Raw genomic sequence first — 72089 nt, 5'->3', positions numbered from 1 at the left:
CTATGTTGCAAGTCAGAACTGAAGGTGTAACGCCTATTTTCGTTTAATTATTTATTTAATCGACTTTAAGCAATTATATTATATTTATATAATATATGTGTGAGTTTTGTTAATTTAAGTTGATTTGGATGATTTGATGTGTTTTTCTGATTTGATAAGATTATGAGGCTGCTTATTTTATTGTTAAATAAAATAAGATTTGATAAGAAAATAAAAATATTTAGTTGAGGGCTGTTTTGAGATTTTAGAGAGTTTTGGGGGAGAAAGTGAGATAAGATAAGATTTTAGGAAGAGGTATAAAAAAGAAAGACCTAGGTTGTAGAAAATTAGTACGTACGACTGTTTTTGGAGAAAAGGGAGAAAAAGCCAGAGAAGAGAAAATCACCTAGGAGGGCTGCGATTTCTTCATACAAGGTAAGGGTGAGACTAATAATTCAGTAATATTGATTGTTATAATTCTGATGATTAATTAGCAAAGTTCGGATGGATTTAGAAAAAGTTTTGAAATTAGGTCAAATCCCTAAAATTGATGATCAAACGGTAAAACTTGATTAGATTGATGTAGAAACCGTCCTATAACCTTAGAATATGTTTAGGATGAATTCTGGAATTGAAATTAGGCTTAGAACCATGTTAGTTGATGAAATTTTTGTAAAAACTGCATTCTACCCGAGCAAAGTTCATCGCTCGCCATAGCGAGCAATGATCCTCGCCTCGCGAGGGATGAATGTTCATCACTCGCCACGTGAGCCTTAACCCTTCGCCTCGCGAGTTACATGTCGTATCTCGCCACGGCGAGCAACCCTACTCGCCATAGCGAGCTTGACCAGAGAGCATGTCGTTTTCTGAGTTTTTGACTTTTGAGTTGAACCTTAGATGCCTTTGAGTACCTTTAGGTATCTACTATTGATTAGAGAATGATTTAGAACGAGATTGAACCTGGAACAACCTTAGGTTGGAAATCTGGCTTGTACTCGCCATGGCGAGCAGATGCTCTCGCCTCGCGAGCACTTCCAGAACTGAGTGCTTTTGAGGATTGTGAGACCTGAGTCGTTTGGATTGGTTAGGAAATGAACTTTAGGTACTAGTGAGACCTATTAAAGATATTGACTGAGAATTGTGAAGCTTTTATGAAATGTTAAGTGATTATAAAGTGAATTATGGATTGATTGCATTTACTTGAATTATTATTGAATGATCAAGAAATTGTTGACAGTGAATTGTTATTAAGCTTGATGTGATTTGATTATGCTACAATTGTTATTAAACTAAGTTGCATGTGTCTGAATTAAGTTGATGATGAACTCCAAATTATTGGATGTATAAGTGATAAGTTGATTAAGATGTTTTGTTGATAGAGTCCATGCATTAGCATACATTGAGCTTTGTCCTCACCACGATCGGAGCTTTGTCCTCCACACGATAGGAGCTTTGTCCTCCACACGATTAAAGTATATTAATACTATGATGACGATTGGTACCACATGCATATAAGTGTCTAAGTTGCATTGTCGCACTTGTCGAGTTTAAAGATGTTTATGTTATTGATGATGATTTGAAGCTGTGATTACTTGATAATTGTTTATCAAAGATGCAATGATAATTAAGAATGTTTATGATGTTAATTTATGATTTCGAATTATATTGATTAATATTATTGTGTTATGAAATATCACTCATTCTGCTTGAAAATGTTGCTCTTCGTATGAGTAACTTGCAGGTGATCGTGCTTAAGTGTGCAGTTTGCCGTCGTGAGTGGCCTTGCCTCACTGAGTCGTCTAGGTCGCTCTGATACGTAACGGGATGGGGTGTTAGTTATACATGCTTCATTCTCTTACGTGAACATTTATGTTATTTTTATAATGTCGATTAACTGTTGAAATATTTTGATGGGGCCTACGTGCCAAAACAATTTATGGATTATGAAATAATTTCCGCTGCATTGTTTAAGTAATTTGTTGAAAGTTAAATTGTTATTTAACTGATTTTGGATTATGTTGAATGTGATATCCCGTTTATGCTGTTTACTCTGATAAATGTTTAGAAATTTTCATATTGGGAAAACGGGGTGTTGCAGAAGGAGTCAGATTCTGGTGATCACCCAGACTCTAGAAGCAGTCAGACTTTGAAGATCTCTCAAACTCTGAAAGTCAAAATCTGGACAAGCTAAAGGTCAACGGAGCAAAAGCATTGGATGTCAAGTCTGATTTTTCCTGAAGATCAAGCACAATGGTTCTGAAGATGTCAGAAGGTCAATGAATGTCACTTACATTGAAGTACAATTAAGGACAAAGTGTACGACCACTACCTCCACTATCTCTAACATTCTCATATGCATTGTATGAAACTACAGTTGTGTCTCCTTTGGAAAAGAACGGATAATTCCTTATCATGGAATGGATTCAAAATCATTACTTCATAGGACAATAACCAAATCAAGCAACAAATCAATGTTGAATGACCAAGCTTCTCAAATGACTCTTTGATGCGCTCACACTCTTCAACGTCTCTTTTCAACCTCTTTTGCTTTTTCTAGTAGTGAATATTCTTTGTAATCTTTGTTTGTTAGAAGTATATTGCTTGTGTGCTTAGGCATTTGTTATCTGATTTATTATAGTGAAAAATCTCTTGTAAGTGAAAAGGGGACTGGACTACTTCCGGATTGTGGAAGAAACTAGGATAAATTGCTTGTGTTTTTCTCTTCTCTCTCTTGATCTCTTTTATATCCACTGCACATAACTCTGAACAAAGATTCAAGTTCTGAACTGTATCAAAAGCTGAACTTTGAACTTAGTTAATTTGAAGAAAAAGTTAACACAATTCAAGCCTTGGCTCACACTTAAGAGGAAGATTGTTAAAAATCAAGTGTGAGTGATTATGTCCCCTCTCTCATATATCCACACTAAGATCCCGCTTCCACTCCCCCACCGAGCCTAACCCCGACTCTAACACCACTTTTTGGGGAGTTGATGAGATAAAACCGCAAGTGCACGGTCTTACCGAAGTAGTATAAAAGAGTATCGTTCCGACAGGGAGTAGTTCAATTTAATTAACCTTTAGAGATGATTAGAAGAGAAAAGAATTGTAAGTTGGGGGTTTTCAAGCGTTTGAAAGATAATAATAAAAAGAGCCTTGGGATCGTTGGTTTCCTCTAAATGACAAGTCCTTCTCAAACCAAAACTATAAGCTTATAATGTTATGTTAGACCTAATTTCTCAAGACAGTTTCTCTTATGTTCCTCTAGCAACCAAGCCTATTTCGCTGACTTGATTACTATTAGATTTTGGTTCCTCTAACAACCAAGCCTATTTCGCTGACTTGATTGTTATTAGTTCCCTTGAAGATCGAAACTATATGTCTCAAAGATTGCAAAGCCTATTTCGCTGACTTTGCAATCCTTGTCTGAATTCACTTGTTCGAATATCAAAGCTCCACTTTCGTTTTATGAATTGATATTTGGAATAATGGATAAACAATTATCAAACCCTCCACTTTCGTTTTCACAGTTTGATAATGGTTGATCCATGTTAAGACGGTGAATTCAGATAAGAAATTAGGGTTACATAAGATTAAGGCTTAGAGCTTGGTTTGATTAGGATTTTGTCATTTAGACTTATCCAACAATCCCAAGACAAGGAGAAGTCTACTCACTCATGTTCATCGTAGACATGGGGAGAAGAGAGAAAGCATAAAAGTAAACGACAAGAAAGTAAAGGAAAAGAAAAGAACTTTAATTAGAAAAGCAATTGTCACTTATTGTATTCCAAGTAAAGATGAATATTTGTGATGGATAGCTACTCTATTTATAGCATTCGATCGACTTAAAATCTAAGCTATTACATTTGGGCTAAAAATAGAGTAGCTTAAAATCTAAGCAAAAGCAGCAAAAGACACTCTGGAGGGTGGCACGGCCGTGCCAAGGCTAGCACAGGCCGTGCCAAGCTTCTGACTTGTGGGAGACATATTTTTGTCTCTCAATCTTCATATTTTTGCGTCCAATCGGCTCCAAGTCCCTTTCTTTTGCTCCAAGACTCAATCCATCCAATATTCTTTCCTGAAATATAATAAAATGCAATTTAAAGTAAACTATCCTAAAAAGGAAATAATACTAATATAAAATCATATAAATCTAAATAAAACTAAACTAAAAAGCATATTAAAATAGTCAATAAATGACTCATCAGGAGTCCGGAGAGCGCCGGGAGCGGCAATGAACTAAACGTCCAAGACCACCAAGAGACTTAGAAACCACATTCCCACCCAAAATCTTAAGGGTTTGTTTGGATTGAGGGTTTAGGATGGGAAGGAGGGGAGAGTTTACTTTTCTTTTTTAAATTACAGATTATATAAAATGTTTTTCTAAAATAAAGTAAGTGTTATTTAAGTATTATATGATCGTATATCATGTTATTATTTTAATTTATCAAAAAACATTTCATAGTTTCCATAATTTAAAAACGAAAAGTAAATCTTCCCCTCTCTTCCTCTCTTAAACCCTCCATCCAAACACACCCAAAGGAATTAGTTATATGGCTCCCTTATCTTATATATCCAAATTTCCTCCATTTCTAACTGATGTGGAATATAATCACGCACACTTAATTTCCAAAATTTCCATTGTCCTCCTCTTCCAAATCGGCGTTATCTTTATCTTCATGAGATTTTTAATGATGAAGGTTCATGTTTATGTCTTCATTGCACTCTAAATTTTGCATTTTAGCTTGTATACCATTAGATGTACCAACCATATCTTTGCGAGCATCTGTTTCTTTTCTTGTCATATTTTCCCTCGTATATTGCTCTTTTTATTTCCATTGATTTCATCTTGAACATCCTCATTGGTCATATTTTTACAAATCGACAAATGTGACCAATATTTTTGCAGTAAGTGCAAAAATTTAGTAAGTTTTTGTAATCAAGTTCAACAAAATATGCAAATCCTTTTCTCTCCACGAAGATCTTGTATCTCAAAGTGAGTTACATCCATATCAAGCAACACTCTATTGAACAAAACTTATATTCATTGTGGCTTTGTGGAAGCAGCATCAAAGGCTAATGGAGTCCTTACACTACTGGCTATTGCAAACAATATCTTTGGACGTTAATACTCTTGTGAAAGGCCATAAAACATGTGCCTAGGTTCTTTGTTGCAATAATTAATTAAAATCTCTAATCCACACAAAGATATTCATAAATCCACGGTTTAGATTCCACGAACCAATGAAATGAACTCTCCTAACAACCTCCAAGTTTGAAAATGATAGTTCATAGAATCCTTTTCTTAGCGCTTCACAAACGCTATTAAACGCTAATATGAACGCTATTAAAAGGGGTATTTTGTAGTAGTGCCACTTTAACAAATTCTTCTAATGTGGATTGCATCCTTTGACCAAATGATCCTTGCATGAAGATTGTGTTTGCATGCATGAAAACCACCTAGATACTCATACTCTTGGAAAGTTATTGACAATTGATCCTCGTTAATAATAGCTTTTGCGAACTACGGTGATACAATAGCACATACACGGGTTAGGGCTTGAGCAAAGGACTTAGGTTGTTTTGGAACGATTTTTGATTGATATAAAGTTAAATCTTGTTGACCTTAAGGGGATTAAAGACGAGACCATGAAATTTCTACTAGAATCATGGTGAAAGTTTATTGGGGAATCAAGATAGTGCAGTCAAACTTACTGCTGAAGGTGATAATGAATAGCGTTTGTTTCACCTCTCATTAAAATTTCAAAAAATTCTGTCAAAAAATAAAAAGAAGTGACAAAACACCGTTCAAAAAAATTGTTCTAAACTTATCTTAAAAAAATGTTCAAAAATTTAAGAGTTTAAGGATAATTAAACAAATTTTGTTTTAACAGGGCCTAAAATTAGAAGTAATTCTTTTTTGTAGGGACTAAAAAACCTATTAAAATTAAGTAAGGATTAAACATAAAAGGTCCCTATTTTATAGGATTCAAAAACATATTTAACCCTATAATTATTCGCCTAAATCTTTTATTAGTTATTGAGTAAACTAGTAAAAAAAATTACTAAAAATGGACACTTAAAAAAATAGTTCGGGTTAATAGGAATGAGAAGTGACTGAGAAAAAGTAAAATCACATTTCAACTTTATATCAGAAATACTAGTTGTAGCGAAAACATTATCGCGACAATCACGACATCACAATTGTTACTGCAACAGGCCCCACTCACTTTTACTCTGACCCATGTTTTCTCTCAAATGGATTGATCAAGCGGTTGAGAGACATTCGTGAATACTCTGACCCATCTTTTCATATATTAAATACTTTCCGGTAATTATTACAAGTATAAAATATATATTTTTGTTTATAATAATTATTGGAGTATATATAATATATAAAAATGATCTCTCTTTATTGATTGGTCTATTAAGGTACCACACTTATGGTTATACATGTTGCAATTTCTTACTTCTACTTTATGCATGTTATATATTTTCCATCAATTTACTTCAATCTGAATTGTTATATTCTTCTATGCTGGAATAATGCCTTTTCATATTGATACATAGGACAGGAAAAAACTTTAACCGTCTTTTGCTTCAACCATCTATTGCAATATACTTCTGCATTCATAAGATTTGTTGATTATTTTTTAGGCTTAATTGCACTTTTGGACCCCTATTTTTCCAAAAGTTGCGGTTATGGACCCTTAACTAATTTAAATACAAAACAACTCACTATGCTTTGATTCTTTGGCAGTTTTGGACCCCCAAGGCAAAAAAAAAAAAAATTGACACGTGACACCTCACTTAGGGTGCCACGTCAGCGTTGACCGAGTCAAAAATGGACTGGGGGTCCATTGAGTTTTGTCTCCACTATCTATGAAGTCTTTGTTGAATGCAAATTTCCCTGCTGTTGTTTATTCTAATTGAATTGTGAATTCTAAGATTATCTCTATTAGCTATTACACTTGTTTTTCTTAGTATCCTTGTTGAGCATGGTATTAAAGTTGCAGCTTGGTAAGTTTCAATTGATAATGATTTTCATGACAGAATCGTCCTTTGCATTAAAATTGTTGCACAATACTGGTGATGAGATAAGGAAGGGATGTCTGCAATCTTGCTGGCAGAACATTATGAAGATGATTGCGGATAAGCAACGGCACAAGACAAAGGAGATTAAAGAGAAGGCTTGCATTTCTCATGTGCAGCTTGATGACCTTAAAGAGAATGGGGAAATTGTGTTGGATGAAAACTTAATTGTAATCATTTTTGTATGTAATTCAAATTGTGTTGTATAGTTCAAATTGTGCTGCATAGTTTATTTTCCTCATGCAAGAATAAGAACAGAGAAGAGGGGAACTTTTATAGAGTATGTAATTGAAACTAGTTATTAAAACTTGTATCTAATATTGGTTAATTCAAATATGAATGAAGTCTAAGCAAAGACAAATTTGGTAAATTAAAAAAAATTAGTTTAGACAATTTTGCGACACTTTTTACAACTCCTCAAAAATTATAAATGTAACACTTTTTTATTGTTACAAGTGATACAGAAAGTGTTACAATAAGGTACCATTTGCGATACTTTTTGATTGTTACAGATAGTACTATAAAATGTAACTAAAACACTTTAGTAACACGGGCTTTACCTAACAATTGTTCAAATGTTGCTAAATTTAATTAGTAACATTTTTCTTGATTTAGTTACAATTTTCAAGTGTTACTAATTGCCATTATTGTAGTAGTGTGAGAGCGTGTCCTATACATACATCTGATATTATATGATATGATACATTTATAAATTGAAGTTTAATTTCATAAGAATAAAATACTATTTCATAAGAGGTGTCTTATAAATGGGATCTTAGAAAATATAAAATATGAGTGGTTATTTGAATGGGAGAGAACCAAGCTTTCGAAACTTAGTGAAACTGTGTCTGTTTTCTATGAAATATTTTAATTCTACAGCAGTGTAAATGTTTGTATTCAATTTTCTGTTTGATACAACTTTTTTTTGAGTTTCATCAATAAAATTGTTGTTATTAATCAATTTATCAATTTAGCAAGCAGGTTTGTTGTCAATGATTCGTTATAAAAACACATTTTTAGAGAGTACGTTATATGGATCGCTAGGATGTTTGAATTGCTGTATTACTAGGATGTTGGATGTTACATTTAAGAAAGAAACATATGTGAATCAAACAACCTTTTTGTGTGTATCTAGTATCATCGGATTGTCATTCTATTACAAGAATACTTCAGTGGTTGGTTTCTGTCCGCGACAATACAACAATTGATTCCGACATGTTTGTGGAAATACTCAGAGGTGTAGAATCACAGAGTGATTCTGTTCTGGTGTCTTAACTAAAGAATAGGGAAATGTGAGTAATAACCTAATAAGGATAACGAGGTAGCTATAAATGATTGATCCAATTTACTACAAAGAGATACATGTTGAGGATCAGCTTGTCTTGTCAATACCATGATATTTACTAGCCTTAGTGAATCCATCAAACCAAGTCCTAGGGATTTTTAAAGTTTAATATTCTGTTTTGTCTCAAAGCCTAGTGGATTGTTCATGTGAACTTCTTACAACTGATTAAGATTACACAGACGTGTGAAAATAGAGATGTGAAATTCCGCCACATTTCATTAGGAGAAGAATTTTCTTAGAATAATTTTTTTTTTTTTAAAATAGAGTTATCAATTTCTAGCATGTGACTTTTATTGAATTGTGTGTTTAGATAGTCTTATTTTGACAGAGGTGAAGGTTTTTTTTTTTTTTTTCTACCAAAACAAGGTTAATTCATTTCATTAAACAAAATGTTCTCAGTACATGGAGGAGGAATTATCTCAAAACAACGGTGACTAGCCCAATAAATGGCTGCCCTTTGCAAGGTATGAGCAGTCATATTTGCTTGTCTCCTAACAAGGTTTACCTCAATTTTACTGGGACGACATACAAGAAACAATAGCACTGAATTCAGACGAGCCTTGGAAATTCAAGTAAATAGCGTTCACTAGAATTTGAGAGTCACTCTCAAACACAACTCGATCAAAACCTCTATTGGATGCAATCTTCACCGCCTCTAATAATGCCACTGCTTCACCTTCAATGGTAGAGAGTTTCGCCCATTTCCACGACATTCCTTCTAAAATAAACTGTCCCTGTTAATTATGGAAACAAGTTGCAGCAGTTGTTATGCTTCTGATTCGAAGAAACAAGCATCAATATTGCACTTGATCCATCCTTCCATTGGTTTCTTCCATCTGTGGCTGAACTCACGCGCTGTTGCTGTTGCTGCATGCTTGTCGAGTGAAGGACCGAACTCTTTAACCGTTTCTCCAAAACTCAATGGATCGAATTATTTGGCTTGGAAACGTTCAATGCAACGTGCATTAGGAACGAAGAATAAGCTTGGATTCATCAATGGTACTATTCCAGTTCCTAATAGTGATGATCTACTTCGTTCTGCATGGGAACGGTGTAATCATTTGGTGCAATCTTGGCTCATCAATTCTCTCTCTGAGTCAATTGCTTAAACAGTTGTTTTCTATGATTCTGCTCTGGAAATTTGGCAAGATCTTCATGAGCGTTTCAGTAAAGTTGATCGTATACGCATTGCAAATTTATGTTCATCTATCAATTCATTGAAACAAGGTAACAAATCTGTTATTGATTACTTCACTGAATTGAAAGCTCTTTGGGAGGAATTTTCTTCACATCGTCCTATACCTAATTGTGTGTGTCTTTATCCCTGTCGTTGTGAGGCTACCAAAGTTGCTAAGAATCATAGAAATGAGGATCAAATTATACAATTTCTCACAGGCTTGAATAAAAAAATTTCAGTAGTAAAAACTCATATCCTACTACTTGATCCTCTTCCTACTCTGAATAAAGTTTACTCACTTGTGATTCAAGAAGAGAGTAACTCAGCTTCTCTTCTCCCTGTTAGTGTTGGTGAAGATGCTTCTGTGCAATTGAATGATTCTGATGCAAAGAAGATTTTCATCTTGTGGTAAAACTGGTGCACCAAACACTTCCAACAAACCTGCTAGATATTGCACATTATGTCATCGTAACAATCACATTGTTGATTTCTGCTATGAAAAGCATGGATATCCTAATGGTAACAAGCCACAGACTCGTTCAAATAATACGGTGCAGGCCAAAACTGATGACATTACCTAGTGCAAGTCTGAATGCATCCACAAGTTCCACTACTGGTATTTCTCAGGAACAATATGCTCAACTTGTATCTTTGTTACAACAGGCAAGCTTGGTTGCCCCTGCATCTCCTTCAACTGATCCTTCCTCCAACAACATCATTGTCTCTCCTCTTGTGGCATCCAGCATTTCTGCTTATGAAGCTTCCTCTTCAGGTATACCTTATGTTTCTCCTCCTAATACTTGGATTATTGATTGAGGAGCCAATTAGCATATTAGTTGTACCATGTCATATTTTAGTGCCTTTTATAGAATTAAACCTGTCAAATTTTCTTTACCCAATGGTACTTCACTCATTGTTTCTTTTGCTGGTACTGTTTCATTCACTTCAGAATTTCACCTTCATCATGTTTTGTATTCACCTCATTTTCATTTGAATCTTATTTCTATTGCTAAACTTTGTGATTCATTGTCTTGTAAATTCCATTTTTCACTGAATCAGTGTCTCATACAGGACAACTTGTCTATGAAGATGATTGGTTTGGCAAAACAAGTGAATGGCTTATATCATTACTCTCCTCCTGCTTTTGCTTCACATTTAGTTTCTAGTTTTTCATTCAATAAAGTTTGTAATTCCATTAAGTTCTTCTTGTAATTCAGATAATGATAGACTTTTAGCAAGTGTACTAAAAATATATCGAAGTAATAAAATTTATAAGTTCGTATCCACAGGGACTGTTTCAATTTCTACTCAGCAAAGACATTAAAGTTATGGTTGCCCTAGGCTGTTGTATTAAATGCGAAAAATAATAAATTGCAAGTAAATAAAAAATTGTTGGAGATTATATGAAAAACAGATGATTAAGCTTTTGAATCCTCTATTGGTCACTGTGGTAGCTAGATTCTCTAGGTTCTCAACTTATTAGCTTTGATCAATCTCTTGACTCAAAGTCCTTTCCTAGGTTATAACCTTTTAATCTCTTAAGCCGATTGAATAACTTTGGAAGCGATGTTCTAGCTCGTTAATCCTAAGTCTTAACTCTCAACTTCCTATCTCTAGTTTCATATGTTGAGTTAATCATAATTACTATGTCCGATTCAATAGCTAGGGTTAGTAGTCAATTGAAACCTAAATTCAATTCAAGCAATTGATAGAAGCTAGTGTTAATAGTCATACACACGATATTAAGAAAAGCATCAAGCAAGAATAGTTATGAATAAAGACTAAATTATATTGATAGCAACAAAGTCAAAAACTACATAGATTCACAGATACAATAGATTCACCTTGGCTTAATCAAAGGAAATTAGCTAGACATAGAGATACAAATAAATAGCATGAAAACTAAAATTAACCATGAAAACATGTTGTTCCTCAATTCTCTCTCTCTATGCCCTGTTGCTAATCGCCCTTTTTCTGTCCGTTCCTTCAATCCTCCAAATCGTGATTCAGCCTCTTTGTTTTCCAAAACCGTGAATGCCTCCTTTGTTACTGTGCGACTCCTTTTATAATAATCGCATGATGCCTTCATTCCCTTTCTTTTCTCACAGGTCCCTGATGCTAGCATGGGTTAAAGGCCCATTTGTTTTTCTTTTCCTAATTCACCAAGCACATGCTGCACATGTGGCCTACTATAATAACTAAACCATGATTTTTTCATTTTGACTTCACTATTCAGCACTTCAAAGCATGCCACACCTTTGTTATCTCATGTAATCATTGATCCATAGTAATAGTAGCTAATAATGCACTACTTGACTCAATAAATAAGAAAATGACTCTAAATTAAATACTAAAATAATAATAATAGTAATAATAGACTAAAACTTAATTAAAAAGACTAAAAACTACTACAGAAATGACATTTAACATCAGTGGAAATCGACTTTTCACATTGGGTCCCAGCCGATGTAACTAAAGGTGAGGTTGTATGTCTGTAACATTTCACATCGGGCAGAAAAGCACTGATTTGATAAGTGATAATTAAGTATTGAAATGCTACGCATGCTTATTGCAGTACCAAATATGTTTCATACATTCATTTATAATAAAAATATGTGCATATTTAAATAGTTAGATTAGTCAATAAAAATATTATCAACAAACACAAAATCATAATAAAAGAGGTCATGTTTATAGCAAAAGCTTCATACAAAAATACCTATAGATCCATACATGCTAAAGCTTGGTTCATAGGATCACTAAAGCTTCATACATACTAAATTTACTAGACTATTGTATTATTACTAAAGCCTCAGATGATTGATAATCTTTCTGCCCAACTCCTCAATCTAAGATGTAAATCTAAGAGCACTAAAATTGACTCGGCAACGTAACTTCTGAATCTCTAAAGATTGCCCATTCTTGGCCAGCCGAGCACCAGATCGATTCAAATGGACAACTTTATACTTTTGTATCAATGGCAGAATCTGAAAATAAAACTCCTTTTACTTTTGAATTTGGCAAACCAAGAAAATAAAAATAAAAACAACTCCACCTATATCTTTTTTTTTATTTTAATAAAAACTGGACTAGTTTCACTACCACAATTTTGGCTTTTAATAGCACAATTTTAATAGCGTTTTTGGATAAAAGCTATTAAAAATGCAAATTATAGACCTGTTATAGCACTCTTCAGAAAGCGCTAAAAAAAGCTTGTGAAAAACTGGGTTACATAGCGCTTTTCTATAAGTGATATTATTCTTGTTCGTACTAATAGCGCTTTTAAGAAAACACTATTGTTGAAGGGGGTATAGATAGCGTTTTTCACAAACGCTATGTTTGGGTTATATGAAAATTAAAAAAGGGCGGATGGATTTTTTCATTTTCGCGCACTAACACTAACACATAACCCACTATCTTCCTTAAAAAAAAACACTCTCTCCAAAAAGAAAGAGCTGCACCGTCCAAAACTAAACCCCACTCTCTCTCCACTCCAACCACCGTCCTTCCTTCATTCTCGAAAGAGCTTCACCGTCCTTCAACTCAAAAACTGAAGTCCAAAACTGAAATCAAAATCAAAGTCATAATCGAAATCAAAGGAAGAAGTTGGAATCGAAGTCTGAATCGTGGTGGTGAAATCGTTTCTCTCATTCTTCTCTGGTTAGATCTTCATTCCCTTCTTTTACATTTCCATTCTCTCTCTTTATTATGGTTGAATTAGATAACCTAGAAATTGAATTCTAAACCACATGATTTAGCTCCGTGTTTTTGAAATCACGACGGAGGGAGCGAAGGAATGAGAGAAAGGAGAGAGTAGTGAAGAGAGTGAAAACGGGGTCGTTTGGGGAGGAAGGAGAGGAAGACGTGAGAAGCAAGGAGAGAGTGAGGTGGTGGAGATGAATCCATTGCGGTGTCGATTGGGGGAATTAGGTGGGAAGGTGAAACGGCGTCGTAGAGTGGGTCTAAAGGTTGGGAATGGTTTAGGAGGGTTTGGAGAGAAGAGAGGGATTTTTCGGAGAGTGGTTGTGGATTTTCAGTGTGGTGGGTTTCGCGTAGGTCGGAGATTTCTGTTATAATGCGGGAGATTGTTTCGTCGTCCATCTCCGGTGGCGCTACTCCGGTCTGTGCAGAACGAGATTTGAAGTTATTGAAGCTTTTTCTGTGTGGTTTTTTGAATTTAAAATGTAGTGGGAACTTTGTAAGTCCATAGGGAATTACCGTGTTATGGATTCGATTTAAAGATTTGAACACAAGAACAAATTTAATTTATAGACTCGATGTTTATATTTAATTACTTATGGAATTTCTTTGTTGTCGTGCGGTTAGCATGTACGAGGACCGACACTACCTATTGCCATCCTTAACCAACCATTTAGCTGTATGCTTATATATCAGGAATACTTGTTGGGCATGATCACTGAATCAGGAATTAGCTCTTAAACAAATATTTCAATTTATTCTTCTTCTTTATTCTTGAATCAGGTACTACTTATTGCCATTCTTTTTTATTCTTCTTTTTTATTCTTGTTGGGCATGATCACTAAATAAGGAATACTTATTTTTTATTCTTGTTGCACCAAAGGCTATAGCTACATTAATTGTAAGAGCGATTGCTTTGAAGCAATTGAGTTGTTTGTTGTTGATCGTGACCATACCTTGCGCATTATGTATGTTTCATGAGTTTTTGAATCTTGTTGCACCAAAGGCTATAGCTATATTATTTGTGAGAGTGATTGCTTGGAAACAATTGAGTTGTTTGTTGTTGATCGTGACCATACCTTGCGCATTATGTTACTGACATCTTTTATATTAAAAATGTTTTACATAGAAATGGTAACATTACATTAGTGCATGTTCTTAGCGGACAAAATATGTTTGCAATTCTCAGGATTTTTTTTTTTTTTTAACTCTAGTTAAAAACCAGAGCAAATGATTTTTGAAAAGGTAAGATGATTATAATGTGATGCTGAGTAAAATATGACATTTGAACATTTATATTAGTATATGTTTGAATTTTCCTATTGGTGAATTATGTTTAAGGTGTCAACTAATTAGATGATTTTTTACAGTAAGCTAGTGTACTTTTATTTTGTCTAAAGTTGGTTTTCTGTCATCATTATTATACTATACCAAGTTAATGTGCATTATTATACTATACTAATTAGTTTGATGATTTATAATTGGAGTGTGTTTTCAATTTACCAAACTTGGACTTGGAAAAAAGTCCTAGTTTCAAATTTGTTATGACTGGATTTTAGAGTGTTTTAAGGTTAAACAATAAGGATTGTATGCATAGATAGATAGCGTTGTTATGACTGGATTTTAGAGTAGTTTCAAAGTCGTTACTAGTTAATGATAGGACTAACTTTTTTTCACTTATATGATCAGCGTGGTGCCAACTGCTACTGGTGTGAGAAGAATCAAACATACGGATCAAGGTATTGACTTCTTTTTCTGTACTTAAAGTCATGGTCAAAAGTTAGTTATTGCAAAAGATAATGAAAATTAATATGATGAGGTGGATAATAGTGGTAGGAATTCTTGATGATTAAAAGCAACTATTTAAATGTTGGTACAAACTAAGAATAAACTATGGGTCGACCCAAAGTTTATGGGATTATTGGTAGTTCTCTAATTTAACAATTTGGAGTAGTTCCTGTTTAAAAAAAACAATTTGGAGTAGTTATCTGTTGGAGTCCTTAGTTGTTGGGCAGTGAATCCTTAAGCATACGATTCATAACTCGGTTGTTAGAACCAAATTTTAACTAGTAATATTTGTTACCAATAAACTCAAACTAACTATTCCCGACAGCTAACTATCAAGATCTAGGAACTATGGATCGGAAATGGGTGTCTGCGAATCGAGCGTCAAAGGAGTACATAGAAGGAGTGAAAGAGTTTGTTGTTGCTCATGCAAACGACAACAGTAACATCATATGCCCATGCTTAGAATGTTGTTACAGAACAGTTAATGCGGAGCATTTGCAAGATCACTTAATATGTAATGGAAGATGAAAGCTATACATGTTGGACAATGCACGGGGAAGAAGAAACTGAGTCTGCTAGTTTGAGGAGTAATGTGAGAGATACGTCAAATGATTATGAGTTTGATCGAGTCGAAGAGTTTATGAATGAAATAAAAGAAGATCTTCGTGATTGTCCCGAAATGTTTGAGAGGCTAGAAAGTGATTCAAAGATACCATTGTATGATGGATGTGCTAAATTCACAAGATTGTCTACGGTCTTAAAATTGTATAACTTAAAAGCACGCAATGGATGGTCTGATAAGAGCTTTACAGACTTGCTAACTATGTTAAAAGATATGTTGTCTGAGAATAACGTGCTCCCTAGTCGAACCTATGAGGCTAAACAGATGTTACGTTCTATTGGCATGAGTTATGAGAAGATACATGCTTGTCCTAAAGATTGCATTTTATTTCGAAATGAGTATGCATCATTAGATAAGTGTGCTAAATGCGGTGCATCACGATATAATAAGAAAGAAACAGCCCCAGCCAAAGTGCTATGGTACTTTCCAATAGTACCAAGATTTAGGCGCATGTATCTTAATGCAGAAGATGCAAAGCACTTGACATGGCATGAATATGGAAGGGTTGCAGATGGAATGCTTCGACATCCTGCAGATTCTCCTCAATGGGAAAAAATTGATCATGATTACCAAGATTTTGGGAAAGAAGAAAGAAATCTACGTCTTGCATGGTTCCAATTAGTATGGCGAATTGGAGAGCTCCTGAAATGATACCTTACAAACAAAAAGTTTTGGATGAAATTCGGGTAAAACACAAACTCAAGCTAGTTGAAAACATTTAACTATGTTTATCGATTTATATTTGTTAATTAATGATCTCTGTCATCTTGCAGAAAGTTTTCATATTTGACAATGAGCATGATGATCGTGTAAAAATGGAAGCTGGAAAGTTGTTCAGAGCACACAAAACCACATTGACAGCAGTCTATGTGAAAAATAAAAATCCCGAAGACATTGTAAAACCTCCGAATAATGTGTATCCCCACATAGAACAGGAGCATTGGGATGCCTTTGTAGATCAACCTCTCACTCCTGAATTTCATGTAATGTCATTGTAGCTTAGTGTTTAAATTCATGACATTTATTTTCTCTATTCTTTTTTATCATCATATTTTTTTATCAACCTAATAAAATTGTAATTCATGCAGAAAAAAAGTAAAGAAAATCGAGAAAGAGCTTTAACTCCTAGACATCCATATAGAAAATCACGGATGGGATTAGGTCGTCTCGAAGATAATATGGTAAGTATATGTAAAGTTGTAGGGATCCAATTCTGACTATTATATTTTGTCTATATACCGACTTCTCTATGTTGCTGGAAAGGAAATGATACCACGTGCATCTGTGTGGATTGCTGCCCATGTTGGTAAGGATGGAGTGATTGATAAGGAGGAAGTTCAGAACGTTGCGGATAAATGTGTAAGTCAAATATAGCTTCTTTTTTATTGCATTCATATCAAAATATTTTGTTAATTGTGATGAAAGTTCAGAAACATAAGAGAGGAAATATTTATGCAAAATTATTTTTGCTTGTCAATGTCACAGAAAGAGTTAACACAATCTTTACCAGAAGATGAGAGAGGAAAAGACTTTGGTCGTAATGATGTTCTTCAATTGGCCTTAGAGCATCTTCCAAAATACTCTGGCCGTGTTAGGGGTTATGGTTTTGGGGTATGTCCCAAAGACATTTTTCCACGACAATTTATCCCCGTCGATGAAGTGAATGCAATGTTTGGCAAAATGAGTAAGAGAATGGAGTTACTAGAGAGATTGGTGTTAGAGAGGCAGACACATGATGGAGATACTAGAGAGAATGGAAATATTGAGAAAGATGTAGAAAGAGAGAGAGATCAGAGGCAACAACTAAAACATGTTGGAGAGAGTCAACATGAAAAAGAAGCTGAAGAAACACAACAAAAAAGAGATGTTGGGGAGAGACAAAAACTGAAAGATGGAGGAGAGACGCCACAACCACAAGATTTGGTTGAAAGGATAGAAACTAGTGCCAAAGATTCTTGCAGCCCTCTTGCACTTGACGCCATTCCGAAGGTAAATGTTTTCTTTATAAAATGTTAAATTTAAATTTATTTATTTTGCTTCATAATCCTAATAACGTATATGTTCATTCGCTATTGGTTTAGGGTATTTCGTCTATTGAAATTTACTTATCATCCCCATGCCGATGTTTGGTTGCTCATGGAAAATTATATAACACGGGTAGTGATGTTTTACACAACAAGAAATTACCACCCGGATATGTCAAGGTTAGGATTGATGTTTCTGTTGAGAGGAAAGCTTTGTTGCCTATACTTGTTGAAGAAGGCGATGTCTTGACCGTTGGTGAAGCAATAGGGACATTTGTGGCATGGCAATTGAATCTTGTTAAATTGGTCGATGAACATCAAAAGGTAAATTAATTACCTATTATTAACATTTGTGATTGATAAGTGATATATAGTTGTTCTATATTTGGTCACTAACCTAAAGTATTGTAACTAATTAGATTCCAGCTAAAACTAAAAAAATTTGCAAGAGACCCCAACGTAGTGCTGAATCAGTTGCTTCACCAAACAAAAAGATGAAAACTGTGAAACCTGCTTTGGTACCATTCCTTGATACTTATGTGAAGGCAATAATGATCAAAGGACAATCAGTCCCAATTTACATGGACAATGTTATATATGGCAAAGCCTATACAGACGAAGTAGAAATAGAGAATATAGAAGAGCTTGTGCAACATAATTGGTTAAGTGCCACTGTTGTAGTTGTATATGCCAGGTACCTCTGTTAAATAGTTGTTATTTAGGACTGTTTCAGGGATTTATTATATTGGTTTTCTGTCACAAACTCTGCTGTTCTGTTATTCCTATTTTTGGGAGTGTGTTGTTTGGTTTTTTATGTTTCTGTTTTATGTTTTTTTTTCTGTTTCAAGGTTCTTGTACGAAAATTTGATCAAGCCTCGTGGGTTGGAAAATAAGTTCTCATTTTTATCCCCACATATATCTCAAGAGGATAAACAAGGGCAACAAATAGCAGACATCCTATTGACACACAAGTTTAAGAATAAGCTGATTTTTGCACCGGTCAATTTAGGGTGAGTTTTCTTTACAAAACATTATTCAAGATGACTAAATTTGAAAATGTGGTTTTTTAATTAATGTATGCTTATATATGTAAATTATGATGGATGCAGGCTAAATCATTGGGTGTTGCTTGTCATCAATCCCAGAGTTGAGATGATATATTATATGGATTCATTGTCGGGGGGACCTCCTAACATTGACGTTGTAAGAAAAAAGTTCATGAAGTGAGTATTGATTCTTTTGGTTTATAATTGACATAAGTATGATTACTGAGTGCTATTACTCATTTGAAGTTGATTTAATTTTGATAGTGCCATGTGTATTTGCCGTTCCCTTAATCCCAAGTTAAAAGGTGCTCGATAAGAATAGATGTTGAGATGTCTCCAAGTGACCACAACCTGCCAAACAAGTCGCATCAACAACTGTAATAATACCGCCATTTAACAGGTTTGATCTTGTAGGAAACCAAACCCGCAAAAGGCTCCTAGCAAAAATTGAAACTTTAAGGGGAACTTATTTATGTTAGATTAAATCGTCTGCTATATCGGCCTGAGTAGTATCCTATGAGGTTAAAAGCTGATAAGCTTTGCTGAGTAAGTAGCCTCCAATGGGATCCAGATGCCATCACCATGAATCTGTAACATTAAACTGCAAAGAAACACTGCGAAGTAAAGTGACACACTCCCCTAACATATCCTCTTCCCAAGCCCACAACCATCTCCTCCATCTCCACACCGCGCCCCCGACCTCCCACTCGAGAGCTGACATCAGTGACATAGTACAATACTTATCACCAGCTAGCTCAAATAAACACCTAAAGCGCACAAATAGAAACATACCACCTAACCATGTATCATGCCTATTAGGAGTCCCACATCGGATATGTGATGGCCTGATAATCTGTTTATAAGTGGGAGCAATTCTCACCTCACAAGCCGATTTTGTGGGGTTGTGTTAGGCCCAACCACTATTTCCATTAATGCCAAAAGAAGGTATCGACACCATTGCCCAGCTTCCACGAAACACGATCCTGAAACCATCCTCCACCAACACCACCTAAACCATCACGAATATTTGTTCATGCATGTAACAAAATTTGCAGTCAACACTGAAACACACAAGAACCCCATGATATGCATAAGAGTTTTGCATGTTTAATTTTAGTGGATTGAATTATGGTGACATATATACTTTGTTTTTTTAAATCCACTAATACATTGAGAATAACACAATTTCTGTTATTATGCAAAACAAAGTAAATAAAAGGATGATATGCAAGTTATGCTCATAACTTCAAATATAGCAACGTGTTGAAAAGTTGATTACAGACTTCCAAAATGATTTCTGAGTTTCCAATACAGGCGCATTAAGATGTCATTGGTTGTCAGATTCACACACTACTACATATATAAGATTTAGTAACACTTCAAAATTGTAACTAAATCAAAAACAACCGTTACTATTTAGATCTTGTAACATTTGACAAATATTAGGTAAAACCCGTGTTACTAAATGATTTCAGTAACATTTGAGAGTAAAACTTGCAACACTTAAAAATTGTTACTCATTTAGTAGCTAATTAGTAGCAAATTTGTAGTCAATCTATAGCTAACAGTTTGGGTTGCAATTGCAGAAGTTCTGTTACATAAATGTTACTAATTTGAAGCTAATTGGTAGCCAATCTGTAGCTAACAGTTTTAATTGGAATTGCTGAAAAATTATGTTGCATAAATGTTACTGAATAGTGAAGACTGGGTAGATCAATAAGTAAAACAAAAACAATTGATTCAATCTCAAATTCTTATTAATATTAAGATCACTATACACAAATTGAAGCCAATTCCTAATATAGACACACTGTAGTTAAAAGCACCGAAAGTAAATAATACAGTCAGAAGAAAGACAGATGGGCCCGGCTCATTAAAAAGAAAGCAAAAAAGTATAAATGTACATGAACTTAACAAGCTAAACTAACAATATGTTGGGAAGATATACTTCAATTGCTAGCTTTAGTCCATGTTGTGCACTAGGATCTTCCACAGCCATTCCTCTAAAAGAATAACAATTTGCATCAGAAAATTTGATATAGCGACAGAAATTTAGGGAGGAAAATGTTAAATCCGTCTATAATTTGTGACAAGTTTAATTTTTTCCTAGTATATATGATATGTATAGACTTTACCTATGGAGAAGATCATTTGGTAGTCCCTGCAAATCAAATTGCCAAAGCTTATCATAAGCCACAGAACTTAATTCCATTGAATACTTTTTAGTAAAGAATGTGCTTTCAATGACTCCATATGAACTAATAAGAATCTCGCGTCCAAGTGCGTTTATCTGCAAGGTATATCTGAGATGTGGATGCAGTAACTTGTAGATTGGATGCATGGTGCTAAGTTGCCTATTTGTTGCAATCACAAATGGTTCTACAACACAGTGAGTCCTCAACCTATAAAAATCAGCAACATATACAAAGTTAGAACTACTTCATATACTCACTAGACTCATGGTAAAAAATAATATGAATCTACTCACTAGTGGCTTATAAGTTCATGGTAACCAGCATAGATCATTATAAGTGGAACAAGAGTTCTACCATCCATATCTGCAAATCTAGAAAATGGAACTATCAAGTCAGACCTCCAAGAACAGAGCTCCCCACCCTGTTAAACAAGTTGATTACCAGTTAGCATGAGGTGAAATTTAACTTTATCTATGGATTTGGTGCAAACAAATCCTTAATGGCGGTCTGGCTTAAAAAGCAGAAATCTAGATTCATGAACAACTTGTTTCACTTATAGAGAAAAAATGTTAAAAAATTTCATTTATTTGAATGCTGTAAAAAAATATTTCTCCCAAATATTCTTAAAACAACTTAAGTAGTTAAGAAGTGAATAACCGATAAAACCTTATCAGCAATATCATAAACCAACTTTGAGATTTCTCCATATTTTCCTATGAGAGCTTCTCTCAATTCAAAGACCGGTGTATCCAAGGTTGTGGCGCCATGCCTCTCAAAAACTTCTACCATTACTGAAAATGCTTTCTTTCTAATAGTCATTTGTTCTTTAGCGAAATCATGTGTCCCCTAAATAATTAGAACTTACAATGATCTATGCTACTGTGAGGTGTCAAGCAAGCTATTTTCTTGTAATAGACTCAAGTTGATAAATAGAATAAACTCATTAATAATTACTCATGTGACAGAGTGGATCAAATATAATACTCACAAGTAACTTTGATGGTAGGAATAGGGAAACATCTTTTGATATATCTTCCCAACACAGGACATGCCAAAATCACATATACTTTCACCAAATAGAAGACTTGTACCTCTTTTTCTGAATCCTGCAAAAAACTAGTAGACATATTATAGCAATATATTAAACTAAAGCATAGGAAAACTCAAGAAAAACAGCATGTAAAAATTAATGAACTAAGGGAGGGAGAGAAAAATGTCATGACAGTTGTAGTCTAAGGAAGGGAAGAATGGTACCTCTAGGCTACAAAACAAGTCCCTGGCAGAAAGGACTCAGACAAGCATTGATTCACAAAGAATGCAGTATCTCATTTCACTGGCTTAGCGACACCAAGACTATGAGATTGAAATTGAACTGTTTTATCAATCACTTCATGACAATGGAACATTAACATTTGCAATATTTGCAAAAAACTTGGAAAGAAAGATGAGCATTGGACCATGCACATAGTAAAAGGAATCATTTTAAAACCAATCAAAGTGGAAGTTTATACCTCAGATGCCACTTTTCTCATTGCAAATTTTGAAACGAGCATCTGTCATCTATTTCACCAATAGAAAAGCTAACATTCAATAAATAATATTCACACAGTTTAAGATAACATGAGATTGTTGATCTGGGTCATTCTTGGATATTTCATTGGCAGTCAAACCCTCCTGTAGTTCAAATATTCATTAAATAACCACAAAATAACCAGTTAATCTTTCAAACATTACTAGAAAGAACTTGTTTGTTGAAGCAATAACTATTTCAAGATATGTTTCAGTTAAAAATAAAACAACACATGAGGTTTTCAATTTCAAAAATATCGTTTGCCCTTTTCCAAAGCACAAGCAGTTTTATAAAAGAGCATTCTGATAAACTTATCTAACCCTCAAATCATTTTAAGATGTAACCACTATTCATTTACTAAGTTCATCACAATACAATCTTTCTTCAAAAGATTCTAGAAAATAATAAATAAATATTTGACAAAGAATTGCAGCTAGAGTAGTTCATTTTCAATTAATTGTAGTACAATTTTATCGGCAATTGATCACATACGGCCAACAAATTATCATACTGTTGATTTAACCAAAAAATGATGTATCCACGAAAATTCAAGAAAAACAAATGGAAAATAAATTTTGTGTTTGTTTGTCGTAATAAAAATCATGTAGGGATATTGCATATTATATGCAGGGGCAAGGTTCGAACCCCGAATACTCCACTTCTCCGCAATTTAATTGTGTGAGCTCTAACACTAGGCTACTTGACCGCAAAAAAAAAATCACATTTAAAAATAAAAAATTGTTTGAACAGGACTATAGAAAAAATTGTGACGAAATTATCTTAAAATTCCGACATTTATTTTCTCTCCCTATAAAAGACATCGAAAATCTTTCAAAAAAAAACCGAAAAAAGACAGAAAAATATTTCTTAAGATATTTATGTCAAATAAGAAAAACATTCTATCATTTTAAAAAAAGAATATTGTTTGTTGGTGGATTCTAGGGTGACGGATCAATTAAGTCCCTCACCGGTGGACCATGAACAAAATATCGTTAGATTTAATTAAAGGTTAAGACTTTTTGAAAATAAAAATTGAGAACTATTTGGATTTTACATAGGATCGTGTCCCTTTCAGTTTTTCTTCCCTGTCTGTCAAACTACACATCTGGTTTCTCTTATTTTTAATAAGAATTTATGCTTTGAGTTACAATCTGTTGCAAGTTACCACTCCTCTCTACAAAATTAATTCATCACCTCCATGTTTTCATTCAATGCATTAATGATTTGATAAGTTAAAAAAGTAATGAACTTTTCATCCTAAAGGAATGAAAAACTCCTTCTCAGCAACAATTTCATACATGTTCTCTATCTCATAATTATAACGTTTGGAAAGAATCACAACACTGGACTTACTGATAATTATATGAAAGTTTTTTCCTTAAAAAAGTTATGAAATATTGGATGGGTTGTTCTTCACAGCACTGGTAGAAATGGAATAACGTGAATAAAATCATGTGAGATCTAATGTTGGTCAGGTGGAAAGATGTCGTTACAATGAAGAAGGGCTATGGGCTTGTGCATATCCAGTTACCAATGGGATGGGAGAAGGCTAGCTAGAAGAAGATGCAAGGTAGGCAAGAGACAAAAAATCTAGTGCATAAGGTGTATAATAAAATATGTGTGCTTGATTAATCTAACGATTCTCAATTGTTGATTATAGTGGTCCACCGCCGGTGAGGAACTTAATTGAGCCCTCACCTTAAGATAACTATGCATGATTTAAAAATAATTTAAAAAAAAAAATCAAAATAAATGTGCAAGGTTTTTTACTCGGTCTCTCACCTAAACAGATTGGATAATGTTTCATGAACACCCTTTTCTCTATACACACATTGTACCACTTCCATGTGATAGTGTTTGAGAGACACAAAAGATGAGTTTCTTGTGTGTGTAGGGACCAAATGGACACATGTCATGTCACAATTATATGTGTGGGTGTACAAGTGGTATATGCCACCTAAGGTGGTTTATGTATCACTACTACCCAGACAGATTTTTCCGCAGCTTAAGCCTCTTTCCTCAACTGATTTTACTCGGTCTCTCTTTCTCTCTCTCACATGATAATAACCCAACTTAATTTTCCTTAATTAATAAATTAAATTTTGATGAGTCTCTCTTTACCAACGCACACTGCCATGCTTTTGTAGTTCTTCAATTTCAACCTAACCAAAGGTACTTTCCTCTTTTCTCCTATCACTATTCCGATTTTATTTCTCAATAATTCTCATGTTTTTTTACGGTTAGCTTCTAATTAGTCTTTAATATGAATTGAATATGTTTTCCTTTTAGTTTCTCATTTGGTCTGGAATGTAACTATATCAAATATGAATCCCTTTGTGTGTTTTGATTTGCTTATTTTGTTTATGTTCCTTTTTTAAATTTGGTATAGCCATGAAAAGAAAAAAGGGTTCAATCACCCCCGTAAGGGCTAGCCAAAGATGCAATAAAAGAAAATGGAGAGTTGAGGAGGCAGAAAGTGATGAATGTCGCCACTATTTTGATATTCTTCCATCCCACCTCACCGCCCACATTTTGCTTCAACTTCCCATCAAGTCTCTTCTCATTTGTAAATGTGTGTGCAAAATTTGGAAAAGAATGATTTCAGAATCGCATTTTGCTAAATTACACTTTGAGCAATCACCAATTAGTCTCATGATTCGAACAAGATACTATAAACGAGTGTCAAGAACCCTCTACCTTCTAGAGTGCGATCCAGAAAAGTTTGAGATTGGAAGCAACAATCATGTGAATCTTGAGCCTATATTCAGACTTCCTCTTCGCGGTGATGTCAAATCACTTGGGATGAAAAGTGACAAGATAAAGAATAAATACAAGCACGTTTATATTGCTGGCAACAGTGATCGTGATAAGTTTAATATTGTGAATTCATGTAATGGCTTGCTATGTTTGTCTGAACCAACTACTGGAAACCCTATAGTGATCTGCAACCCATTCATGGGGGAATTCATAAGACTTCCTGAAACTACTACAGTTCGTATGCCGAATGACAGGGTTCATGTAATAGGACAAGAAGCTGGTTTTGGTTTCTATCCTAAAACTAATGAATATAAAGTGATACATATTTGGAGGAGAAGTGTTATACATGTCAATTCCTCGGACTTTGAACATGTGTTCCTTGTTGAGATACACACACTCGGAACACCAACATGGAGAAATATCAATGTGGATCCTCAAATTTCATTTTCATGTCTTATGAATCCCACTTGTGTGAATGGTGCACTTCATTGGTTCACATTTGAGGGAAGGGAAATGTCTATATTGTGTTTTTGTTTTGAAAGTGAGAAGTTGCATTCATTTCCTTCTCCCCCAGTTGTGATTGGCAGTCATCTCCAGGACCAAATTGATAAATATGGCTATTTGTCTGGTATCATACATATTAGCATGGGAGAATTAAAGGGATTTCTATACATTTCTGACTCAAACTTCTTCGAATATGTTACAATGTGGGTTATGAATGAATATGGCATTGGAGAATCATGGACTAAGGTTTACCACATTGATACTTGTACAAACCTTTATCGTGGGGTGATGTTTTGTGTTTTCCGGTAAAACACTTTGAAGAGGGTGCTGGCGTATTGTTATATCATTCAAATGATTGTTTTACTTACTATGAGCCTAATAAATATGGTGTCAAGCGTTTTCGAATTCATGGGTATTCTGCAAGGTATTTTAAAGGATTTTTTAAAGTAATTCCACATATTCCAAGTCTAATCTCATTGAAGGATGCCGTGAAAGGAGAGAATATTGAGGTGTTGAATATCCACTCAAGGTAAGAATCTAATTTATAACTCAATTTTTCTGATTTGGCAATTGAATTTGATGGTTGACAGTCCCATAAAAATCATAGTAATTAATTTTAATTATAAAACGTATTCTATTTGGAGAAAGGAAGACTTGTTAGGGATAGGTTTTCTCACTTATGCTTATGGCATTTCCTCAATCATTTGCTTTTACAACTGATATATATATATATGGTGGTTATTTATGTTATAATTTTAGTTCTTTTTCGTTATCTAATAACTACTGCCTTTAATCACATATTGGCACTGACAACTAATGGAAATAAATTTATGTGGGGACAATTTTTAGTTATTAACTGCATGTAAATTTCATTCTATGTTGATGGAGGAGGAAAAAATGGACAGTTTACGTAATGTCAATTTTCGAATCTTCCTTAGCTACCAAGTAGTAAATTGTTTCTTGAGCTTATTCCACCCCCCCTACAAATTGCAATTTTAGCTAATATTACTTAGTCATCGTTCCCTAATATTGTTTTCTTCTATATAGGTGTGGAAAGTTTAAATTGCGGGAAGAAAAAATTGTTATCTCGTTGTCGTCTTAACAGATTGTTTGACTTGACAAACACGGATTCTTCATTATCTTATGTTGACTTGATAAATATATCTTCCTCTTCATCCGACGGTGAAGAATTCGATGAAGAGTGTGTTTCCCAAGAATAGTATGTTTTCTTTCGCATTTATGTGTTATTTGGGTGATTCAGTTTTGATTTTTAGATTTTAGAGAGTCCTTAACTTTTGAAAACAATGTTTACGGTGATGATCGTAGGGATATTCTTCTAGAATATACTACAGAAAGCAGGTTCTCAAGAAGACGCATAACGGTTTCTTGCATAAATATCATGTCATTTCGGATTATGGAATATTTAGTACTTATTTAAAGGATAAGGATAATGTTGTTGAGAATAATGAAAGTGGCAATATGATTCGTACAAAGCCAAAACCATCATTATCTGCTGAAGTTGGGGCTTTACTTGAAGAAACACACTCATTCAATTATGAGGGGCACTGCAAAACATTACCTTGTTGATTGATGGTTTCCAAACTATATCTCAAGTATCTTGTTTTTCCTTGTCTGTCTCGGAAAAAAGGGAAAGAAGAGCGAAAATTACATTGTTTCTTTTGTTTTCTCCCATGATATGTTTACAATCTGTTTGTTGTTTCTATTCAAAGAGACAATGGCATGTTTGATTTTAACCAATCAAAAATTGTTGAACTGTTCGAACTTGTTTTAGTGTTTAACGATGTTCAAAAATCAGTTCAAGAAAACAGCAATAGTTTGGTTTTCATAAAAACAAAATGTTTTGTTTGCTTAGAAAAACAATTTGGTTCGTAAAGGTTAAGAACCAATTCAGTTCTGCAAAGATAGGTCAGTTCGAATTGAAGATATAGGACGATGTTCATTGAAACTTAAAACCAGGTTAGATTGGAACAAGTTATGAATGGTTCGGTTTAGCCAAACTGATCTTGATTTAGGTTATTTTTTCTTCTTGAATTGGACTATAAATAGTACTAATTTGAGTACTTAATGTTCCTTGCTACACTTTGATGAATTTCCAATCTTGTTTCCAATTCACTAGAAGGCAACATAATTTGGCTCCATGTCTTAGTAAACAGAGCTATAAAATTACCTTATGGTTCACCATAATTGGGTCATACAGTGTTTTGCCATCTTAACTCGGATCTCGGCTAAGCCATGTAAACACAGTCACCTTATTTGATCTTGTTTCTTGTCATCTATAGCAGCATAGTAGAACGGAAAGATAGGTGGCTGCTATTGAAAGTATGAGCGGTTTTCTGTAGCAGCAGCTATAACATCATGTAGTAGCTGTTTGTGGTTGCGACAGGGCTTCAGGAAAACATTGGAGTTTTAATGTTTAGTTCCTTTTAGCCTAAGATGCTTAAAACAATCGAGACGATTGTCGCCTGAGATACAATCTTCCGTCAATTATATTAAGGAGATGGTTCTTGAAAGTCTACTACTCACTTAACATTAGAGGTTACTTTTTTCCTCTCTATGATCTTAAACGATGCCAGATGCATCATTATCCACTGGTGTAAAATTGAGTGTCATGGTTGCAGCATCCAAAAGTGAATATAAGTTGGGGAAACATCTTACTGAGTTTTAAAGATATAGTAGACCTTTAATGATCATTTTGAAAGAGATATCTCTACAACATTTCTCTCATCATTTTAAAAGAGATAATCATCAATTGTTTCATAAACATCACATCGGGAATGCAACCATTGTCCTCCAATTTTGAAAACAAAGCTGGTGTTAGCTCATAGCCTTTTGTTGAAAGCATAAGCCTTCCAATTTTACGTAGTCTATCAATTCGTAGTGTATATTTGAACATTTGGTTGAACACTCTGGTCTTTCATTATAATGAATTTCTTTAAAGAGGTTCATGGTTTCCTCCACCATTTTATTCTTGCACAATCCATTAATAATGATATTGTAGCTCTAAATTAACATCAGAAACCACTCCCTTGTACACCGTAGTGTTGAATGTATGTATAACCTTATATGCATCTTAATGCATGACTCCACCAAGAGAAGGAGACTTGCAAAGTTAATTTCTCTAAACAATGTTGATTTCTATTTGTTTCAAGAAAACAAAAGAGAAATTTTTTTGGAAGCTTAAATCTTACATATCTATGGGGAAATAAAAAAAAAATCAATCGGGTGTTAAAGCCCAAGTAATTTGTATAGTGCAGTTGAAGGTCAGATGCAAAGTGCAGCAAGTGCAATGAAATGGGTCATGAAGATGTGATTTGTATAGCAAAATTCCAACAAGTTGCAGTTGAAGCGGAAAATGTCCAGCAAGAGGAGGAACACTATTTCTTTGTTGCAACATGTTTTTCCGGCAGCAGTTCATGTGAATCTTGGCTAATTGATAGTGGATGCACTAATCACATGACCTACGATAAAGCTTTGTTCAAGAAACTGGAGGACACCGAAATGAAATGGGTCAGAATTGAAAATGGTGAACATATTCCAGTTAAAGGCAAGAGAACAGTAGCTATAACAATTTACTCAGGTACGAAAAATCTCACTGATGTTTTATATTGTTCATCATTACATTAGTTTCTAAACTCTTTTGACTTGCTCACTTATATCCAGGTTGCTACATGGAATGTCCTACATAATTTTAAAGTGTTTGGGGTACAAGCCAAGGTTGATAGTGTTGTAAATTTTGATAATATTTCAAAAGTTTTAAATATTGTGTCCCATAATTTTAATAGAGAAATATAGAAAATTATTTTAATAGAAAATTATTCTCATATTATTAGTTATAATGTTTGACTTGGTCTTGTACCCATGTTTTAATTCCAAATTTTTTTAACCGTTTTTCCTGTATACCTCTTGAATGTGGCAATAATATTGCTTTTTTTAAAATAACGGTCACTTAACTAGATTGTGCCTATTTATATAGAATTAGTGGCCATGCTATTAGAATGTATTATCACACTCATCCTTTCCGAAGTATAGAATATCATTTTCTTTAGTCATGTTTTTTTGACTTAATATTCACGTACAAAAGAAGGAATAGTTTCACCTCTCTTAAAAATCATTACTTAAAAATGCATTATGAATTTAATGTATTTTGTAATGCTTGATGTTGATATATACTTTTAGCAACAATTTATAAAGTTGGTCGCTACAACCGATCTCTATATATATACAATCGTTAATTAAGTCACCAACATCTAGCCCATAAAGCCATGTTCTCAAGTCATTGTTTCAGTTCCTTCAAAAACAAATTTACAGTTCCTGTTTCAGCAACCATATTTTGCAAAGTACTTAAGACGCTCAAACTCTTCTTGTTGGATAGAGATGAAGAGTGAAAAAGCATGCCACTATTACTCTAGGGAGATTTACGATTGTTTGCCAACACACGATGCGTCATGCTTTTACATCAGTCATTAGATGTTAACTTTGATATTGAAATAAAACAAAAATCCACTCTCATACAAATATTTGTTCATACATGTAACTAATAGTGAGGGGTTACATTTTAAAATTATTCATATTCTTAATCAATCATCTTACACACACGTTCACCATAAAACTCCTCATTTTTTTCTAAGCTCATATATATGTTGCTTATGTTATCCTTTTCATTCTTCTTCCATTTCTTCTTTTTGGGTTGATAGTTTTGATTTTCTCATCAAGCTTCGTGAGTGTGTGTTTCTATCTATAATTTTTCGTATTCTCAAATGGATATTTTTTCTTTCATTTCACATACACGAGTTTTGAAAAAAGGGAGAGTTTTGTTGAAATGACACTTCATATATGAAATTGTGGTTGTATTTTTTTATTGAAATTAAAGTATTTTTTCATTATTATTTTTATTTAACATTGTTATGAGATCAAGAGTTCACTAAACATGTGGAAGGAAACATATTAAAAAAGCATAAACAATGAATATTTTTTTATTCATTTTTATTCCAAGCAACATGTGGTTGTTACTATAACTATTAGATATTTTTCCTTCTCAACTAATTGTCATAAGATGGAGTAAGATTTGGATGGAGCTTACAAAAACTCGAAACTCTCAACATCAAAAATCCTAAAGCGTCGAACAAGAGAAACTAAGAATCTTTATCCATAGGTGTTGGTTTAATTTGATCAAGTGTCCGTGTCTTTATAATAAGAGAAAAATACTCTTATTATATTTTTAATTGAATAGTTTCTTATAAGATCAAGTATCCTAGGTAACTAATTGTAGAAGCACACATCTATTTAATATTTGGTTTTGAATCAAATAGAAATTTCCCGTCCTTTTTAATTTTATATACATTTACATATATTTAATTTGAAGCATCAGTTTGTTTATTGTAGAAGTTATATAATTAGACATTAAATTGGTTTAAATTAAAAATAGTGAGAGAAATCTATGGAAAACAATGCAAGCTTAGATTATGTGAAGTGAAAAGGTGTTCTAAATCATAGAAAGTGGCATGTAATGAAAACCAAATATATTCTTTTTAGTTTAGTCTTTAAGATAATGTTTTTAAGTAGCAGTTATATTGGTTTTGACTTTTGATTCAACTGCGATTGGAAAAAGGAGTTTTAGATCGGTTTTCATCACCTTTGACGTAAAAATTATTAAAGATTAAGGGGGTTTAGTTTCAATTTTAATTTACATGGCATTAGAGTATTAATCAACTTAAAATTTCCTATGCTTGCACCTAGTTGACTTCTTATTGCTTCTTTCACAAGATTGCACCATTTTAGGTTTTGTGCGGCAATTATCAATCCTTTTACAAAAAAGAAAGATTTATTTTTTCTTCCTCCATATATAATACAATGAGTTATATTACAAACATGGTTTTAAAACAAATGATAGTGAAATACAATAATTTTGACAAAAATATGAGACCATATACCCACCATTTATTTATACTCCATTTTTTCCCTAAAAAAAAAAATGTATACTCCTTTTTTATTTTTTTTCCGAGTAAGCCAATAAATTGATCCAAATCTTTGTAATCCATTCTCAAACTAATCACACTCTTTTTCAATCATTTCTTAATTAGGTCTGTGTCCTTTTTTTTTATTTTAAAGGAGCCAAAATGCAGCAACTCCCTTGACTTTATGCTTTTGTCACATGATGTTTGATAGAGAGACTATTTTGAAACAATTGACAAAGACCAATACTATTTTAAAATATTAATAGAGTCAAAGTCTAATTTGAAAGTGACTTGACAATGACTAGTTTAGTGGTTTACTTTTTTTTCTTCTTTCTTTCCTTTTCCTACGACTCAGACTACATTCAAAATTTAATTTCAAAATTACATGATCAATCTACTTTTTTTAAGACAATCTACATATAACTATGCTCCTCTAAAGAAACATGCCGAAAATTTAATTTGAGAACCACTTACTTAGAAAACACAATTGAAAAGTACCGCCAGTTCCTCTTTTAATTCGTGTTAATTTATTCTCATAAATTTAGTCAACAATTCGTTTTTTTAAGTAGTATAGACGATGTAATTAGCATTAAAAAGTAAAACTTCCTTCATTAACTGTGGAATATGCATGGGTTATTCTACTGTTAATTTAGAAGTAAGACTCAAATTGATCCAAATAGCTAAATTAAATTAAAGATCATGGTTGTACCAAAAAAATAAATAATTAAAGATCATGTTAACACCCCTAAAAAAAGTCATATCAAGCAACAAATATTTTTTTCGCATTTGACATGATACATTTTTTTTTGGACAAAATTGACATAATATTTTTAAACATTCAAAAACTTAAATATACATATGATAGCATCATACTTTAATCGAAATAAATATAGAGGTTTTCTTGGTAGCTTTTGTATGCATCATACTTGAATTTGTAGGTCATTATATGATAGCATTTGATACAAAATTGACTTTAGAATGAGAGATGCCTCCCACTTTTAAACTCATTTTCAAACATTATCTCATCCAATGCTACAAGTTTTACTGATTCTGTTACCTGATTGATATTTCATTCTGTGCTTTTCAGTTGAAATATTTCTTTGCTCACAACTGAGCATCTTAATTTTTTTTATAATAAAAATGTTGTAGAAGGGTTGAGCTATGAATCTTATTTTGCTGTTAACTCACCGTCACTTTTTCAATTGCACATGTGTGTTTGAGTTATGGATCTGTTGCAGTAGATTAGGCTCAAAATGAATTCTCATAGTATACATCATTATCACAGAAACACTTGAAATCTGGTTTATTCTTCTTGTTTTCCTTTGGACTATAGAGTGCATCTTTCTTGCTTGAAGTTATATGTTAATCTTATAAATACTAAAGTATATTAGTCAGCACTGAAGTTATAGAATATATTGGTTGCTGCACTTGCAAATCAAGAGGTGGTGCAATAATGGTGTGAAGTGTTGTGCATTCTCTTTATCAGATTTCTCCTCCCGCAGAGTGTTTAGATGAATGCAAACTGTTTAGATGAATTCTTAAAAGATGGTCCTTGGCTGATTCATTTCCTGCATTGCCCAAGTAGACACAAATGATATGGTTAGTTGTTTCAGATTTCAAAATGAACACAAAGTACATAATATTTTCCTAAGTAATCTGGTTAAAACTTCAAAATAACGAGATATGATATGATGTTTCCTGATACAAGTATGATTGTTTGATTATGATTTGACACAAGTAAGAAATGGTTGCATTTTCTCGTCGAATCGGCCTCTTGAATTTTCCGCAACATTTTTGGTATGGAATGCATATGTATGTAATCAGGTAGTGTATTTGGTTTTGGGAATAGACTTTTTCTTTTCCACTTTTGAAGTGATCAATAACTGCATTCGGAACAGCCTCTATTAGCATGCATTTCATTTTTCGTAGATATTCAGCATTAACAAATCTCTAATGAACTTTTAGAGACTCAAGGTTGATTCTTTTATGAGTGAACATTTTATTGCCTCCATAACCATAAAAGTACCATCTTCATTGTTGTATTTTTGAGCTGTGAAAAGATTAGAATTTTCCCACCCTGATGCCTTCTCGCGTGCCCTGTAAAATTTCCAACAATGTCCCTTTGCAGTCCGGATTTCATAATCCAGACGAGTTCCGATTTCATAATCCGGACTTTGCTTTTGTATAATCAGCAATCATAATCTCCCAGGTGCAACCATGACAAAGAATGTCACAACTATGAAAAACTGCCATCTTATTGTTATACATATGCAGCGGGAGAACCAATTTGAGACATGATTATTATTACTCATCTTCTGTACTTACTTAAAAGAAAGGTTGTTTTGCTTGTGAATCACTGAATGCTAATTGGTTTTAGAAAATATAACATATGGACAAGGGCAAAACATATGCCATTATTTACCTTTTGATGTAATTTTATGTATACATATTTTCATTTTATTGAGCGTGGACTCTTGATCTTTAGATTAACTTTGCACCTTTCAAGTTATTTAAAGCTAAAACTCTTGACCTGGTATGCTACATACACGGTGTTAATATAGACTTGGAGATCCTCATTATAAGGTGATGAAACAAGTATATACCTATTAAGATGAAGTTACCTTTTCTCAGTTTGCTACCGGGATAAGCCATATGTGTCCTCCATCTCATTTCTACTACATTTTATTATGAAATATTGGAGTTGCAACTGGTCTATACTCTACATATTGATCTTATGTTGCAAATTACAAAAGAATAAAATAATATTTATGGAATCCTCAATATATATAAGATGATTTTCAATGGCAAAGACACCATATCTAATATAAAGGTCTAAAGAGAATATTCAAAAAGTCTACGGTTAGGTCATATATCCAGTTAGGGGTTCGACCCTTGTCCAAATTGTTGATGTAGTTGAAGATTTTTGGGTGACTATTTCACCAAAAAATTAGACCTGATTAAGAAAAAATGTCACATAATTCTAAATGATCAATAAACATGTATTTTGTCCTAACTCAGCATAACACATCCAATTTTTCATTATCGCTAGCCACCAAAGACCAAAAGTGAAAGAATTTGAAATAATAGAGGTTGAATGAAAAAATTCACAAGAAATAGAATGACATCCAAAAAACAAATTTTAAGATAGAAAAATTAAATTATTGACATCCAAAAACTAAAAAAATATATCATCATAATATTCTAACTTTCAAAAGGTCTTACATTGAGTTTGACCATCATACTATATTAAGAGAAACCAAACAAGATTAAGAGAAACCAAACATGTGTGTTTGATATCACATCTTCACCATAAATCTTAAGAACGCATGAAGTATATGGATCATATTACTTATATGTTTATCAACATTTACTCTTACTTCCAATGTGAAACTTCAACTCACGTTTGACACATTAACATCTTTTATTCAAGTATGAGACCCTCTACATCCTAGATCTACCACCAAGAACCACTTCTGCTTCTCCAGTGGGTGGATGGATGGATCCAATTGACAAATATATAAATCACACAAATGAAAATGATATCATATATCACTACTATTTTAAGTATGACAAAATTCTATAAGTCATGCTTCACACAGGTATCCATACTAATATTTGAACAAATTGACATGCATAATCTCTACAAATTTAATTTTTTCACTACAAAATAAAAATAAAAATAAAAATAATTAAAAAGATAAGGCTTAATTAGGTCTTTGGTCCCTGCAAATATAGGTCATTTGAATTTTCGTCCTTGAAGTTACTAATCATTCCAATCTGCCACAGAAATATTTATCATTTGAAGAAGGCTTAAATATACAATCCGTCCCTGTAATTTAGACGCGTTTTGATTTTTGACCTTGTAAAAAAAAAATTAAAAACATCCCTGCAAATTTTTTTTTGTTTTAAAAAGGTCCTTGGGCCCACTTTTTTGCTGACATGGGATGCTTTGGCCACGTGGCAGTTTCTGACTGTGTTTTAAAAAAATTCCAATTTTTTTTTTTTTGAAATATGAAGAAAAAAATTGGAAATTAGTGTTTTTAAAATCTAGAAATAAATTTTTGAAAAATAAAATTAAAAATTATATAATCTCAAAATTTATAACTTTTGAAAATATAATTTAATTTTCAGAATTAAAAAAAAATGAATTTTCGAAAATTTAATTTTCAGTTTTTTTATTTTTTTAAATTTATTTTCAGATTTTTTAAATTTAATAAAATGAATTTTCAGAATTTTGAAAAAATATTTTTTTTTAATTAAAAATCAAAAATTTAATTTTCAGTTTTTTTTTTTCTGATTTTTAATATTTTATGATTTTTATATTTATTTTCGGATTTTTTAATTTAAAAAATAAATTTTTAGAATTTTGAATTATGTGGCATGCCACGTCAACGCCACGTGACAAAAGTTGCACAGTCAGCAACTGCCATGTGACCAAAACCATGCCACTTCAACTGAATAGTGGGATCAGGGACGTTTTTGAAACAATTTTTTTTAGAGGATGTTTTCAAATTTTTTTTTTATAAGAACGAAAATCAAAATGCATTGAGACGAATTGCATAGTTAAATCAAAAGAAAAATGGTCCTAATCATGAAAATTCAAATGATATATATGTCAGGCTAGATGTCAACCAGCTTGAGAAACCCGTCGTCCGAGTGCTAGTTGTTCCAATTTCAGGTTAGATCTCAACCGAAGTCACCACTACCATCAACAAGCATGTATTTTGTCCTAACTCAGCATAACACATCCAATTTTTCATTATCACTGGCCACCAAAGACCAAAAGTGAAAGAATTTCAAATAGCAGAGGTTGAATGAAAAAATTCACAAGAAATAGAATGACATCCAAAAACCAAATTTTAAGATAGAAAAATTAAATGATTGACATACAAAAACTAAAAAAATATATCATCATAATATTCTAACTTTCGAGGGGTCTTGCATTGAGTTTGACCATCATATTATATTAAGAGAAACCAAACATGTGTGTTTGACATCACATCTTCACCATAAATCTTAAGAAGACATGAAGTATATGGATCATATTACTTATATGTTTATCAACATTTACTCTTAAATCCATTATGAAACTTCAACTCACGTTTGACACATTAACATCTTTTATTCAAGTATGAGACTCTCTATATCCGAGATCTACCACCAAGAGCCACTTCTGCTTCTCCATAAAGTTGAATCAGGCTATTAGTGGTGTTCAAATCCAAACCGATCCAAAATAAAACCGCAAACCGATCCAAAAAAACTGAAAACCGCAAAAAATCGAATATTTTTGGATGTGTTTGGATGTTGTTTTGGAAAAACCGCTATGATCGGATCGGATTGCGTTTTCAAAACCGAACCGAACCGCAAAAGTAAATTTTTATACTTATTTATTATTTTATTAGTATTATATATTGCACTAATATATTGCTTATTGGTATTTAATCTTATATATTGCATTAATTTAATCTATATTATTACTACTTCATCTATTTCAAATATAATCAATCATTTTCATTGTGTAATGTTAACTTTTTTAATAAATTTGTGTCATATTTTGTATCAAACCTCTTATTTTATTGTGTATGAGTAATATTAATATTAAAAAAAAAAAATTACATGTTACACTTTGGATATCCAAAAACCGATCCAAATTAAACCGCATATATTTGGATCGGATCGGTTCGGATTTTTTTAACATAATCATCCAAACCGAACCAAACCGCACGTGATTTTTATTTTGGATCGGTTGATTTTTAACCTCAAAACCGATCCAAACCGGACCGCGAACACCCCTACAGGCTATGATACCATCTTTGGATTTTAAGGGGTGCTAACACTGGGGTGGATGCATCCAATTGACAAATATATAAATCAAACAAATGAAAATGATATTATATCTCACTACTATTTTAAGTATGACAAAATTCTAAGTCATGCTTCACACATGTATCCATACTAATATTTCAACAAATTGACATGCATAATCTCTGCAAATTTAATTTTTTTCACTACAAAATAAAAATAAAAATAATTAAAAAGATAAGGCTTAAATAGGTCTTTCGTCCCTGCAAATATAGGCCATTTGAATTTTCGTCCTTGAAGTTACTAATCCTTCCAATCTGCCACTATAAATATTTAGGCTAAAGTGCACTTTTCCTCCCTTAACTTTCAAAAACTTGCAATTTTGACCCCCTAAGTACAAAAACTACAATTTTGATCCTTTAAGATTTAGCCTCTTTGCAACTATGATCCTTTTTGTCAATTTTGATTGGTCAATGCCTACGTGGTATGCCACGTATGTAATTAATGAATTAAAAAAAAATAAAAAAACCATATAATCATTTTTTAAATTAAATAAATGAAAAATTAAATTTAAAAAATAAAAAAATCGGGAAAAAAAATTAAAAATACAAGGAGATGAAGAAATTAAAAAAAAAAAAAGATTAGGGGTAGGAAAAAAATGTAATTAATCAGTCACAATCTTAAAGGAACGTTTGGTCAAGCTAGTGTGTTCAGATTGTGGGGAACAAAGGCTTTCTTCTTGTTCTTGCTCTGATGAGATCACTTCCAATCGAAATTCATGTTATGTTGAGGTAGGAAGTATTGGCAGAGTCTCATTTCTTATTGGTAGGAGAAGTGGTTATAGTGAAGCTGAACCAAGAAGAAGTGATTTCTTCTATGAATATGAAAATGGTAGGAAGAGTGGTGTTATGGAAATTGATGGAAGCTACAACAGGCGTCTGTTTTCACTAAGAGAGAGTGATTTTAAAGGCATGGATGAATCTCGTTTTATTGATTTGAAGCTTGATTATTCATCAGCATCAAAGCAACAGATGCAGATTTCACCACCAATGCAAAAATGGCAGATACACTCAGCTTTTGGAAGGAAAAAAAAAATAAAATACAAGGAGATTAATTACATTTTTTTCCTGATTTTATTAATTTTTTATTTTTATTTTTCATTTATTTAATTTAAAAAATGATTATATAATTTTTGTTTTTTTAATTCATTAATTACACACGTGGAATGCCACGTAAGTATTGACCGGTTAAAAAGGATCAAAGTTGGGAAGGGGTTAAATTTTAGGGGGCTAAAATTGTAGTTTTTGTATTTATGGATCAAAATTGCAAGTTTTTGAAAGATAGGGGGAAAAGTGCACTTTAGCCAAATATTTATCATTTAAAAAAGGTAAAAATTAGGATACCCATGGAAGAATGATGCGTAATTTACCCCAACCAATACACATTAGCTACATAAGCACATTTTTAAGTGGTATCCATAAACTATCTTGACCCCACCAACAAATTGCTCATTTTCATTGGTTGGTGGGTAAATTACCCACCATTCTTCAAAGGTAATCTAGAAAAAACCTTTGAAAAATGATCCTAATTACATCTCATTAATAACTTTTGACTATATATTTGCAGGGAGGAAAGATATCTTTAAACAAAGGATAAATAAGATTGTGCTTCCAGCTCTAGACACTCGTCGTCCGAGTGCTAGTTGTTCCAATTTCTGGTTAGATCTCAACCGAAGTCACCACCATCAACAAGTGCCACCGTCGCCGCTCTCCAACGCCGTCCTCCGCCTCACCGTCCAAAATTGTTCTCACTTTAGATCCATTCCCAATGGTTTTGTTGTTGATAATGCTGTTTTGTCGTTCAATCGCATGCTCCAAATGCGTCATACTCCATCCATTGTTGAATTCAATAAGATCTTAACATACCTTATTAAGACTAAGAACCACTACCCCACTGTTCTTTCCCTTTCCACACAGATGGAATCCAAGGGAGTTAAGCCTGATTTATTTACTTTAAGCATCTTGATTAATTGTTACTGCCACTTAGGTCAAATGACTTTTGCCTTTTCTGTATTCGCCAAGATTTTAAGATGGGTTATGAACCGAATACCATTACCTTGACTACTCTTATCAAAGGTTTGTGTCTTAATGGTAAGGTCAATGAAGCTCTTCTTTTTCACGACCACGTGCTTGCACTTGGATTTCACTTGAATCATGTTACTTATGGTATCTTGATCAATGGATTGTGTAAAATGGGACAAACAAGAGCCGCCTTACAAGTGTTGAGACAAATTGAAGGGAAATTGGTCAACACCAATGTGGTAATGTATAGTACAGTCATTGATGGTTTGTGTAAAGATAAACTAGTAATTGATGCCTATGGTTTATATTCAGAAATGATTGTAAAGAGAATTCCTCCCACCGTTGTCACTTTCAGTTCTCTAATCTATTGATTTTGCATTGTTGGTCAATTGAAAGAAGCGTTTAGTTTGTTCCATGAAATGGTATTGAAAAACATCAACCCAAATGTTTATACTTTTAATATATTGGTTGATGCTCTTTGTAAGGACGGAAAGATCAAAGAAGCTAAAAATGTGATAGCTGTGATGATGTAAGAGCTACAATATCCTTATTAATGGATTATGTAAGATTAAAATGGTTGATGAAGCCTTGAATCTCTTCACAGAAATGCATTGCAAACCCAATACAGTATCTTACAACACTCTTATTGATGGATTCTGCAAATCTGGGAGACTTTCTCATGCTTGGAAGCTTCTTGATCAGATGCGTGATAGAGGCCAACCTCCCAATGTAATCACTTACAATTCCTTATTACATGCTTTATGTAAAAACCATCATGTTGACAAGGCAATTGCATTGGTCAACAATTTTAAAGACCAAGGCATTCAACCAGATATGCACACATATAATACACTTGTTGATGGACTATGCAAACAAGGAAGACTTAAGGACGCGCAACTGATTTTTCAAGATCTTTTGATTAAAGGCTACAATTTACCAACCTGGACATATAATATTATGATCAATGGTCTTTGTTTAGAGGGCTTGCTTGATGAAGCTGAGACCTTGCTGTCAAAAATGGAAGACAATGGATGCATACCTGATGTTGTAACTTATCAAACCATTATTCACGCTCTATTTGAAAAGGATGAGAATGATAAAGCAGAGAAACTTGTACGTGAATTGATTGTTAGAGGTTTACTTTAAGAAAAAACCAATTTGAGCTAAAGTTTCCATTGGTTCCAATTCAGGAATGGACATAAATTTATTTCAGGCGTATTATATTCCCTAATCTTAACTTATCTCAAGGACTCTTGGTTAGCATAAGTAAATCATTTTTTCTCATCAAATTTTTAGCTTATCATGAGTACGACAATGGTTATATTGTTGCTTTTCTTGTTCTCCCAATAATTCAATTAGTTCAATTTCCTTTGTAAAGTTGTACTTGTTGGACCTCTGTATGTGAACTTTTATGTTATGTGGTCATTGGCTATAAGTTTATTCCACTATGAGATTTTGCCCTTTAATGGCTATTTTGCAAAAATCAAACACTAATATATTGTCTTATTTTGGCTATATGTTTAATCTGGTGTCGGGTGCATGAGTAGTTGGTGTAGTCCTTTAGTATTTTTAATCGATGATTTACAATATTTTTTTTATTACATGCTATATTGGATTTTGAAATACATGGTGATTCTTCATACTTCTATTATGTGCCATTCTGCCATCTAAGTTCTTCTCTCTTGCTACTTTAGTAATTAATTACCTTTTTCAATGCTGATACTTTTTGTTGTTTTAATTCTTCATATTCTAATTCTAATGCAATTTTTAGTTGTGTAAAATTGTATGCACATCAATTGCTTCCTTTTTTCTTTTTTTTTTTTGTAACAGAAATGCTTCCTGTTAAGCATTTCAATTGGTTACTATCGACTTGTTACTTAGAGCAACATTGTTGAATGCGGAAGGCCAAAAATCTGACATAACAGCTGATATATGGCGCTGCTATTTTTTAAAAAAAATCATATCAGTTTTCCGAAAATCTCCCACTGATATCCGAGATGGCCGATATTTGACAACACTGACTCAAAGAGGCAAAAGGTATTTTCTTTTCAACATTAGTTGATTAAAACAATTGTGACACTGTTCAGTGATGATAGAGACACCAAATGGAAGTTTGTTTTTTTTACGATAAACCAAATGGAAGCTGATAACATAGGTATCCCTAATTTTACATAATGATAATAAAAGTCATGTGTTGTTATGTTCATTTTGATATTTTAATGGTATCAATGGTTTATTAAGGCTTTGATAGTTTTGAAAAGAACTAGTGAGAATTTTGAGAGTGATATTGCATTAAACAATGTGTATTTGCTGTGATGTCAGTTAGAAATTGACTGAGAGATTATTTAAGAAAAGTGGGAGTCTTACAATGTGTCAGTTGAAACAGCAGGATGCGACTGATATGTTTTCGAATATCAGTTAGACTTCTCATCAGTTTTGCATAATAAATGCATACCATATTATTCTTTCTTATCATTTTTTGGGTTTGACTTGCTGCAAAACTGAAATTAGGAAGGTTTGATTAATTTTACCGCTTTATGTAATATGAACAATATGACTGTAGAAACTAGATACAATTTGCAGAAAAACTTTAATTTAAGCTAGCATGATTTGATATCACCAAAATAAGGCAATGTTGATGATTTAAGCTATCCGATTCTTACATTTCCTTTGATGAATTGGTCTTTTATGTTGGGTTCAATATTATAATGTATCTACTACATAAGACTTTAATTACCAAATTATAAGAAAATAAAATACCATCTCAAAGATAGTATGTTTGGTATTATTGTCCTTCTTAGGCTTCAGACAACCATATTTAACTTGGATTCATTTTGTGGGACAAAAATAGAAAGGTTGCATCCTTTATTAGTGACCTAGCTTGTTTGTTAAGAGATATACTTTATGTGTTTCTGAATTTAATATTCTGTATTGTATGATGTGATTGCATTTTGTGTTAGTAAAACTTACAATTCCTCCTTTAAGTGATGCAAATTGATGTGCTCTAGTTTGATGGAAACTATTTGGTATGTGCTTTTTTGAAATTATGTATCGCAGCTTAATCTTATCGTAATTTTTTTTCCTTCCATATATAAGCTAGTTTATTTCCAAGATCCATGCTTACGGTGGATTCTCAATATATATATTTGGTTGTTGTAAGCTTTCTCTGGCTGTCACTACCGGTATGAGGCTCACTAGAAAAAAAGAATTCCTACCATACGCTGCAAAATACGGTGCAGTACAAAAGAGACTCTCGATTTTCGTTTGTCTTGACGTAGGCATCATATGTGTTGAAATATCTGATCATTTTATTAATCAGTTCGATCAGATTGTGGTTTATGTGTGCTTCAAAATACAATGCAGTACAAAAGAGACTCTGAATTTTATTATTCAAAATAGACTCTCAATTTTCCTTTGACATAACATGGACTTGCAAAGTATGACAGGAGTCACTTGCATCTCAAAGCTCATAGTCATTCAAGTTTGATCATATTGTGGTTTATGTGTACTTAATGATTTTAGTTAAAATAGGCCCATGTTACATGTCACATCACCTTTGAAAGACAAGTTACATCATGAATGTCAGTGGAAAGGTCAATTTCGTGCTAGTATCTCTCACAAAAAGTATGCATCTCTAAGCACTAAAGTTACTTGCTTAATGCACAAAGGATTAACATCAATCATTCAAAGGTGAGTTAGAAGTCAATGTAGCAGCAATCTACATAATAGATTTATAGTAAGATAGTTTGATACAATTTCTATTCTTGTCTTATTATTACCAACAGGTCTTTATTGCTCATCAGCAGTTTTGAGAATGCTGACTCAAAAGAGTTGCCCAAGGAAGAATTTGCGTATGATATTGGTAACATGCCTCTAATTGAAGTTAATTCTAAAGAAATAGAATATGGAGCCAAGGGATCAACTCTGGTTAATCTTTTTGCTGAAGCAATCAAAGGCCCGTTACTTTCATCAGAGTCAATTCCAAATCTGAACTCTAGATTTGCACTTTCATTATTTGTCTTCAGTTGGGACTTAAGGCAATCAGATTCATGTCGTGGTGGAAGAAAATATTGCAGGTTATTTATTTGAAATTGCTAAAAGCATGTGTTCTTTGCCGTGATGAAAGAAATATTTTTATAGCTATTGATGAAGGATTTTTCCATCTCATAAAACTATTTACACGTGAGTATAATAGGATTGTGTCCACAAGAAGTTGCGTATTTCATAAGCATTTTCACAATATTTGTCACGTTAAGTGTTTGGGTATAAATTGTTTGTTTGTGTAAAACTATTTTCCTAATCGACATAAAAGTAAAATGAGAAGAGATAGGGCTATTCCGCTTGCGGTCAGAGACATCAACCAAGCGTAACAGCTGTAATCTCTCGATCGATTAATGGATTCTACCTTTTTAAACTATATTATCACAATCACTCGACAATATCATTCGTGTCCAAATGATAACGTTATTTCTAAGGGATCGCTTAAAAATCGATTTTCCAAACATTTAAACGATCACAAAGTCGATTGGATAGTTTAATCGACGATTTCCAAACCGATTAAATTACCCAAAAGCATTAAGTCCTAGATTAAAAGTGATTATCAAATATTAACATCCATGTCTAGAGTGATAACTTAAGATAGGTTGTTATTCTATTTCTAGATTCAAAAGTATGTGTCCATATCATTTTGAATTTCAATAAAACAATAAAAGCAAGAATAACAACAATATTGAATAAATAGTTAGAACCATATATTAAATGATCAAAATACGGTGCATGTCATACGAACCAAATTTTGCAATGCTTGTACCTAAGTAAAGAGGCAAATGCCTACAGTCATGATTGAAACTCCCTAGCACTAGCAAACTAGATATATGCAGAACACATTGAGTGCCTTGGCTTGCAACATGTGTCATTGAAATAGAAGAAGGAATTGTCCTTGGTTTGCTGGAAATTTTTCATTCGATACTGCTTCTGCACTTAAGTATTAATTCTAGGGAATTCGCAGATACATTGATGTCATTATGCTCGTTCAGTTTTATATGGATGTCTAGGATTATTTGCAGGAGACTAGAATGAAACATGAAATATATTTGTTACTAAATTCACTCATTGATTCTCTATTCGGAAATGATACCATTAATACTTCTCCAGTTCTCTCAGCTTCTACATGATTAAAGAGGCATTTGTTATGTTCACATGATTCTAGTAATTTCTAAAGTGTTACCGTTAATAATTCTCTTCGCTTCTACAGTGTAAATTGTGTGCACTGTGCAGCCCTTTGCACAAATTATTTCTCTAAAATTTTGTTATATTTTGAAACTTGTTTTTCAGTTACATTAGTTGGTAGTTATTTAATATTTTGTGAACAACAATGTTAACTAGTGAATGCTCTAGTCTATGGCAGAATAGCTCCTTTGTATTGATAAAATCTATGGGAGAATAATCCCATTTCTCTATCTGTTGGTGATAAAATGCATAAAGATAGGTTGTGTATGATGTCAGGAATATTGATTTTATATGATGGATAGTCTCATATTTTACATAACTATTGTGCTTAACCACTTGCTATGCTCTCTTTCAATTTCTCCAATAAATTATCCAAAATTAACTTCCCATTTGTTTAAATATTTTTTTGTACTCTTTGTTGGATTTTAGAACATCCTTGGTTGTCTTTGTTACCCGTGAAGAAGATGAGTGGTTTTCTTATTAACAACCTCCAACCCTAAAATTTTATACACATGAAATGATACACACGTTTAGAGCATGTCTTCCATATTGCTTCAAGGTACACACAAAGCTATTTTTCTTCTTATCCTTCCCTATTTTGTCCATTCACATGTTTACTATCTTAAAGTTTTGCAATGGTTCACCAATTTTTGAGACATATTTTAAAAGAGTTTACACCGGGCATTATCAGTGCCTTTGAGTGTTGGTCTGAAGCCAACATCATCCGACCAACACAAGTGGGTTGATAAAATAATTTATAATTTACTTTTTTGTATTTTCTAATGAAGCTAATTCTTATACATGATTTAGGCTTTACAAGTATATATGTTTATCTTTCTTAGTAACTATAGTTTTGGTGCTAATGATGATTCTTTTGGCCTTTACTGATTTCTTCTTTAAATATTTTTTGTCTCTTGCATTTTTTGTGCTAAATGTGTTTTATGAATTGTGTAGTTTGTTTTTGTGATCGAATTGATGCTGTGAATTATAACAAAGTTGAATCATTCAACTTTCACTGATGACACCACTTGAGTGTGTGTCTTAATCAGTCAATTCGGTTATGTGTTTCCCCCCAAACAAGTCATGTATGGTTCAACTTTCTGCATCCTTTTGGAAGTAAACTAAGAATGTAATCAATAAGTTTTTGGAAATCAATATTTTGTAAATAAACCCAACGCCAAAGGCTGCTTAAGCTTAACTGTTCAAATCCATAAATCAAAGCATAGAATCCCAAACCAGAACATAGCCATTAGGCTTTGAAGCGACAATCAAATAAACTATGACTTAACTATCTAAAACAACTATCAACTCACTCCTCAATTAAGTCCTTCCTTTTATGTGATTCTAATAGTTAAGGTACTGAATTGACGGTTTATTCTTCAAAGTTATTTAACCTATAAATAACACTGCAAACTTATCTGCGACAAATATTCTTTCTTGATTCTAAGTAAATAGTACTCCCTTCGAAAAATATTCATCGAGACACATCCAACAACATCTTACATGATATTATTTATCTTTGTGAATTAGTAGAAAAATATGGTCAAAGTATGTCAAGTCAATGATGTATATTGTCAACTAGGTCATCTATTGAGGGACGGAGGGAGTATAACTTAAATCGTGAAACAATAATGAGTTTGAAAGAGGACATACAGACCTCGCTGATGGATAATGTAAATCAAGATAGAAGCTGAATGAATGATGGTTGACAATGGTCTTTGAGAAACAGCTGTCGAAAGGTTTTTGGAGAATCAGTTCTGGAACTCGTGTAGACTACGATGAACAGTTACAGTTGCCAGATTTGCAGCGACGATGAACAATGATACGAGAAGGTGGAACGATGTAGAACTCAAAGGGAAAGGAATGAATGAATTGATCTAGGGGTGTTTGTGTAATAGACACAAGAGAGAATTTTTTTTATTAGAAATTGATTTAGGGTGTTTGTGTAATACGCACAAGAGAGAGAATTGATCTAGGGGTGTTTCTGTAATAGACACGAGAGAAATTTTTTATTTTTTTTAAACTGACCTACAAGAGAGAGATTGATACAGAGGTGTTTGTGTAATACGCACAATTTGACTGGCCATTTTACTGAAAGGGTAAAGAGGTAAAAGCACGAAATCGGTTGAAATTTTGAACGTTGCAAAAAGACAAAATAGTGCCATGTGTCGCATTTATATTGGGTCATTTTTTGGGTCTGACCATATGAATCGGTATGAAGTATGAACCACGACCTAGAAAATAAACTATCAATTTTTTTGTTTGGTACAAAATAAACTATCATTTTATTCATATAAAATATATAAATTGATTTTTTTTTCCAGTCAAATAACTTAGTGGACAAAAACAAGATTTTTTTTAATATTTTAAATAAATGATTTTTATAGATATAAATAAAAAATAAATACTTTTTACGTTTTATTTAATATTTAATTTAGAAAATTCTAAAAATGAAATTATAGTTAAAAATTACAAATTTATGAATATTAACTTAATATTTTTAACAAATTTGATAAAAAAAATTGAAGGAAAATTTGATAATTTTTTGTAAGGGTAATTTTGTCATGTCATCTATAATTGTTTTCCAAATTATGTTTGTTGAGTACACACTTCTGGATGCTGCATGTCAAAATAATTACACTAGATGCAAAAATATAATTATTGGGTTTGAAAATATGCGTGGTAAGACAAATCAAGATTGAACATAATTTTATATCCTGTTGTGCAAATATTTAGTTTAATAATATGTTTGATGATTCAAGTGATTATTGAGTTCGAAAATATGGTTGGCTTGGAGAAGGGTCTAGTATTCCAAGATTGCTTGCTTATAAATACCAACTGAGTTCCATCAAGGATTCACAATTGCAAAGCAAACAAATTCCATTATACTTTGTCTCTATTTCAACTTTAAATTCATCTTTTTTATTTTCTCATGGCTACGAAATTAGCTTTTGACAACACTGATGCTTGCTCCTAACAACAATCCCATGATGTCAACTTTAATACCAGCTAATATTTGTACAACTCAAAATAAGACATTCTACGAAATAACTTTTTGGATATTTGCATGGTGTCAGCTACGGGCATCCCATGATGCTGGACCATCCACCTATACTTGCTCACTTTGACTGATCTTTTTATTTCTTTAGAAAAAAAATAAAATAAAAAAATAAAAATTGTGGGTTGCCTCCCACGCAGCGCTTCATTTAACGTCGATAGCTTGACGGCTTACTCAGGTTACAGGGTTTCATTGAAGTATACTTTTAGTTGGACAATGCACCTAAAAGGCTTGTAATATATTATGGGATTTGATTTTTTTCCTCACCTCTTTACGATATTGGATTTTCGTTGAAGTATACTTATTTGATTGGAAATATTTACAATGTGTGAATTTTCATGCATATAAACAGTTGCAGATTATTAGAATTTTATACGGTTACTAGTTTTGAAAATGAACACTAGATTTGAGAAACTTAATTACTTGTGCCCATGTGTGTTTTCCTTCTAGTCGGTGGTTGTTGTTGTCTCCTCACTAAGTCCTCGTGGCTTACTCTTTCATTTTCTATTTTTTCAGATTCACATACAGCTGAGTAGAAAGCTGGTAGTAGACTCAAGGTTCAGCAGTGTCACATTTTTTTTTGTAGGCCACCTTGATGGACGACTCTTTTGCTTATGTATATATTACAGTCAGTGTATCTGCAACTATTTGAAGTCTAGAATGTCTTATTTTGAGTTGTACAAATATGTAAAAATCTCTTTTTGAGTTTCTGGTTGATGGAAACAGGTTTATGGACAGGATTCAGATCTTTGAAACGTTAAAAATACAGAGGATATTCTGTCCAAATTTTTGTAAATATTATTTTGATGAAAAATGGTTATTTGTAAATTATTTATTTGTCATTTTCAAGTTTGGTTGTTAGGCTTGCCGGACTAAAATGTATAAGTTTGTGCGCCGATCACGATTATTGTTCTTGGGCAGGGGCGGATCTAGACATTTCATATTAGTGTGGCAAAATTTTTAAAGAAACTATAATACAATTATACTAAAAATAATATATAACATTTTTTTACGGCAAATATTATTCATCTTCGAGAGGGTGTAAGACGCACCCACAACTCGCGGAAAAAACGGCAGAAAATACAAAAGTGACCGTATATAGGTGGCACACTTAAAACCCAAAACCACTCGGTCATGATGCCGGAATATACAACACGCAAAATGCCAGCAGAAGTATTTCACAATTCTAAAACCCTAAAAAAGCAATTGTAGAATGAATGAGAAAGTAGAGAATCAATTGACTATTTCACTTACCTTGACTTAGACTTATAGAGTGAGAATTGAGAGATACACTAGATTTGAAGAAGGAGTGAAGAGAGAAAATGATGCTGCTGACTGATGAGAGTGGAAGGAGAGGTTTGTTTGTTTGTTGTGAGAAGAAAGGAGATTGTGAATTGTGATTTGTGAGAAGAGAAGAAGAAACCGATTGTGAGAGTAGAGAAGAGGAGAAGAAACGCGTTGTTTTGTTTGTGTGGTGTGTGTTTTCCAATTTCCACTTTCCTTCCCTTGCCTTATGTTTATGCATATAAACAAAAAAAAAAAAAATTAGGCAAGAATCTGGTGTGGCAGCTACCACACCATGTTTCACACTCAATCCGCCCCTGTTCTTGGATTGTGACAAAGTTGATATCATAGCCCGATTTTAAGTCAAAAATATAGCAGTATACATAGATTAATAATAGATTTTTGCTAGTAAATTGTGAACCACGGCACCGTTTACTTTCAAAAAGCCTCTATGATGGTCTTATTATAAATTATTTATGGCTCGTTTTCTTCCCGAAAGTATTAGAGATCAACTAGCACATGAGTTTAAGTGATGGAGCATATTTTTCCATAAGGCTACAAAGTTGATATATTCTTTGAAGTTATTGTTTGCCAAATAATTGGAGCTTTTTGAAGGGTTGAAAATCATTTCAGGTATGTGTGTTCTATTGATAAACTTGAATATATTTTACAGAAGAATGAAGAAAACATATATAAGGAATTAGATCATTTAGACAAATCATTTTTGGAGATAGTTTCCTCACTATACTTATTGTCAGTTTCGGACATAGTTTCCTGTCAGCTATGTTAATCATCTCCTTTTTTTTGACATAGTTGGGTGTTTCATTCATGTGATATTAGAAAGAAAAAAAATATGCGCAGTTATATATCAAATGAGGTTGTTAGATTTTTAGTCCAACAACACATAAAAACTAGTCGTGAACTCTTTTTAATTGAGATTTGGAGGTACTTGGGAACTTAATCACATTTTCATAATTTCCCTTTTTGTTGCCAAATTTAAAATTAGCATGAGTTCCTTATTTATTAAGTAATTTAGTTTTATATTCCCATATTTTTTCTTTTTGATATATAACGGTCATTAGATTTGATTATAGTGTCTTGAATAGTATTATCTGGTTGAGTTTCCATGTGGTGGAATCAAAAAGGTTTTGGAAGGCTGAAAAGAGACAGATGTGGGCGAGTGGGAACTGTCAGGGTGAGATTGAGTTCAAGAATGTGTTCTTTGCATGATAAAAAAAAAAATTACTATTTCTATTTAACAATCAAGGATTTATTACTGTTTTACCTTTTAACTATTGAGAAAGTTAGCATTAGTCTAATGTATAGTTAACTGCCGAGAGCATTCATTCTCTCTGTGTAGAGTAGGATATTCATCCTTATGTATTTTATAAATCATTTTCACAAATGATATAGTCTTTTTTTATTATGGATATGTTTCATCCATTAATTCCAACACATTCACTAAAATTGTGAAACGAATGTTACTTTAGAATATTTATTGTAATTAGGTGAAATCTTTAATTATCTATTAGAAAAAATTATGAAAATTTAATATTTTGAAAATATCGATCAAGAAGAATCCAATAACATCTTATATGAAATTATTTATCTTTGTATATGGTCAACATATGTGTTCGTGACACGAAGCATAAGATCATCAGTAAGAATTTCCATCGCTTGCTCGAGATCGGTGACAAAAAAAACATTAACGGTGCCTATTTATCACAGTAACCTAAGAGTTGTAAAATGCAATGAGATCAATTGACACCAATGTGTCATAGTTTAGTCAGACACTAAATCCTATCCCTCCATTTCAATTTCATCAAGAGAAATGATTTCTAAACACAATATTTACCAACCCTGCCGTAAAAAAATATAGTCCAGGGTACTTTTTCCTCATTTTATCGGTTTCTCTCTGCATTTCGGTTGATATGCAAGGCTAATTTTGTAAGAATTAATTATCGAAATCGAGTTATTATATGAAATTAGAACACACTTACTTGTAAACCATGATTACCGGATTCGCCAATATTTGAGAAATGAGTCTTCCTTTACCTTTCACATGCTCCAGACTTAGGATTTTCAACGGGAAAAACCACTAATGAGCAGAATAGTCTGAGTGATGGCAAAGGGGACCTAGCCTCTCTATTTATAACCGTGCAACCCTAGGTACCACCCATCATGGGACTAGTGATTGGGCCTACACTATGTTTCTACACAAATCAGATTAAGTACCCAAAAAGCCCATTATCTATTGATCATTTTTATTAGGGCATAAGCATCATCAAATGGATCACAACATCAGTCCGTTTTTATTAAAACCAAAACCAACAATTGATTGTAGCCCACAAAATATTAGAAGATCTAGAAATTCCAACATTCTCCCACTTGGGCAAAATCAATTGTGTATTTTTAAAAAAAAAAAAAAAAAAATTGAAATCGACTCTCAGACGACTGATAACAAACTTCCTAATGTGGCCGCTACATGATCCCATGATGCAACACTTAATTAAGACTCCTTCCAACTAAGAACTGAAAGATATCGAATCATAGCGGTAGTTATATCCTTAATTGATGCAACACCTTCCATGGTTACAAATATCACCAATTCCGTCGACTAGTCATTTGTGTAGAGTGTAGCAAGAAATGATATGTCAACGTGATCATCGACCAATTCTATCATTTTCATCGTCGGTCCTCAATTTCTCTCAATGCCTTAAACCAGAGAAATTATGTGATTTCTCTCAAATGCCTTAAAGCCAGAGAAATTATGTGGTTCACGGAAAACCACATTGCCTCAGCTCCAAAATAGTTTCAATTACCGGCATAGTGATCCCAACGACACTGAGCTTTAAATTTCACACATTATACATCAGCTCCAGAATAATGTTAACAGCCGGCATAAAGATCATGTCAACATTGAGCTCAAATTTTTCACATGTAATGCCTCAGCTCCAAAATAGTGTCGATCACCGGCATAGTGATCCTTTCAACACTGAGCTTTAATTTTTCACATTTGATATTTGATATATACAAGAATTCAGCTCATCATCAATAATGAAATTGAATGAAAATTCACATCAATATATCAAAGATAATAAGTGAATGAAAAATCCATCATCAGAAAATTGATAATATAAAATTCAAACTCCCACTAACCAAAGACATTAAAAATTCACAGTATTCATGTTATTCAAAGTGACTCTTGAAACAATGAGTCCAAGTCATTTGGTTAAAAGGAGAATTAACATCAAGGTTAGGAATTCTATGAATGTAATAAATAATTTATCACTAAAAATAATACGAGTTGGGAGCCACTAATTTCAATATTGACAATTTCTAAGGGTTGAGAACTGCAAGTTGTACCCATTATGTTGGTTTTAATAAATTTTCTTCTAATGCAATCCACATAAGTATCTAGATCATCAAATTTTAAGAAAGGTAGAATATTTATTTTGATTAATTTCTCATCCCTTTCCCAATAAATATGATCCAAGTGCTTATGCCATAAAGTAAAGGATGTCTTCCTCAACATTAGATCATATAGTATATAGTAACAAAATTTTGACAATTAAAGATGAATCAAGGTTATGTGAAGTCAAAGACAACTTATACAAATCATCAACAAAAGATCCAGGGAGTCATGAACCATCTACTAGTTTTGACAATGAAAGATAAATCAAGGTTATGTGAAGTCAAAGACAACTTATACAAATCATCAACAAAAAATCGAGGGAGTGATGAACCATCTACTAGAGACAGTTTATATAGATGAACAAAGGATGAAGCAAGGTTATGTGAGTTTAATCTCAAACTTAGTTTTCTACCTCCAAGAGGAAAACTAAAACAAAGTTGCTCCAACAGGGTAACACAAACAAGATTCATCCTAAATGTTAAATTATGGATGACATCTCCCACTGACTGCACAATTACTCCTAGATCAGATTAATCTAAAATGACATCTCCCACTGACTTCACAGTTACTCCTAAATTGCAACATTGTCATATTCTCACGTCCAATAACTTTTTCATTAGAAATATGGAGACCAATATGGTAAGGTACTTTAACTTGTGAGTCATCTCCCACTTACCAAAAGGTTATTTCAGTTCATGCATGTTCTCCTAGAGGAAACTCCAAATCTTACTTCCATTTCTTATAGTTTCACAGAGAAATTCATTGGTACAAAACATGAATTCATTAAAATATGTCATAAGATAAGATTTAGCTCAAAATAAAGAAGCTATTATAACTAGACCAATAAAATTGTACAATCACCTTTGGGAAAAATGCACAAACTAAGGTCAAAACTCAAGCCAAAACCTCAAATGATTTAATCAATGAGGACACATTGAACTTGGGAAATTGTCACCTTTAGGCAGACAAATTCTTTGGTTCAACATAAACTCCAATAGCTCCATCGCATATAAGTTAATCAATGAGCATGCAAAATTAAAACATAATTATTATCCATTGAGGAAATATATGAGACAAAACATGAATGCATTAAAATATATCAATTGACAAGATATAGCTCATGTACCTGCAGAAAAAGTACAATAAGGATTCTAGGGTTAAGAATCGTCTATTAGGGTTTAGACTGAATATTGGATGCCTGAGAGTGTTCTCAAGGGTGGTATTTATAGCCTTCTATGGGCTTGGATTTTGGTTGCTTAATCTCCAAGTAATAGGGGTATTTAGGTATTTAGGGCGGTTTCTAGAAGGTTTTAGAGGTCCAGTAAGGCGGCTTACTGGGAAATACGCGCCTTGGGCCTTTGGGCTTTCTTCAAGGGTGTTAAGCCCTTCTTGAGAGGTTCAAGAAGCCCTTTTGGAGGTCTTTTAGGTCCTTAGGAATATTATGACGGTCCACAGCCCCCAAGCACAAGTCTTGGTACAAGACGTGGTGCTTTAGAGCTGAAGAAAAGATTTAGGCAAGTTCTGGGGTTCATAGGGGCGACGTGTTTTAGGAGAGCGCCTCTAGAACCCACAGACCTTTTGGAGAACCCTTTTAGGTCCTTACGAAGGCGTTTTAAGATCCTTCCGAGGGACTCTAAGCTCTTCGGAATATTATGACGGTCCATAGCCCCCAAGCACAAGTCTTGGTACAAGACGTGGTGCTTTAATTCTAAAGTGATTTCAATGGCGTTCTAATGTTTCGGGCGAGATGGTTCTATTTGCGATGCCCTTTTCATCCAACGGTCCACATCTTCTGACCTTTGCATTTGTAATGGTGTGCGACCTTTTCATTTGATCTGTTACACGTGTCTAGGATCCGCTGAATTTGCACGTTTTCCGAGAAATCCGAGTTTTTTCTCTCTTTAAAAACGGAACCTTTCCCTTGTTTCATTTCATCGCTTCAGCTTCCCACAAAGCAAAAATACCTCTCCGCCTCTGATTTGTTCGTTGCATCCTTCAGGTAATTCTCTCATTTCCTTTCGTTCTTTTCATTTACCCATGGTAGTAGTTAGGGAGTGTGATGAGAGAGGGATATAACTAGTACCTTCGAATCCCCTAGACAGGCAAAGGTTGAGATTACAATGTTTGAAACATGCCAAACGAAAAAATGGTTTAATCGATTGGGAGGTGTACGATTCTAATTACTTTAGTCATATGAATTTCTCCGACTTATCTAGCGAGAGTGACTGTAGCGAATCTGATGATAGAGACTGTGTTTTATTATATTCAACCTCAGAAAATAATTTGGGAAAAGAAATCGTCGCTAGTTCCCCTTCGAAAATGGTTCGTGGAAAGGGCATTCGACTTGCATGTCATGAATTCGATACCGAGTGCTTCTCAGATGACGTGCAACGGTATGATTCTGCATATAACGATCAGGCGAAAGTGAATTTTTTTAGAAGTAAGCTTTCAGTTTCGTCAACCAAAAGAGAGGAAGACATCGTCTTGGCGCCCTGCCCTGCCGGCGAGAAAGTATGCACTATGTGTCGAAAGGGAGTAAAGGAGATCTTCCATATGTACGGCGCTGTCTTGGAGGAGTTTGGGGTGAAAATCCCTTTCAACCTTTTTGAAATGGACGTTCTTCGCTTGCTCAACGTCGCCCCCACTCAGATTCATCCTAACAGCTGGGCGTTTATCCGTGGTTTTGAGATCCTGTGTGACGCCTTGGATATGATTCCCTCAGCCGGAGTCTTCTTTCATTTTATGGAACGAAAGGAGTGGATAAAGGTTCCTGGGTCCCTATTAGTGCTCATCCTGGAAAACAACTCTTTCCAGCCTTTGCTTCAAACTTTAAAAGGGATTGGAAAAAGAGTTTTCTAAGGGTTCAATCATCAAAAGACTCGTTAGTGAGTGTTGCGAGTGTTGAGGGCGAGTTGAGGTTTCCTTTAGGATGGACTGCTACTCCTTTGGCGGTCTCTGGTTACGATTATCAAAAAATGATTCCTTATGAACAGGGAGTAGTTGGTTTTTTAGATCGGATGCTTCACACAGATATCCGAAAACTTTTAAACAAAGAAGGGGATTTAGAGGACCTTGAGTTATACCTTCGTGAGTTTCGATGATTTGTGTTTTCCTTTCTTTCAATTCTACTCTCTTTGTTCTTTTAATTGATGTGTCCTCTTTTTCTTTTGTACAGTGCCGACGTTGCCCTTATCCGGAAAAGAGAGAAGGAAGTACCTTGAGGCTCTCAAAGAAAAACATGCTTCTGGAGAACATATCTCAAGTGACCCAGCTGGGGTGATTCTTCGTAAAGGTACGAAGAAAAGAGAGAACGTCGCCAACTCTGAACTTGCCGCCGGCGAGGTGGATACTATGCCTGAGAAGATAGCTGAGGGAGAGGTTATGGTGAATGAGGTGAACGACCTGACCGTCTCCCCCTAGAAGAAGAAAATGAAAACAGCAAGGAAAGGAGGCGGAAAAGCTTTATCGGTGGAGGCTGACGCGGCGTTTGAAGCTTCATTTTGGCACCGCGACTTCAACTACCGCCGTTACATGGAAGAAAATGTCCCTTTCTCGGCGGTGGATAAAGACGCCGCTTTTCATGGCAAATTTGATAAGCTGGTGCAAGATGCCGGGACCAGCACTCTTCGAACTTTGTTGTACATACAGTCGATGGAGAAAAAAATGAGGCTTTAGAGAGAGAGTATCAAGACTCTGTTAAGGATGTAGAGAAATTCAAGCACAAGGCTACAACCTTTGAAGAGAGGGTGGAGGGGCTTCTGAAGGAAAAAGCTGCGCTTGAGAAAACAGTCGCTGATGCAGAGAAAGAGAATTCTGACTGGCAGGTGGAGAAGGGCGAGCTTGATACTCAGAACGCCAAATTGAAAGACGACTTGAAAAAATCAAAGGATGAGGTCGAGAACGGTAAGATGGCGCTAGCTGGTTTCTTTGAAGATTGTTTTCAAAGGGCAAAGTCGCAAGTTGCCCATTTCTATCCAGACTTGGATTTGTCGGGTCTTGACTCTCTGAAGTTCGTTCAAGATGGCGAGCTGGTTGAAGAGCCTTGAAGACTTCTGGTCGATGTTGATTTTTCTTTGTAGTCGCCTATTTATTTTGTCTTTTGGATTTATTGCTATTATGGGCGCTTTTGAGTTGTAACGCCTGGCTCTTTGAGGCAAATATTTATTTTGATGAACAACTTAAGCTTTTAATGTATTCGTACTTTCTTGAGAATTTTTTGTTTTATCTTGTTATCATGGTTTTTGGGTGCCAAGCCATTAATTGGACTTGAACCTTTCGACCGTTGATATCTCTCTTTTTCTTGGGAAGGGTAAAAGGAGAAAAACCCTTAAAAAGTTCTAGATTCGGGGGTCGTTTTCACTACGGGAAGGTGTTAGGCACCCGGAGCGATTATGGTATTCCATAAGAACCGTTCTCCTGAGTTTATTTCTACGCTTTAGTTTTATTGCTTATTTGTAAAAAGAAGGTAAGATTAGTGAAGAATGGGGGTGAGAAGAAGTAGAATTTGATTTTTATTTCGGCTTGGATGAGTTTTGACTCATTGCCTACGTACCCTTTTAAGGGATCAAAACCGTTCGTAGTTCATTCTCAAAAATGGTTTTTGTTTTTGTTGGTTGATTTTAAGTTTGAAAAGAGATTTTGAAGAATAGAGATGAGAGGCCTCAAGGGCATAAGATTTGGAAAATGTGAGGTGGAATTAATCGTTTTGCTAAATGAAGTCTAAGCATGGTTAAAGTTCATTAAAAGTTTTACTTAAGAAAATAAAAGGGAAAAGGAGTTTTGACTCCTATTTTATTTTTGCAAAAATGTTTTCAAGTGAGGTTATTTGCATATTTTGGAAAAAGCTGGATTTTCTCTAAGTGTTCAAACCTAAGCATTCATCTAATCATGCAATCCTAGCCATACATCTATGCATACAATCCTAAGCATACATCTAGGGTGAGTGTGTGCGTGTCGGTGCGTCATAGTGTCCATAGTCCATATTACAAAAATTGCCTAAATACATTCTATGGCCCCTTTGCCAAGCTACAAACCAATGATAACAAATTACACCACTAAATGAATTAAAACTTGCAAAAATAAATGCTAAGCTAAAGAAAGTGGAGGGAATGCTAAATGAAATGCATGAAACATGGAAATAAACTTGTTAGTGAAATAAAGCATAAAGAGTAGCAAGAGGCAAAAACGCACAAAATGCCACAAAGATAGTAATAAAATGGTAATAAAACCTAAAATTTTGATATGAAACCTAAGGCATTTGTAGCTTCTAATTCTCATGTTATAGCAAATTTGAAATAGTTTCTTTTATCTCAAGCTATAATCATAGGATCATTAGAAACAAGCAAGCTTAGTTTCATACCAATTTTGAGATAGAATTAGCATTTTATTATTTTCTAGAATATGCATACATTGATCATACAATCAAGGTTTCATGAATCAATCTAAAACAGCAAAATCAACATAGGATTGTAGGCATGAGCACCTCACATTAACATATCAATGATAGAATTGACAAAAAACAATCATAAGAAATAATCCAAGAAAGAATTAAAATGCCATGGATTAATCATACAAGAATTTTGCCACTTCCAATATGCAAAAATACCATAAAACATCAAGAAAATATCAAGAAGTAAGCATGGATTTTCTAGGAAATTTATCAAGATTTTTAATCAAAACATTGGTTCAAATAGCAAAGAAGAACAGTGCAAATAGCAAGACAAGAGACAGAAATACACAAGAAACCTAGGCCCAAACCAAAGCCCAAAACTACAAGGTCCGGATGCACAGGAGCCACACGATTGATCTAGGATCCTGAAACCCTAGATCAAACGGCCAGGAATCAAAGGGGAATGGACCGGTTCTGGACCGGTCCGGTTCACTGGCTATAAAAGTGAAGGGGGACCGGTTTAAATCATTTTCCACTTTCCTTTCTCTCTCTAAGTTCTTCTCTCTTCTCTCATCTCCCAACTCTCTCTAACCTCGCCGCCGGCGAGGATGAAGCTACGGCGGAGACCTTAAAGGTCCGCCGGAAACTTCATCTTCTCCGGCGAGTTCATGCAGTTTCCGGTGACCTAATTTTCCAGATTTCAAAGATTCTTGCATATTTTGATTCGTCCTTTAACCCTAAACACGAATCCAGCAGTTATTTTTTCAAATACAGTTTGAAACGATGTAGATCTGGAAATTTGTCGTACGACTTTGAAATTGATTTTGATCTTTTTGAAATAAAATGTTTAGATCCTTGAAGATCTACATCGTTTCGTTGTTCGCTGCTCTTCTGGTACTCGTTCTTGCTTTCAAAGCTTTGATCCTTACGGATCTAGGTTTTGATGTTTACGGTTATAGTTTTCTCTCTGAATTCTGGAAATTTTGATCTTCTTGCTTACGTGATTTTTTACAGGTTTAAACTATGATACTATTTGTTGAAAAGAGGTTCTGAGTTTTACCTGAGTTTTTTATGGAGATTCTGTTGAGTTTCTTCGGAAACGCTTGGATTTGGCTTTTGCTTGTTGATTTCCGGTTTTGAAACTGAAAATAAATCAGTGATTCTTCTTCTTCTTCATCGGTCCAGATTCTACTTCTTTCCTTCTTCTTTTCACGCTCTCGAATTCTTCGTGATCGGTGCTGGAGTTCGTCAATGGCGAATTCTCACCTTGGATTGCGAAGAAACTCAATTCGATGATGAAGATTCGATGCGGAATCTCTGAGAATTGTAAAAAATCTTGTTGATTCTGTACTGATTTGTAATATTCTGTGTTGATTTCTGTTGATTTGAGTTGATTTGGATTGATTTGGATTGATTTGGAGTTGGTTCAGAAACGGTTAGGGTTTGAATGTTCTTGATGATTCTGGAAAATTGTTAAGCTTTTGATCTTTGAGAATGGGAAAGAAAATTGGAAAGTGTTTGTGATGTGGCGTGTAATTATTGCTTCTGAAATCTGACTTAATGCTTTTATAGCTGACATGTGTGCATTGGAACCAATAGGAAAAGGACACCTGGACCTGGAGAAAAAATGGCACGGCTTTGGCCAAAAAAAGAAATTTGGACCTTTCTGTAAAAACAAAGAAATTGAGGACTAAACTGCAAAAATTAAAAAAAGGCTTGAAATGAAATAAAAAAACAGTTTGGACAAAATGCAGTTTTGGGACCTCAATTGAGGGACCAAAATGCAATTAAAAATAAAATTTGAATAAAAAACGTAATTTGACCAAACGTAAAGTGAAACAAAAATAAAATTGACAAAACGGACTAAAACGAACCAATGACCTAAATGAGGTACTTCAAAGTAACCTCTCTATGCCAAAATTTTGTGTGAAATGACCAAAATGCCCCTAGGGCTAAAAATGACCTAAACAGAATCAAATAGACTTGACACTGACTCGGATGCAAGTTTGAAATGAATTTGATAAGGCTTACTGATGAAACGTTAAAAAAACAATCTGAAAAGACTCGGAGACAGTCACAAGGATGAAAATGGGTCCCACTGCAGGAAATGACCAAAATACCCTTCTGTATGACTTTTTGCAAATTTTGAAATAAACTGTAGAAAAAGCAATGTAATGATTCAGAGACACTTTTGAATGACTTACAAGACAAGTAAAGACATTTTGAAAAGTTTTATGCAAGAAAAACATAGGTAAAATTGTGATTGAAAATACTGCGAGGCAGAGACAATTTGAACTGTGCAGTTGAAATTTGATAACTGACAAAGTTTGCAATGAAATTGGGCCCAGTATTTTTAGGTCCAAAAACAGGGTATAACAGCTGCCCCTATTTAAGTTTCTTTGTCTGGAGAGTCAAGAGACGGAGTCTTTGGCTTGACAGGACGAAGATACTTAAATATTAGCATTTGCACTGTGTTTGGACGTAAAAATACGCCTACCCATTTTCAAATAATATGCATGCCATGCATCATTTGGATTATGAATGCAAGACCTCATGGGGATTGGAATTAACAAAATATGTCGTATCCATTGCGGGATTGGTAGACATTGACAAAGATAGTGAATATCGGAGTAACGGGAAACTAGGAACAAGTTGGACAGGTACAAGCTGCTCTTGGATTCGAACTAGCCACTTGACCGGGAATGAAACAAACAGACAACTGCGAGTTGTTCTTATGGATTCGAACTGGTCACTTCACAGGGGATAGAGGTTACTTGGACAAACATGAGTTGTTCTTATGGATTCGAACTGGTAACTCACTTGAGGATATTGGAAAGTGCGAGTTGTTCTTATGGATTCGAACTAGTGACCCGACTGGGAAAAAGAGAAAATTGGCAAGTACGAGTTGTTCTTACGGATTCGAACTGGTTACTCGACTGAAAGCAAGGCAAATAGACAGGTGCGAGCTTGTTCTTGGATGCGAACTGGTTACTCCACCGGACAGAAACAGATAGACAGGTACAAGCTGCTCTTGGATTGAGCTAGTCACTTGACCAAACGGAAACATATTGACGGGTACAAGCTGCTCTTGGATTGAGCTGGGCACTCGACCGATAATATAAGCAAATTGATAGGTACAAGCTGTTCTTGGACTTGAACTAGCCACTTGACCAAACAGAAACATATTCACTGGGGATTGGTTTGTTTTGACAAAATATAGATTGAGATTGACTTGACATCGATTTGAATTGAAAGGCAGAAATTGACCGATATTATTGGCTCACAAGGTTTTGACAGAGAACCCGATATGAGTATCGAATTGAGACTGATGTTGACATTGGAAATGCAATATGCACGGATGATATAACAGTTTCATTAAATGCATGGGCACGTAATATGCATGATTATGCATGTATGAATGCTTGTAATGCATGACTGTTGGCATTTTGTAGGCACGACTTCACGGGGAAGACAAGACATCAGAGTATTGGGCACATAGTGGCTCGTGCTATGTTACACATTCTCGGAGATCCTCTATGGAGATGACGTCGTTGGGAGACGTATCGGAACCATGGCCGAGGGCCGGTAGGTATGTAACTTGCTGGGGATAGAGTCTTGAGAGACTCCACCGGGGAAAACGCCGTTGTGCTGGGCATTTCAATGCTGGGTATGTTGTAGACATTGCATCTGTGGTCAATGCTTTTTTTTGCATGTTATATTCTCATTTTTCATTCATTTTTGCATCCCATTTTTGCCTGGATCGCCCTTTCGGGTTTTCGATCCACCGGGGAAATAAATTCTTTTCAATGCCCCATTTTTGCCTGAACTGCCCTTTCGGGTTGTCAATCCAGCGAGGTGCTCATTTTTGCCTAAGCCGCCCTTTCGGGTTTTCAACTTAGCTAGCCTATTCATTTTCATGCACTTTATTCTGTTTTTTCATTCTTGCCATTGACCACAGACTATCCTGGAGGAGAACCCGCTTGTAACACATATTGAAATAGACATCAACATACTCTCGCTCATGCATGTTTCATTTGAATGTACCCTGTCGCTCAGGTTTGCTTTTCAAAATAGACAAAAAGTTTTCAATTTTCAAAATGTTTGTTTCAAGCATTGTCATTATCAAAATAGAAAGAAAATATTTTTGTATATAACTTTGAAAGTAGAAGAAAAAATAGAGTTTCAAACAAAAGCACAAGCTCAAATTGACGTATAAGAGTGGTGGTCAGCCGACGGCGTGACTCCACGGATTTTCAAAGCTTGGAAAATGGTAATTTTATTGGTTGGTGGTACATTGAACACAGCAATCATTACATTTCCTGGAAACTTTGAATTCGCAAGTGTAGGAGCTTTTGATGAAGATAGTCATTAACAGCTGCAGATGCCCCAAGGGAACGGTGGTTGGCCAGATTATAGTTACTTGCCTTTTGTTTCAATCTCATTTTTGCATGAACCGCCCTTCCGGGTTTTCGATTCATCGAGACGCTCATTCTTGCCTGAGTTGCGCACAATCTCAGCGAGCTTTTTTCATATATTTTTTTGTCCCTTATTTTTGCCTGGACCGCCCTTTCGGGTTTTCGATCCACCGGGAAGCGCATTTTTGCCTAGGCCGCCCTTTCGGGTTTTCGACCTACCACGCTGTTCTTTTCACATTTCTAGGCAAAGTATTTCTTGACTATATCGGCATTCACTGGATTTGGAAGTTCCGCACCATCCATGTGTGTAAGGATTAAAGCACCACCGGAGAAGGCCTTCTTGACAACATAAGGACCTTCATAGTTAGGCGTCCACTTGCCCCTTGGGTCGGGTTGCTGGCTTATCCTCCTTTTCAATACAAGTTCCCCTACTTTGAATTCTCGAGGATGAACTTTCTTGTCAAAAGCAGTCTTCATTCTTGTTTGATATGACTGTCCACGAGCCATGGCATCCATACGTTTTTCCTCAATCAAATTCAACTGATCATACCGGCTTTGGCACCATTCAGCCTCGGATAACTTTGCTTCCATGATCACACGGAGAGACGGGATCTCCACTTCCAAAGGAAGAACTGCTTCCATACCATATACAAGAGAGAAAGGGGTTGCCCCGGTTGAACTGCGCACTGTAGTACGGTAACCATGCAGAGCATAGGGTAACATCTCATGCCAGTCCTTGTAAGTGGTTACCATCTTCTGGACAATTCTCTTGATATTCTTGTTGGCGGCCTCAACTGCACCATTCATCTGAGGTCTATAGGGAGAAGAGTTATGATGCTCAATTTTGAATTCTTCACAAAGAGCTTGCACCACATTGTTGTTCAGGTTGGTACCATTGTCGGTAATAATCTTGCTGGGAACACCATATCGACAGATGATGTTGTTCTTGATGAACTTAGCTACCACTTGCTTGGTCACATTGGTATAAGATGCTGCTTCGACCCACTTGGTGAAGTAGTCAATTGCCACTAAAATGAAACGATGACCATTTGAAGCCTTCGGTTCAATTCTTCCGATCATGTCGATGCCCCACATTGAGAACGGCCATGGGGATGAAATAACATTGAGAGCGTGCGGAGGCACATGAATCTTATCAGCATAGATTTGACATTTGTGGCATTTTCTGGCGTATTGGTAGCAATCATGCTCCATGGCCATCCAGTAGTAACCTGCTCGTAACAACTTCCTTGACATAGTATGCCCTGTAGCATGGGTCCCGAAGGTACCGTCATGTACATCATGCATTAACTGCTCCGCTTCATGTTCATCAACACATCTTAACAGTACCATGTCATAGTTCCTCTTGTATAGGATATCTCCATCTAACAGGAATCTACTGGCCAATCTTCTCAGGGTCTTCTTGTCTTGTTTGGAAGCACCCGGCGGATACTCACGGCTTAGCAAGAACTGTTTGATGTCATAGTACCAGGGTTTATAGTCAACCACATTTTCACCAGCCTGATCGATCACATCCCCAATAGCAAACACATGCGAAGGTCTTTCAAGGCGTTGCACTTTGATTAATGGCACATCATTCCAATGGTTTACTCGAAACATGGAGGATAGAGTAGCAAGAGCATCAGCCATTTGGTTCTCATCACGAGGAATATGGTGCAGCTCAACCTTTGTAAAATATGTCAGAAGACGCCTCGCATAATCACGATAAGGAATCAACTTAGCATGGTGGGTCTCCCATTCACCCTTTATCTGATTGATGACGAGCGCAGAATCTCCATAGATGTCGAGGTGTTTGATTCTCATGTCAATTGCTTCCTCGATCCCAAAGATACATGCTTCATACTCAGCCATATTGTTGGTACATTCGAACAAAATTCGGGCGGTAAAAGGAATGTGATGCCCCTGCGGGGATACAATGACTGCCCCAATTCCTTTACCATAAGCATTGACAGCACCATCAAAGATTAAACCCCACTTGCTATTGGGATCTGGACCTTCATCAATCAACGGTTCTTCGCAGTCTTTTGATTTTAAATACATGATTTCTTCATCGGGGAAGTCGAATTCAATCGGTTGATAATCATCAAGAGGTTGGTAAGCAAGATGATCTGCAAGAATGCTACCTTTGATTGCCCTTTGAGTTTTGAACACAATATCATATTCAGACAAAAGCATCTGCCAGCGTGCAATCTTTCCAGTAACAGCAGCTTTCTCAAAGACATACTTTATCGGATCCATTCTGGATATCAACCAAGTTGTATGATTCACCAAATAATGGCGCAGGCGTTTAGCAGCCCAAGCTAGAGCACAACAAGTCTTCTCAAGCATTGTATACCGAGTTTCACAATCAGTGAACTTCTTGCTCAGGTAGTAGATAGCATGCTCTTTCTTTCCAGTTTCATCTTGTTGACCAAGCACGCATCCCATGGATTCATCAAATACTGCCAAATACATAATCAAAGGCCTTCCTTCCACGGGTGGGACAAGGATAGGTGGTTCCAGCAGGTAATTCTTGATGCTATCAAAAGCTTCTTGGCATTCATCATTCCATACAATAGGCTGATTCTTTCTGAGTAGCTTGAAGATCGGCCCGCAGATTGCGGTCATGTGAGATATGAATCGGGAGATGTAATTCAAACGCCCGAGGAAACCTCTGACTTGTTTCTCTGTCTGTGGAGCTGGCATTTCTCGGATGGCCCGGACTTTATCAGGATCGACTTCAATGCCCTTTTGGCTGACACCGAAGCCTAATAACTTCCCGGATCTGACGCCGAATGTACACTTGTTGGGATTCAATCGAAGCTTGTATTTTCTCAATCTTTCAAACATCTTCGTCAAATATTCAACATGTTGCTCCTCGTCTGTTGACTTCACAATCATATCATCCACATATACCTCGACTTCTTTGTGAATCATGTCATGAAACAGAGTAGTCATTCCCCTTTGGTAGGTAGCACCAGCATTAATTAGACCGAATGGCATCACTTTGTAGCAGAAAGTACCCCATGGAGTGATAAAAGATGTCTTTTCTCTATCTTCAGGAGACATTTTGATCTGATTATAACCGGAGAAACCGTCCATGAAGGAGAACACCTTAGACTGAGCAGTATTATCAACAAGCACATCAATATGAGGTAATGGAAAGTTGTCTTTTGGACTGGCTTTATTCAGGTCTCTGAAGTCAACACACATCCGGACTTTACCATCCTTCTTTGGCACAGGCACAATATTGGCAACCCATTCAGGATACTCAACTGTCATGAGGAAACCCGCATCAATCTGCTTTTGAACCTCGCTCTTAATCTTGAGAGCCATATCTGGATGAGTCCTCCTCAATTTCTGCCTGACGGGAGGACATTCAGGCTTGGTGGGGATCCGATGCTCCACAATCATAGGGTCTAGACCTGGCATATCTTCATACGACCATGCAAAAATATCCGGATATTCCCGGAGGAGCTGGATGATCTTCTGTTTAACCCCTTCCTCTAGAGTAGCACCAATCTTGATTTCTCGCTTGTTTTCCTCGGTACCTATGTTGATAAGCTCAATCTCTTCCTGGTGAGGCTGAATGGCTTTCTTTTCCTGCTCAAGTAACCGAGTGATCTCATATGGTATGTCATCACCTTCCTCATCTTCGGCTTCATACACAGGGAATTCAAAATTTGGAGGAACCGTAGGATTACTGTGTTCAACGGGTTTATTATGGTTCAACCTGCATATAATGATTGGATGATTTTAGAAAGAGTTTTTTTTTTTTTCATGCAGATTTTTGAAATTAATAAGAAAATACAAACGTTTTGGTTTTTTCTGGCATTACCATTGTTTCCAAGGGAAAAAGCACTAAAAAAAGTAGTCGTGGAAGAAACGACAAAATTTTATTAATCAACGGCAATGCCGAAACAAACATGCCCTTACAGAAAATATCACTCTCGCTTTGGGCAGAGCGAGAGGATTGTTATTTTGAAAACAAAGCATTAAAGCAACAAGACACATTACTCAGAAACATGCATGATTGAAGGAATGTCAATGGCATCCCAATCCGTCGCAATGCCTCCTGGTGTAACAAATACAGGCCTGAGACCAGATCCAGTGGCTTCTTCAGAGATAGCATTAACAAACCCTGCACTGTGGAAGACTCCCGAGGAAACCCTTGATGACGGGGAGAACCCGAGACCTTCTTTACGCTTGTTCTCACAGAGCTGTATCACCTTGCCCCAACCGGCAGTCTGACCTTCCTGGATAACCTTCTGAGCATCTTTCAATGAAGCCATAGCAGCCCCAGCTTTCTTAGGCTCTGCACCTTCAATGGTCAAACCTTGGAAAGCAGTCCCTTCAGCAGACCCTGCTTCAATACAAGAGAAAGAAGTCAGCTGGCTGACTAAATATGCTTCTTCTCCATGAACGGTAACAAGCTTTCCATTCCTTATGAACTTCAACTTCTGATGTAAGGTGGAGGTTACCGCACCCGCATCGTGTATCCACGGTCTTCCCAGCAGACAACTGTAGGATGCATTAATGTCCATCACTTGGAAAGTAACCAAGAAATTCTCAGGGCCAATGGTTATTGGCAATTCTATCTCCCCCAGCACATTCTTTCGAGATCCGTCAAAAGCTTTGACCAAGAAAGTACTCCTCCTCAAAGGGGTTCCTCGGTAGCTCAGCTGATCTAGAGTTGTCTTGGGCATTACATTGAGTGAGGAACCGGTATCCACCAACACATTTGATATCATGTCTGATTTACAATTCACCGAGATGTGCAAAGCCAGATTGTGACTCTTTCCCACTTCCGGCAACTCTTCTTCACTAAACCAGAGGTTGTTGCAAGCAGTAATATTTCCCACTATGCCACCGAAACGATCTACCGTAACTTCGTGGTCAACATACGCCTGCTCCAGCACTTTCAACAAGGTATTCCTGTGAGCCTCAGAGCTTAAGAGTAATGACAAGACAGATATCTTCGAAGGAGTCTGCAGCAACTGATCAACGATCTTGTAGTCGCTCCTCTTTATTATCCTCAGAATCTCATCTAAGTTCGAATCCTCTATAGATTTGTCGGACTGGTTCACATCTGTAGCAATGGGCGAAACAACGGTTGGAGTTGCTTCTTCAACTGGTGGCGTGATTGGCGTAGCTACCTTCTTCTGAAATAACGGCGGACGGACTTTCCCGCTTCTTAGCGCTGCAGAAGTCCCTTCAGCAATATTGCTTACTGTGGCAAAGGAGGCTAGAGGCACCTCTACTCCATTTTCTATCATAGTAGCATTGTATTTGTATGGAACTGCCTTGTCCGAAACATAAGGAATTGGTCCTGGCAACCTTATCACCAAAGGCTCAGCATTCTTCTTCAAAGGTACACTCTTGACAGGCGGATCGTGAAAAACTGGCACAATCACGCAAACATCACTGACAGTCAGAAGATTATCATTCATCAAGCTTTGGATGTCGTCTTGAACAGTATGGCAACCCAAAGGATCACGGAGGCATCCTAGACACTTGGCATGATCATGGCTGAATAGAGAAGCTTTGCACAGCTTGATGTGTAGAGGTACCAGAGGAGTTACGACGTTGCGGACATCAAGTCTAGGAGCTTCCTCACACACTTCGATCATATTCACAGCGGCATGATTTGGGAGAGGATTGTCGAGGACGTGTGGGACATTATTCTCAAAAGTCAGCTTCCCTTGATCAATGAGCTTCTTCACGATATACTTCAAAGCATAACACCCCTCGACATCATGACCTAAGGCACCTTGATGAAAATCACATTTGAGATCAGACCTGAACCTTGGAGGCAACGGATCAGGTGGGGGCTTACCCTGTCTAGTCGTGCAGTGTCCTCTCTGGAGTAAAGTTGGAAGAAGCTCTGCATACAACATTGGTATAGGAGGAAAAGTTGGTCTGGTATATTGCTGCTGCTGTTGTTGTTGTTGTTGTTGTTGAACCGGCAACTGTTGTTTCATCTGTTGGGCAATTGCATTGACGGGCACTTGAGGTTGACCCGGTGGCAGGGGGTACTGATGGTAAAACGGTGGGAAGAACGGATGCTGAGAGTACGGCATATATGGATATGACGGAGGCATTTGAGCTGCATTGATAGGAGCAACGGTAGCTATTGATTGACCGGCTCCAGCTGACACCATTCCCACTTCCGTTTCTTTCTTCTTGTGGTGTCCATTACCATATCTCTTCGACGCATTCACAGAGGATTCAGCTTTCTCAAACACAATGATTCCATCCCTGACGGCTTCCTCAAGACGGGTTCCCATAGTGACCATCTCCGAAAAGTTGTTCGGGGCAGCGATGATCATCCTCTCAACATAATCTTTCTTCAAGGTCTTTAAGAATGTCTGGGTCATTTCTTCTTCATCTAAGGCAGGAGTGATACGGGCAGCTGCCCCTCTCCACCTTTGCGCATATTCCCGGAAACTTTCCTCCTTTTTCTGAGATAGGGACCTGAGAAACTCCCTATTCGGCTTCAATCGAGTGTTAAACCCGTAGTGGCTCTTGAAAGCAGTGGCTAGCTCATCAAAAGTATGGACATCATCTTTGCTCAGACTAGTATACCACTCCGCAGCGTCTTCCATCAGACTGTCTTGGAAGTAATGGATCATAAGGGAATCATTGTCCTTGTAGTTGCCCATCTTCCGGACATATTTGACAATATGATTTTGAGGACAAGTCAGCCCGTTATACTTGTCGAACTCCGGGACTTTGAACTTTTTTGGAACATCTACCTTCGATACTAAGCAGAGATCCTGGGTTTTAATGGAGTCTCCGTTTCCCCTGTTGGCCTTAATTTCCCGTCGGAGCTCTTTGGCAAGTTCTTCCATTCTCTCTTCCATAGTTCCGGTTGCGGCAATACTCCCGTGGTGCGCATCAACATGGACAAATTGAGGCACCGTATTCACAATGGGCTCGGTAACAGTTGTTGCGGCTTGAGTCAAGGCGGTACTAACAGGAGTCAAGTTTGCCCCTGAGATTGGGCCATTGTTGGTAGTACCAGAGGTGCCTGCCCCCGTATTAGCAGTATAGTACAACGGAAGTCCGTAAGGATACCCGGATGGCATGATAAAGCGGGGATCAGTTGTTACTGTAGGAGTCACATTTGCAGCTGTAGAAACTACGGGAACTGGTTGTTCCTGAGCAGCCAACAGAGCAGTCATAGCATCATGAGCTTTGGCCAATTCCTCCTTTAAAGATGCCAATTCGGTACGGAGTTGTGTGTTCTCTTCTTCCATAGCCCTTTTCTTCCTTCTGTATTCTCTGGTTCGATCAGTTCTATCAGGTTCGTAGACCCTCTGAGCACGAGCCACTTTTCACACTGCGGCAGAGGAACCAGGAGATAGTGAGCACTTGGAAGCCTTTGTGACCGATGCATGATGCATATGATGCATGATATGCAAATGTAAATGCAAAAGACTTCTTTTTTTCATCGAAGGATTTTTAAACAAATTAGAAATCTTGCAAATAATCAAAACTACATAGTATTTTCAAAAGGAAGACTTTGAAATTTCAGCAAGATAAACAAATGAAGCCCTCAAGCATAGGAAGTAGTCGGAGGATCATCGGACTCGGAATCTGAATCACAGTATCTGGCAAAGAAGTCTCGCCGTCCTCTGGCTCTCTTGGAATCCCTCATAAGCAGCTCGTCTTTCTCTTCCAATTCCCTCCGGGCCTTAGCTAGTTCTTTCTTCAACATCAGGTTCTCATGAGTCTTCTGCTCATCTCTACCATCCAAAGTCATGATTAGATTCTCGGCTTGATTGTACCGAGCTTTCCACACTTGCTTCTCACGACTCTCCATAGCTAGATGCTCCTGATACATATCCTGAGTCGTGGGAAGCAAAGGTAGAGGCATAGATGGAGTAGACGAAGACACGTATCTCATAGCTGGATAAGGCATGCCAATCTCCTCAGCTCGGTCTATCACCCACTGAGTATAAGCCTCATGAGCAACACCGGTTCTCACACCTAGATGCTTCACACTCTTCCTTCGAACCTTGGACCAAGCATCCATGAAAGCTTTCCTTTGTCCGGTAGGAGCATTCGTGTAGAAGAAGAACTCTGGAGATGTGGCGAGATTGATGGGCTTCGACTTCATAGGGAAACCAAATTGTCTCATAGCAAGCTCGGGATTGTAGTTGATTCCTCCACGAGTACCAAGAAGAGGTACATTGAGAAAGTCTCCACAACCCATAATGATTTCCTTCACTTGAGCGGCAGGAGTAAGCCAGACGACCTCATTAGGAGTGAGGGCCATAATCCGCTGCGAGTAGGACCAGTTCTCCGAGTTGTCGTGGAAGGAACTCGGAAGGTGCGAAATAAACCACCTATACAGAAGAGATATGCAGCAAAGAATATACCCACGGCCCTTGAGAGTCCTGTCATGAATGGCGTGGTAGGTATCTGCTAGCAAAGTAGGAACCGGGTTCTTGGAATGGAAGACCTCGATAGCATTCATGTCCACGAAGTTGTCGAGGTTCGGAAAGAGAATGAGCCCGTAGATAAGCAAAGCAAGAATAGCCTCGAGTGTATCCTGACGAGTAGTACTGAGATTAGCTTGCTCAAGAAGATACTTCGAAGCGAACCCCCGGATGTGAGACTTGGTAATAAGATGGTTGGAGACGTCGGAAGTCTTGAGGTAGAGATCCTTAGCAATAACCAGAGGAGTAAGAGAAGTCCCGGGACCGGTGAAAGGCGTCTTCTCGGCTATAGGTAAACCCACTAGATCGGAGTAAGCCTCGAGAGTAGGAACCAACTGGAAATCCGGGAAAGTGAAGCAACGGAAGCTCGGATCATAAAATTGCACTAGAGTGTGCACTAGCTTCTCGTCCACATCGGTTCGGAGCAAAGTAAGCAATCCCCCATACCGGAGTCGGAACCCTGTTTGACTCTTGACCTTGAGTGCCAACTCTCTCAAACTAACCAAATCCACCTCCTTGAACTTGTAGCACTTAGTCTTCTTCATACCTGTGATTATTTACAAAAATTTCCATTTGTTTAAACCCTTCGATGAATGCATGAAAAAAGTTTATGCATGAATGCATGTATGCATGATTGTGTTGTTTAGTTACAAAGAACAAGGTGGGTTGAGATTCAAAGTAGCAGGGCCACGGATGGACACGGCGTCCGGTGAACTAAGGCTTTGGATAGTAGTAACCAAGGTTCTAACACAGTTCCCAAACTGCAACCTCTCTCACATATATCATGGTAGTACAGGACGACACCCGTTCCATGATTATTTGTGAGAAGGTCTAGTTTGAGTGTAGTATCGCGTGACGACTAAAGTTTGAGACAACACTCAATTTAGCCACCGCACTACGTCCTAAAAAGGCTAGGATGGGTTTGGTAACTACGGTTCATAGCTTCGTCGAACAATTGAAAGTGAAGTGCCTAAGCATGACAACACACGCCGACAATATCACCTTCAAAATGCCTCAGCTATGTGAGATTGATCGCATAATCCAATACACGAGGCAACCCCCGGATCGAATTGTCGATTATATCTCTACCTAAACATAAGTTCACTCAGCCCGGGTATAGGACTTTTGATATTCTCACCCCACTCGTCAAATGAAAATAAACAAGTATTCACATATGTAAGCAATAAAACAAAGTGTAAATATAA

At 35.4% G+C, this 72089-nt stretch overlaps 1 protein-coding gene, 1 long non-coding RNA gene and 2 pseudogenes across 3 annotated transcripts; 2 read left to right on the top strand and 2 right to left on the bottom strand.

Annotated features, from left to right (window-relative positions):
* Window positions 1-20596: 20596 nt before the first annotated feature.
* Window positions 20597-21183, bottom strand: LOC11438121 (probable lipoxygenase 8, chloroplastic). Its single transcript, XM_039826795.1, has 2 exons — window positions 20905-21183; window positions 20597-20772 (listed from the first exon to the last, which is right to left on the bottom strand). Exons 1-2 carry the CDS (start codon window positions 21108-21110, stop codon window positions 20688-20690), a joined length of 291 nt encoding a protein of 96 aa, XP_039682729.1. The 5' UTR covers window positions 21111-21183; the 3' UTR covers window positions 20597-20687.
* A 208-nt stretch (window positions 21184-21391) lies between these two features.
* On the bottom strand, window positions 21392-22490 carry LOC112422882 (uncharacterized). Of its 2 annotated transcripts, none has more exons than XR_003013304.2 (3): window positions 22476-22490; window positions 22219-22317; window positions 21392-22080 (listed from the first exon to the last, which is right to left on the bottom strand). It is a non-coding gene; the product is annotated as an uncharacterized lncRNA (long non-coding RNA). The 2 variants fall into 2 exon arrangements; XR_003013303.2 differs by having other exon boundaries at window positions 21392-22070.
* A 2435-nt stretch (window positions 22491-24925) lies between these two features.
* On the top strand, window positions 24926-26909 carry LOC11445428 (F-box/kelch-repeat protein At3g06240-like; annotated as a pseudogene).
* Window positions 26910-29107: 2198 nt separating this feature from the next.
* Window positions 29108-40799, top strand: LOC11444395 (pentatricopeptide repeat-containing protein At1g12775, mitochondrial-like; annotated as a pseudogene).
* Window positions 40800-72089: the final 31290 nt, after the last annotated feature.

The sequence above is a fragment of the Medicago truncatula genome, chromosome 6 (assembly GCF_003473485.1).
Source record: "Medicago truncatula cultivar Jemalong A17 chromosome 6, MtrunA17r5.0-ANR, whole genome shotgun sequence".
In the NCBI taxonomy this organism is placed as follows: Eukaryota; Viridiplantae; Streptophyta; class Magnoliopsida; order Fabales; family Fabaceae; genus Medicago; species Medicago truncatula.
Note: the sequence above shows the minus strand (reverse complement) of the source record. Positions and strands in the feature narration are given on the sequence as shown.

Coding starts and splice junctions, on each gene's coding strand:
- LOC11438121 (XM_039826795.1), bottom strand. CDS start 21,110: ATGCATCCAATCTACAAGTTACTGCATCCACATCTCAGATATACCTTG. Junction 20,773..20,904: donor CCAAATGATCTTCTCCATAG/GTAAAGTCTATA, acceptor TTATTCTTTTAG/AGGAATGGCTGTGGAAGATC.